The sequence below is a fragment of the Bubalus kerabau genome, chromosome 6, assembly GCF_029407905.1.
Source record: "Bubalus kerabau isolate K-KA32 ecotype Philippines breed swamp buffalo chromosome 6, PCC_UOA_SB_1v2, whole genome shotgun sequence".
Classification (NCBI taxonomy): Eukaryota; Metazoa; Chordata; class Mammalia; order Artiodactyla; family Bovidae; genus Bubalus; species Bubalus kerabau.
This window is the reverse complement of record NC_073629.1, coordinates 119,930,437-120,002,332: the sequence shown is the minus strand read 5'-3', so window position 1 is coordinate 120,002,332 and position 71,896 is coordinate 119,930,437. Positions and strand designations below refer to the sequence as shown.

At 44.5% G+C, this 71,896-nt stretch overlaps 3 protein-coding genes and 2 pseudogenes across 3 annotated transcripts; all 5 read left to right on the top strand.

Moving 5' to 3' along the window:
* Positions 1-3,870: 3,870 nt before the first annotated feature.
* LOC129656370 (olfactory receptor 12-like) lies at positions 3,871-4,887 on the top strand. The gene has a single exon (XM_055587058.1). The coding sequence runs from the start codon at positions 3,871-3,873 to the stop codon at positions 4,816-4,818; it is 948 nt and encodes a 315-aa protein (XP_055443033.1). The 3' UTR covers positions 4,819-4,887.
* Positions 4,888-34,857: 29,970 nt separating this feature from the next.
* Positions 34,858-35,808, top strand: LOC129656369 (olfactory receptor 12-like). Its single transcript, XM_055587057.1, has one exon. The coding sequence runs from the start codon at positions 34,858-34,860 to the stop codon at positions 35,806-35,808; it is 951 nt and encodes a 316-aa protein (XP_055443032.1).
* Positions 35,809-40,791: 4,983 nt separating this feature from the next.
* Positions 40,792-42,453, top strand: LOC129656368 (eukaryotic initiation factor 4A-II-like; annotated as a pseudogene).
* Positions 42,454-56,771: 14,318 nt separating this feature from the next.
* Positions 56,772-57,722, top strand: LOC129656367 (olfactory receptor 12-like; annotated as a pseudogene).
* Positions 57,723-69,628: 11,906 nt separating this feature from the next.
* LOC129656366 (olfactory receptor 12-like) lies at positions 69,629-70,576 on the top strand. Its single transcript, XM_055587056.1, has one exon. It carries the CDS (start codon positions 69,629-69,631, stop codon positions 70,574-70,576), a length of 948 nt encoding a protein of 315 aa, XP_055443031.1.
* The last annotated feature ends 1,320 nt before the right edge of the window (positions 70,577-71,896 follow it).

The following is a 71,896-nucleotide window of genomic DNA, read 5'->3' as shown; positions in this document are numbered from 1 at the left end:
TGTCAGTTTCTACTATGTATATTTAAAATCATATTAGTCATATAAAATTTAAACTTTTCAGATATGCACTTGGATTGAACATTTTCATTAATAAATATCCCTTTATAAGCATTTTTTCTCCTGAAATTCTTTTTGTCTAATGATTATTGAGATATAGCTGCCTTGTTCTTTTTTTTAGAATATTTGTGATACTACTTTTTCTGCTTTTTACTTTCATACTTTCTATATTTTAATGTTACACATATATCACCTTTATACTTTGGTTTGGGATTCCATCCAGGATTTAAATGTTTTCTTTTAACAGACACATTTACTCAACCTGCACTGAGGAAGAGCCACAGTGTGACTTAGAGAGGGCTGTTTCATTTCCACAGGCACAGAGTCCTGCACATCACCCTTCATCACACCAACATACCAGGATGAAGCAGAGGAAGAAGGCAGGCTGTGGGCCAGGAGGACACACCTGCAGTTCTGGGGAAGCCTTTCCAAAGAGGGCCACTGGGTCACTGTAAGTTAACTTGCTCCCATTGGATGAACCCCAGTACTCCTTGAGGGAGATAGGGCTTCCTGACTTCTCTGTTTAGGCTGAGATGTATCAGAGGAAGTTTGGCCACAGGACTGCATCTTCCTGGGACCCCGGGAGTTGGGAGTCCCAGTGCACTCAGAGGCCAAGTAACAGCTAATTGGCCATTTGAGGCCAAGAGGCCCAGCTGCACCACATGGAGAGCATCTTCCCAGTACAGTGACCTAAAGATGCAGATGCCATGAATACTAGCCAGATCAGGGGACAGAACAAAGAGGAACAGGTGAGTTGAGTCCACCCCACTTCCTGCTTGTACCAAGACTAAAGACCCAAGTGTTTCCTGCATCAACTTGGAGTACCTGGCCTGCCTCTCACTGTGACCCCAGGTGCCTTCTTCTGAAACCTTTCCAATCACACTTCTTGCACAGAAAGCTAGACCTGCACAGGCTGGAGAGTCCTCTGTACCAACTCATTATCATCAGCACAGCCCTGGGTCAGGAGCCCTGTCAGCCCTGGGAGCAAACTGTCCTTGGTGAGTCACCCCCCTTCTGACATCACAGGAGCAGTTCAGTCATCACTTAGCAGGGTGTGGGTCAGCATCACTGATAGATGAGTCCTGGGATCCTGAAGCCTGATCAACACTCTCCCACCACCCACCCATCTACTACTATGAGCAGGGGTCAGTTATGGCAGAGGTCCAAAATTTAAGGGGTCTCATATAAATGCAGGCTTTAATTTAATGCCTGAGATTCTATATTTCTGACAATCTCCAGGTGATGCTGGTGCTGTAGGAGTAACAAGTTTACCTGAAGGACTCAAGCGTAGTTAATACAAATGGAGGCTTACAGACATCAGTAGACTTTTTGCTTTATCTGGGAAGGTACATCTCAGGCTCAGCTCACAAGTAGGTTTACTGAAGCAGCAACCATAGGCCCATTGAGTCATTTCAATAAGCCAAGGCAATGTGTGAGTTTGTTTTGTCAGAAACCAAGCTTGTTTTCTGAGGTAAACATGTCAATCTCTACTTATGGGCTTCCTCAGACATCCTAGGGGTCACTGTTGTGATGATCAAAGGCCCCTGAGGTGAACAAACTCTCCTGGAAACAGAACAGAAACCCCAAGGGAAATAGAAGCCAGACAGCTGGCCTGGGGTGGTGGGGAGAAGATGGTCACTGTGGTCACAGTGAATCTATTGTGTGTATGGCCAGGGAGTGAACAGAATGGACAGCAAAAGCTTGGCCATGATTACTGCGACTGTTTGCACAGGACAGAGGTGGGAGGCAAGGGTGGGTGGCCATGGAGTGTAAGGCAGACCACCAACTCTGCTCTTAGCACCAGCTTCAAACACATATTATATTAAACCCTGCCTGAGCATCCAGGCCAGACTGTCCCCTCTGCCATCATGTGAGAGTTGGAGTCAAGTCTGCCAGAAGAGGAAAACTGGACAGCCTACATGGTCATCTACCTTCTGTTTTGTTGGAAAGAATGAACTCTCTCAGACCACCTTCTAAGAAAACTTAAGGTTGAGGGAACTTCAGGGTCATCAGTCCTCTATCGGCACCACTGACCACCCATCCTCTGCCCGCACACCCCAACTCCCACGCTAGCACTGTGATGCTGCAGGTATGACCTCTAGAAAACATGAAGAGCTCTAAAATTGACTTCCACCCTCTTACTAATCCTCTTTGTCTTCCTAGGAGGCACTAGGGCTCTGTATCCACCTTCCTTCACCACTCCTTCTCATTTAGGATGGATCTTCCCCCAAGCATTCCTCTGGCCATTACAGAGCTGGTTCCCATGTCCCACGTGAGTGTAGTGGTCAGCTCTGCTCAGGACAGGCAAGGGAGTGCTAGGCTGTGACAGGGACAGGAAGAAGCACCTTATGGAAGATCCAAAGGGTGCAGATGTGACAGTGTTGAAAGTGAAAGTATCAGCCGCTGAGTCGTGTCTGACTCTTTGTGAGCCCATAGACTGTAGCCTGCCAGGCTCCTCTGTCCATGGAATTCTCCAGGCAAGAATGTTGGAGTGGGTAGCCATTCCCTCCTCCAGGGGATCTTCCTGAACCAGGGATTGTACACAGGTCTCCTACATTGCAGGCAGATTCCTTACCGTCTGAGCCACCAATGTTAATTGTTCCCATTGTTCAAAGTAATCAAGCCCTCATGGTGTGCCAAGGAGCCAGATGCATGGAGTAAGGACAGAGAGATGACATACCCATGTGCTGAATGTGTTAAAGTGTCTGTCTTGCTGTGTCTGTGGCCATAGAGCTGGGCTGTCCCCTGTCCACAGATTGTCCAGTATCTGGACATTGCAAGAAAGAACCTTTAAAATATCAAGGATGCAGAGATCTCTAACAATGGTTGCCATCAAGGTCCCAGCTCAGTGACAAAGATGCCAAGTTAAATCTCAGGGCCTGCAGGAGAGACAGGCAAAGCACCACACTAGCCTGGTGAGGTAAGGGCCCTGATATGCTTGTAGACTAGCCTGGAGATAGAACTATCATTGAGTAACATCCTGATGGCAAGACATGTTTAACACTTTCTGAAATTAAAGAATGAGTAAAAAAAAAAAAAAAGGAAAGTGAAGTCACTCAGTCATGTCTGACTCTGCGACCCCATGGACTATAGCCTACCAGGCTTCTCCATCCATAGCATTTTCCAGGCAAGAATACTGGAGTCAGGCGCCATTTCCTTCAGGGGCAAAAATGCAGGATAAGATACCAGAGAAGGTTCAGAAATGGCACAGCTCAGGATCAAACCGATGGGAAGGGAGAACATGTCCTTTAAAGCAAGGACAAGGAGATGGAAGCCATTCTTACACAGTAGACTCTCAGCTTGACATGACCCCTGGAACCATCTCATAGCAAACACTCAGAGTCTCCCACAGAGTGAGTGTTTCAAGCATACTTTGTTGCTGTTTAGTGGCTTGGTTGTGTGCGACTCTTTGTGACCCCATGACTGTAAATCTCCAAGCTCCTCTGTCCATGAGTTCTCCCAGGTAAGAATACTGGAGTGGGTTGCCATTTCTTCTCCAGGGGATCTTCCCAACCCAGGGATCGAACCTGAATCTCCTGCCTTGCAGGCAGAGTCTTTACCTCTCAGCCGCCAAGGAAGCCCTCCAAGCACACTTAGATATTAGTAAATGAGAGGAAATGTTTGCCATTTCAGGTCAGTCTGAGTTCATCAGGAGATGAACAGGGCAGCTGGTGGTCTGTTGGTCAGTGGGCTGTAAGGCCTTGGAGTGTTTCTGTTTTCCAAGAGAGTGTTCCCTTGTGACTTTGACCTGCTCCCTCTCACTGTGTCTCACCTGCTCTCTGCTGTCTGCCGCTTGTTGCTCAGCTGAGAGCCATGTCACCCAAAGGCGATGGAAACCTCTCGGTGATGTCTTTGCAGGAGTTTGTGCTGGATGGATTTGAGGGTGGTCCACAGACCCAGGCCCTGCTCTTTGCTCTGTTCCTGGCCCTGTATGTGGTGGCCGTCCTGGGGAACCTCACCATGATGGTGGTCATCACCCTGGATGCCAGTCTGCACTCCCCAATGTACTTCTTCCTCAAGAACCTCTCCCTTGTGGACCTGTGTTACTCATCTGTCATCGCGCCCAAGGCCCTGGTCAACTTTCTGTCCTCCAAGATCATCACCTTTGAGGGATGTATCATTCAATTTTTCTTTTTCTCCCTCTTGGGCACCACAGAGGCGTTACTCCTGGCTGTGATGGCCTATGACCGCTTTGTGGCCATCTGCAGCCCCTTGCACTACCCTATCTCCATGTGCTCCTCAGTCTGTACCCACCTGGTGCTGGTCTCCTACTGCGGAGGCTGCCTCAACTCCATCCTGCAGGCCAGCTTCACATTCACTCTCCCGTTCTGCAGCTCCAACCACATTGACCACTTCTTCTGTGATGTGCCGCCTCTGCTCAAGCTCGCCTGTGCTGACACTACGACCAATGAGCTGGTCATGTTTGGCCTCTGTGGCCTCATCATCGTGGGCACCACACTCGTGGTCCTCGTCTCCTATGGCTACATCACAGTGACCATCCTGAGGATGCGCTCAGGAGGAGGGAGACACAAGCTCTTCTCCACCTGCGGCTCCCATATGACAGCCGTGTCCCTCTTTTATGGGACTATCTTTGTCATGTATGCCCAGCCGGGAGCTGTGGAGTCCATGGAGCAGGGCAAGGTGGTCTCTGTCTTCTACACCCTGGTCATCCCGATGCTCAACCCCCTCATCTACAGTCTGAGAAACAAGGACGTGAAGGATGCCCTGCGGAGACTGGGGCAGAGACACACAGCCACGTGAAGGATGATGGCCAGAGAGACAGTGTCCTGAGAACAAGACAAGATGGCTTCATGGAAGCGACTGGATTTGCTTTAAGAAATTCATCCCCTATTTATCTAACCCACTCTTTCATCCAGTGATACATTCTACTGTTTATGAAGCACATGATGCTCCACAAACTGCAAGTGTGAGAAATAAAGATAGACAAGGCATCTTCATTCCCACTAGAGAACTAATGACCCATGTTATCCAAGACCTTAATCTTGAAATCTGAAAAGCACAGTGGGCAGAGTGATTAGCAGAGAGTCTTTGAAACTACATGTGTGTCCCAAGTTCAACTTCCTCTGGTTAAGGTATTAAACGACACAAACTCTGATGCCTCTCTTTTTCCTTCATTTCTAAATCTAATACATATGTGCTCAGCAATCTCCCTGGACCACCTGGAAGAGGAGCCCTAGGACACTTGGCCTTGTCCCTTTCCTGGTGATGACCTGGGTCACCAGAGCCAATTAAGAGTTAGGAAGACCATGCTTCCCCACAATCCTGCATGTGCCTTCTGTTCTTCCACCTCTGCCTTCTGTTCACTGATGCTGCCACCCAACAAGGCAGCAGGGAGAACCTGTGCCCCTGCTTCAGAGGCTCCTAGTGCTCCCTGTCCTGGGTTCTCCCCTCAGACAGAGGCTGGGAGCCCTAGGGAGTCAGCGTGGATACCCAAACTTCAACCGCCACTTTATACCACCCAGCCTGGCAGGTGACACTTTCCCATTTGTGATCCTTCGTCAGCACAGACATCTCTGAATAAGGACGAAGGTTCTGGTAGCTGCAGGAAAGAACAGGTTAGGAAAGGGAAGGTGCACTTTCTTGTAGAGAGCATAGCTCCTTGCTCTCTCTCACACTCCCTGGGAGCCTGGTCCCTTAAGCTTGAGCCGCATGTTCAGAGCTTCATCATCATGCTCCATGGAACTCAACACACAGTGTGGACTCAGAACCCAGTGGCCTCCTTATGGCATCTTCTTTTGGAAGAGTCATCCACTCCCATGGTCACTACCAGGAGGCTGTCCTCTGGACACAAGGGTGGTCTGTCCCTAGTAGGTTCAGTCGGGACAGGCCCTGGGTCTCTGGTCACAGCTCTCCATCTTCTCTCTTTGCTCAGGAGAACCGTGGGGAGGGGCTCACACCCTGTCATCAGGCTGCCACTCACTGTTGCTCAGTTGGGACCTACTCAGAGGCCTCTATCTGATTCTTATTGCCATTGTCTCATATTTGGGCTCCAAACTTAATTCTAAGTCTTCCATAGATTACTGTATTCTCTTGATATAATGATGCAAGTCTTTGAAAAGTTGCCCCAGTTTTCAGGAGCAAAATGACATGTCTTATGATTGTTTCATGCTGTATTATTCTATCTCCTATTTTCCTTTCTTCCTCTCTTGTGTCTCCTCTCTCCTCCTCCTTTTCTCCCTTTCTTTCTTTCTTCCTTCTTTCTTTTCCTTTCCTTTCTTTCTAATCTCTCTCTTTCCCTCACCTAGCTCTCTCTTTCATTTTATTGTTTTCCATTCCATGAAATTTCAGAAGAATTATCTTGGGTCTTCTACCATCTTAATTTAAATTTCTAAAGGAAATAGAAAAGTGCAATCTTTTTATACAAGTGTATATGTCTCATCATACGTGCAAGTTAATGGTGCCAACAGTATAATGTCAGTGGTTCTTAGTAGAGCAACATTAATTTTCACTTTAAAATAAATCAGGAAAGCAAGTTAAATATTAGATGAAAGAGAAATTGCCCTATACTGTGGAAGAAAATTATTTTTAAAACCCTGTAAGTTGGCTTTACTCTATGTAAACCTATGTTTCAGACTGTAGTGAAGGGAATTATACAATGTTAGAAGTAGTTTGTTTTTTGGTTCATCCTGTATAATGCTTTGCAAGTTGCTGACACATACTTGGTTCTTTGTTCACATCTAATTCTGGTGTATAAATTGAGTTCAGTGTTAAGTAGACATTGAACTCCAAAATATACATGATACAGCTCTCGTTTGCTTATTGTGTTTCAGTGGAAAATAAACACATCACATTTCAACACAAAACACTTTGCAGTTTTGATGCTGATCCTATAGTAAAGTTTGGAAGTTTCTACCTATTAATGTAAAAATCAATTGTTGTAACTAATTTTGAGTGTAGTTCAGTAGTGTTAGCATACTCACCTCACTGTGTATCAGATCTCCAGAACGTTATCATCTTGCAAACCTGGAACTCCATCCCCCTAAATAATAACTCCCTGTTTCCCCTTTACTTTCACCACTGACGGTCACCATTCTACTTTCTGTCACCACACATGTGACTTCTTTAGATGGCCCAGATAAGTAAAGCATACAGTATTTGTCTTTTTGTGTCTGGTCTTTTCATTTAACATAGAATCCTCAAGGTTTACCATGTTGCAGCATGTGACAGGATTTCTATCATTTTCAGGGCTGACTAGTAATCCATTATATGTGTATACAACTTTTTGCTTATCCTTTCATCCACCTAGGAACACGTGGGTTGCCTCCACATTTTGGCTATGTTGAAGAACATGCTATGTAAATGGGCATGCAAATATCTCAGAGAGACTGTCTTTTTTCTTTCTTTTAGTATATATTTAGATGTTTGATTGTATCATATGGTTATCTTTTCTCATTTTGAGGGAAATCTTATATGACTTTTCATTTTGCTTCCTTCCAACAGTGCAAAACTGTTCCATTTTATCGGCATAATAGCCAATATATGTTCTTTTCTCTTTCATTTGAGCCATTATAAATGATGGGAAGTATTATCTCTGTTGCTTTTATTTCCCTAACAATTCGTGATTTTGAGCATTTTCTCATGTTTGATGGCAATCTATAGATCATCTTTTAGAGAAATAGCTTCAAGTATTAAGGTTTGTGCAAAAGTAATTGTGGTTTTGCATTGTTGAACTTGCTGTTTTATATTGGAATATATTCTTAAATAAATGCGGTTATATTATACATCATTTCAATGCATGCTTCTCACTTTATATTTTTTGCTAATGTCATTACTTGCTGTGTATTTTATATTTATTTTAGACTAGAGAAATGCTGTTAGACAAAAAGTAAATCTGAGTGATTTTCTTATTCGAGTTCAAAGTGGATAGTAAAGCAGCAGAGACAGCTCACAACATCAACAATGCATTTGGCCCAGGAATTGCTAATGAGCATAGAGTACAGTGGTGGGTCAAGAAGTTTTGCAAAGGAGATGGGAGCCTTGAAGTTGAAGGAGACGGTGGCCAGCCATCCGAAGATGACACCAACCAATTGAGAGGACCATCAAAGCTTATCCTCTTACAACTACACAAGAAGTTGCTGATGAACTCACTGTCGACCATTCTGTGGTCATTTGGCATTTGAAGCAAATTGGAAAGATAAAAAAGCTCAGTCAGTGGGTGCCTCATGAGCTGATTGCAAATCAAAAAAATCATTGTCTTGAAATGTCATCTTCTCTTATACTATGCAACAACAAAAAACCATTTCTTGATCAGATTGTGACTTGTGGGAGCGTATGGAGAAAGATGGAAACATACATTACCATATATAAAATATATAGCCAGTGGGAATTTGCTGTATGACTCAAGGAACTCAAACCAGGACTAGGTAACAACCTAGTGAAAGGTTGTTGTTATGAATGAATGACGCTGGGATTATTGGCCTCTGGAAGAGAGGAATTCATTGCGGGGCCAGTGACAAGGCTTCATTGATCAGAGCTTTTGTGTAACAAAGTTTTATTTAAGTATAAGAGAGATAGAGAAAGCTTCTGACTGACATCAGAAGGAGACAGAAAGAGTCCCCCCTTGCTAGTTTTTAGCAAGGAGCTATATACCTATTGCTGCTAAGTCACTTCAGTCGTGTCTGACTCTGTGCAACCCTATAGATAGCAGCCCACCAGGCTCCCCCATCCCTGGGATTCTCCAGGCAAGAACACTGGAGTGGGTTGCCATTTCCTTCTCCAATGCATGAAAGTGAAGTCACTCAGCCCTGTCCGACTTAATGACCCCATGGACTGCAGCCTACCAGGCTTCTCTGTAGAATCCATGGGATTCTCCAGGCAAGAGTACTGGAGTGGGGTGAGAGAAAGGAAATGTGTCAAAACTTAGAGTTGCACCAGACCCCTCACTCACAACATGCATTTTGAGACAGAATTGGCAGAAGGTGAGTCATCCTGGGCCACAAAACAATTGACATGAATCTTGAAGAAAGGAAGATTTCCAAGCAAATACATACTTCATTAACATAACTTAAGAAAGACATCTCTGTGAGCATTGGTTAGCTCAAGGTTTGAGATAAAGTTCAGTTCAGTCAGAACCAGGTGCTGTCATGACAACACAGAAAAGTAAAAAAAATGTCGTGGTCCAGGCATGGGTTGGAAAAGAATTTCCAGACATGAGACAGAATGAGAGAGAAATAAAGTTTATTAGAGTGGGAGATGTTGTTAGAACAGCAGGCCATCTCAAGGGAGATCCAACATTGAACAGGGGTCCTTAGTCCAGTTTTATACTCGGGATACAAGAAGTAGGATAGGGGGTTGAGGTTCATTTGCTGACTGGATGAGGCACGTATACAGGGTCGGGGGAAGAGTAAGGTAAACACCTTCTCCCTGTGTCGGGTAGAAGGGAAGACAGGTTACACTGTTCAGGAGAACCTGAAATCCATTAATAGTTACAACAGGGGGGAGGGAAGGATGATAAGGGTCTGGTTTTCCATTCCTTATTCCAAGACCCTCCTTGGTCTTATTTGCTCTTTAGTCCCTGGGTCACCACGTTCCTTCCTCTCTTTATTTTTAGGGCCAATTCTTTGGCCCCTGTTGATACCCTGCTCATACCTAACTATCTACCTATTTCACTTCTCAGGCCTTTGGGAACCCAGTCTCAAAGGAAAAGGGGCAATGACTGCTTTGACTTCCTCAGGCTGTCCAGGGACGTACTGGGGCTCTGGGTTCCCTTTGTTTGCTCCTTGTCAGGGTGCATTTATGGAGGGATCTGAGACTCCATGGAGTGATAAGGTGACTTGTTTCAGTGTTGTCTGGGTGTTGGTGAGGGAATATTCTTGTCATACTACCACTTGGAGATTTGTTGTATTCTAGAAGAAATAAATGGCACCCCACTCCAGTACTCTTGCCTGGAAAATCCCATGGACAGAGGGGCCTGTTGGTCTGCAGTCCATGGGGTCACTAGGAGTCGGACACGACAGAGCAATTTCACTTTATTTCTTCACTTTCATGCATTGGAGAAGGAAATGGCAACCCACTTCAGTGTTCTTGCCTGGAGAATCCCAGGGATGGTGGAGCCTGCTGGGCTGCCGTCTATGGGGTTGCACAGAGTCAGACACGACTGAAGCAACTTAGCAGAAGAAATAAACTTAACAAGAAATTTAAAGGTACATGGTCCAAAGATTAATAGAAGCAGAAAAGCTGCTCAGGGGCTAGCCAGGAGAACCAGGTAGAGATATTGGTTCGTGACATTAGTGTTTCTCTAAGTACGAGAAGAGGCAAGAATTTGGGCTTATAAAATCTTTACCTGAAAACATCGGACTTTCTGAAGGCCAGTTCTTCTGGGTTTTTCCTATAGCACAGAGTGCCTTATTTCTGATCTCCTCCCTGAACTCCTTTCGGGGGTGTTGAAGGTCAGCAGCTTGCAGTGGTCATGATGAAATCTTTGTAGAAGTAGCTGGCAAGTGCCAACTTCCAGTCAGCAGGGTCCCTTCAGAGCCACATATTTGACCATGCTTTGGGGGCATTTCATGGCTGTTGTGTCCCACGGTGCTGGGAAGGCTCATTCCCAGGTCTAGGGAAGATTCCATTGACAGGCCACACTGTGCTGTTATTGGACCAGGCCTTGCAAGTAGCAAACGTTTCTGGGCCATACCTTTCTTACTAGCCTCTTGGTCCAGGAAAATATTCCCTCTTGTTGCTTCTTCCCATATCTAGAGTTACACATTAAAATCACTGATCTCATAAGGAACTTCATCTCAGCATTTTATCACAGGCTCAGTCACACATCTAGTAATGTAAGAAACAATCTTCTGAAACAAGCGACATAGAAAATAATATAGCTAGCAGGTATTAGTAAGGTCACAAGCAAGAATTTAAATCAAGAGCTTTCATTAGGTAGAGCCCAGTATACCCCATGTCATCTGACTTAGTTAAATGATTATACCCAGGTATTAATCTCCTGTTGTACATCATGGAGCATCTGACCTTTATTCAAAGATTGGTTACTGAGATAAGCTTTAGAAACAAACCTAGACTGTAATTTTTAATAATGTAATTAAACCTTTTAGAAATATAACATAAACCAAGGAACTATCTCAGAAGTGAGCCGTAGTAAACACAGACCTTAATTAACAAAACTAGGACTTAATATTAAGTGAAATACAATTATTTTGACATTGTGAGGTCATTAATCCTGTAGCCAGGGAAGGCTTTAACCCATCAAATAAAAATGAGGTTTGTCAGGGAGCCGAGAAATCCAAGCAGCTGTCTTGGATTTCCCATAGCCCTGACTCTTTGATTTACAGCTATTGTTCACCCATTTTTATTTATTTTTTTTTTTTTGTTCACCCATTTTTAATTCCCCAATTTAGGAGTAGACTTGCCATATTTTCAGGACATCAGGATAGCAAAAGAGATCTCTAGTCTTTCCCATTATGTTGTTTTCCTCTATTTCTTTGCATGGATCACTGAGGAAGGCTTTCTTATCTCTTCTTGCTATTCTTTGGAACTCTGCATTCAGATGCTTATATCTTTCCTTTTCTCCTGTGCTTTTTGCTTCTCTTCTTTTCACAGCTATTTGTAAGGCCTCCCCAGACAGCCATTTTGCTTTTTTGCATTTCTTTTCCATGGGGATGGTCTTGATCCCTGTCTCCGATACAATGTCACGAACCTCCATTCATAGTTCATCAGGCACTCTATCAGATCTAGTCCCTTAAAATTATTTCTCATTTCCACTGCGTAATCATAAGGGATTTGGTTTAGGTCATACGTGAATGGTCTAGTGGTTTTCCCTACTTTCTTCAATTTAAGTCTGAATTTGGCAATAAAGAGTTCATGATCTGAGCCACAGTCAGCTCCCGGTCTTGTTTTTGTTGACTGTATAGAGCTTCTCCATCTTTGGCTGCAAAGAATATAATCAATCTGATTTTGGTGTTGACCATCTGGTGATGTCCATGTGTAGAGTCTTCTCTTGTGTTGTTGGAAGAGGGTGTTTGCTATGACCAGTGTGTTCTGTTGGCAAAACTCTATTAGTCTTTGCCCTGCTTCATTCCGTATTCCAAGGCCAAATTTGCCTGTTACTCCAGGTGTTTCTTGACTTCCTACTTTTGCATTCCAGTCCCCTATAATGACAAAGACATCTTTTTTGGGTGTTAGTTCTAAAAGGTCTTGTAGGTGTTCATAGAACTGTTCAACTTCAGCTTCTTCAGCATTACTGGTCAGGGTATAGACGTGGATTACTGTGATATTGAATAGTTTGCCTTGGAAACGAACAGAGATCATTCTGTCATTTTTGAGATTACATCCAAGTACTGCATTTCAGATTCTTTTGTTAATCATGATGGCTACTTCATTTCTTCTAAAGGATTCCTGCCCGCAGTAGTAGATATAATGGTAATCTGAATTAAATTCACCCATTCCAGTCCATTTTAGTTTGCTGATTCCTAGAATGTCGACATTCACTCTTGCCATCTCCTGTTTGACCACTTTCAATTTGCCTTGATTCATGGACCTGACATTCCAGGTTCCTATGCAATATTGCTCTTTACAGCATCGGACCTTGCTTCTATCACCAGTCACATCCACAAATGGGTACTGTTTTTGCTTTGGCTCCATCCCTTCATTCTTTCTGGAGTTATTTCTCCACTGATCTCCAGTAGCATTTTGGGCACCTACTGACCTAGAGAGTTCCTCTTTCAATTTCCTATCATTTTGCCTTTTCATACTGTTCATGGGGTTCTCAAGGAAAGAATACTGAAATGCTTTGCCATTCCCTTCTCCAGTGGACCACTTTCTGTCAGATCTCTCCACCATGACCCATCTGTCTTGGGTGGCCCCAAAGCAAGAGAGTTCCAGGAAAACATGTATTTCTGCTTTATTGACTATGCCAAAGCTTTTGACTGCGTTGATCACAATAAACTGTGAAAAATTCTGAAAGAGATGGGAATATCAGACCACCTGAACTGCCTCTTGAGAAACCTGTATGCAGGTCAGGACGCAACATTTAGAACTGGATATGGAACAACAGACTGGTTCAAAATAGGAAAAGAAGTACATCAAGGCTGTATATTGTCACCCTGCTTATTTAACTTCTATGCAGAGTACGTCATGAGAAATGCTGGGCTGGAAGAAGCACAAGCTGAAATCAAGATTGCCAGGAGAAATTATTAATAACCTCAGATATGCAGATGACACCACCCTTATGGCAGAAAGCAAAGAAAAACTAAAGTGCCTCTTGATAAAAGTGAAAGAGAAGAGTGAAAGTTGGCTTAAAACTCAACATTCAGAAAACGAAGATCATGGCATCTGGTCCCATTCATATCAGATCAGATCAAATCAGTCACTCAGTCGTGTCCGACTCTTTGCGGCCCCATGAATCACAGCACGCCAGGCCTCCCTGTCCATCACCAACTCCCGGAGTTCACCCAGACTCACGTCCATCGAGTCAGTGATGCCATCCAGCCATCTCATCCTCTGTCGCCCCCTTCTCCTTTTGCCCCCAAACCCTCCCAGCAACAGAGTCTTTTCCAATGAGTCAACGCTTCCCATGAGGTGGCCAAAGTACTGGAGTTTCAGCTTTAGCATCATTCCTTCCAAAGAAATCCCAGGGCTGATCTCCTTCAGAATGGACTGGTTGGATCTCCTTGCAGTCCAAGGGACTCTCAAGAGTCTTCTCCAACATCACAGTTCAAAAGCATAAAATCTTCAGTGCTCAGCCTTCTTCACAGTCCAACTCTCACATCCATACATGACCACAGGAAAAACCATAGCCTTGACTAGTCGAACCTTTGTTGGCAAAGTAATGTCTCTGCTTTTCAAAATGCTATCTAGGTTGGTCATAACTTTCCTTCCAAGGAGTAAGTGTCTTTTAATTTCATGGCTGCAGTCACCATCTGTAGTTATTGTGGTGCCCAGAAAAATGAAGTCTAAAACTGTTTCCACTGTTTCCCCATCTATTTCCCATGAAGTGATGGGACTGGATGCCATGGTCTTCGTTTTCTGAATGTTGAGCTTTAAGCCAACTTTTTCATTCTCCACTTTCACTTTCATCAAGAGGCTTTTTAGTTCCTCTTCATTTTCTGCCATAAGGGTGGTGTCATCTGCATATCTGAGGTTATTGATATTTCTCCCGGCAATCTTGATTCCAGCTTGTGTTTCTTCCAGTCCAGTATTTCTCATGATGTACTCTGCATACAAGTTAAATAAACAAGGTGACAATATACAGCCTTGACGAACTTCTTTTCTGGTCCTATTGCTTCGTGGCAAATACATGGGGAAACAGTGACAGACTAAAAAACCAAAATGGCTGTCTGGGGAGGCCTTACAAATAGCTGTGAAAAGAAGAGAAGCAAAAAGCAAAGGAGAAAAGGAAAGATATAAGCATCTGAATGCAGAGTTCCAAAGAATAGCAAGAAGAGATAAGAAAGCCTTCTTCAGAAATCAATACAAAGAAATAGAGGAAAACAACAGAATGGTAAAGACTAGAGATCTCTTCAAGAAAATTAGAGATACCAAGGGGACATTTCATGCAAAGATGGGCTCGATAAAGGACAGAAATGGTATGGATCTAACAGAGGCAGAAGATATTAAGAAGAGGTGGCAAGAATACACAGAAGAACTGTACAAAAAAGATCTTCATGACCGAGATAATCACGATGGTGTGATCACTGACTTAGAGCCAGACATCCTGGAATGTGAAGTCAAGTGGGCCTTAGAAAGCATCACTACGAACAAAGCTAATGGAGGTGATGGAATTCCAATTGAGCTCTTTCAAATCCTGAAAGATGATGCTGGGAAAGTGCTGCACTCAATATGCCAGCACATTTGGAAAACTCAGCAGTGGCCACCGGACGGGAAAAGGTCGGTTTTCATTCCAATCCCAAAGAAAGGCCATGCCAAAGAATGCTCAAACTACCACACAATTGCACTCATCTCACACGCTAGTAAAGTAATGCTCAAAATTCTCCAAGCCAGGCTTCAGCAATATGTGAACCGTGAACTTCCTGATGTTCAAGCTGGTTTTAGAAAAGGCAGAGGAACCAGAGATCAAATTGCCAACATCCACTGGGTCATGGAAAAAGCAAGAGAGTTCCAGAAAAACATCTATTTCGGCTTTATTGACTAGCCAAAGCCTTTGACTTTGTGGATCACAATAAACTGTGGGAAATCCTGAAAGAGATGGGAATACCAGAGTACCTGACCTGCTTCTTGAGAAATTTGTATGGAGGTCAGGAAGCAACAGTTAGAACTGGACATGGAACAACAGACTGGTTCCAAATAGGAAAAGGAGTACATCAAGGCTGTATATTGTCACCCTGCTTATTTAACTTATATGCAGAGTATATCATGAGAAATCTGGACTAGAAGAAATACAACCTGGAATCAAGATTGCTGGGAGAAATATCAATAACCTCAGATATGCAGATGACACCACCCTTATGGCAGAAAATGAAGAGGAACTAAAAAGCCTCTTGATGAAAGTGAAAGTGGAGAGTGAAAAAGTTGGCTTAAGGCTCAACATTCAGAAAACGAAGCCCATGGCATCCAGTCCCATCACTTCATGGGAAATTGATGGGGAAACAGTGGAAACAGTGTCAGACTTCATTTTTTGAGGTTGCAAAATAACCAGATGGTGATTGCAGCCATGAAATTAAAAGACGCTTACTCCTTGGAACTAAAGTTATGCCCAACCTAGATAGCATATTGAAAAGCAGAGACATTACTTTGCCAACAAAGGTTCGACTAGTCAAGGCTATGGTTTTTCCTGTGGTCATGTATGGATGTGAGAGTTGGACTGTGAAGAAGGCTGAGCACCAAAGAATTGATGCTTTTGAACTGTGGTGTTGGAGAAGACTCTTGAGAGTCCCTTGGACTGCAAGGAGATCCAACCAGTCCATTCTGAAGGAGATCAGCCCTGGGATTTCTTTGGAAGGAATGATGCTAAAGCTGAAACTCCAGTACTTTGGCCTCCTCATGGGAAGAGTTGACTCATTGGAAAAGACTCTGATGCTGGGAAGGTTTGGGGGCAAAAGGAGAAGGGGGCGACAGAGGATGAGATGGCTGGATGGCATCACTGACTCGATGGACGTGAGTCTGGGTGAACTCTGGGAGTTGGTGATGGACAGGGAGGCCTGGCGTGCTGCAATTCATGGGGTCGCAAAGAGTCAGACACGACTGAGCAACTGAAAATCACTGTAGATGGTGATTGCAGCCATGAACTTAAAAGACGCTTACTCCTTGGAATAAAAGTTATGACCAAACTAGACACCATATTAAAAAGCAGAGACATTACTTTGCCAACAAAGGTCTTTCTAGTCAAAGCTATGGCTTTTCCAGTAGTCGTGTATGGATGTGAGAGTTGGATTATAAAGAAAGCTGAGCGCCAAAGAATCTATGCTTTTGAACTGTGATTTTGGAGAAGACTCTTGAGAGTCCCTTGAACAACAAGGAGATCCAACCAGTCCATCCTAAAGGAAATCAATTCTGAATATTCATTTGAAGTACTGTTGTTGAAACTCCAATACTTTGGCCACCTGATGCCAAGAACTGACTCATTGGTAAAGACGGTGATGCTGGGAAAATTATAGGTGGGAGGAGAAGGGGACGACAGAGGATGAAATGGTTGGAAGGCATCACCGACTCAATGGACATGAGTTTGAGTAAGCTCCGGGAGTTGGTGATGGACAGAGAGGCCTGGCATGCTGCAGTCCATGGGGTCACATAGAGTCAGACACAACTGAGCAACTGAACTGAATGAGTGAGACATACATAAATCCAAACAGACAGAGATCTCGTAGTTTTCCAGTTGAGATTTAAAATGTCTCTAAGATCCATCCCACCCCCCCAACTTTTTTCTTTCTTTCTTTCTTTTTTTTTTTTTTCTTGAAGTTCTAATTTGCCCAAGGTTGAGGTCTCAGGCAAAGTGGGCTGTGTATTTAAGGGGCATGGAAAGGGTTAACTTCAAGCTTTTCTCTAGGCAGGCTTTTTAACAAGCTTACTTCAGTTCAGTTCAGTACTCAGTTGTGCCCGACTTTTTGCGACCCCATGAATAGCAGCACACCAGGCCTCCCTGTCCATCACCAACGCCCAGAGTTCACCCAGACTCACGTCCATAGAGTCAGTGATGCCATGCAGCCATCTCATCCTCTGTCATCCCCTTCTTCTCCTGCCCCCAATCCCTCCCAGCATCAGAGTCTTTTCCAATGAGTCAACGCTTCCCATGAGGTGGCCAAAGTACTGGAGTTTCAGCTTTAGCATCATTCCTTCCAAAGAAATCCCAGGGCTGATCTCCTTCAGAATGGGCTGGTTGGATCTCCTTGCAGTCCAAGGGACTCTCAAGAGTCTTCTCCAACACCACAGTTTAAAAACATCAATTCTTCGGCACTCAGCTTTCTTCACAGTCCAACTCTCACATCCATACATGACCACAGGAAAAACCATAGCCTTGACTAGTCGAACCTTTGTTGGCAAAGTAATGTCTCTGCTTTTCAATATGCTATCTAGGTTGGTCATAACTTTAGTTCCATGGAGTAAGCGTCTTTTAATTTCATGGCTGCAATCACCATCTGCAGTGATTTTGGAGCCCCCCAAAATAAAGTCTGACACTGTTTCCACTGTTTCCCCATCAATTTCCCATGAAGTGATGGGACTGAATGCATTGATCTTCGTTTTCTGAATGTTGAATTTTAAGCCAACTTTTTCACTCTTCTCTTTCACTTTCATCAAGAGGCTTTTTAGTTCCTCTTCATTTTCTGCCATAAGGGTGGTGTCATCTGCATATCTGAGGTTATTGATATTTCTCCCGGCAATCTTGATTCCAGCTTGTCCTTCTTCCAGTGTTTTCCACGAAGTACTCAGCGTATAAGTTAAATAAGCAGGGTGACAATATACAGCCTTGATGTACTCCTTTTCCTATTTGGAACCAGTCTGTTGTTCCATGTCCAGTTCTAACTGTTGCTTCCTGACTTGCATACAAATTTCTCAGGAGGCAGGTCAGGTGATCTCATATTCCCATCTCTTTCCGAATTTTCTACAGTTTATTGTGATCCACACAGTCAAAGGCTTTGGCATAGTCAATAAAGCAGAAATAGATGTTTTTCTGGAACTCTCTTGCTTTTTCCATGACCCAGTGGATGTTGGCAATTTGATCTCTGGTTCCTCTGCCTTTTTTGAAACCAGCTTGAATATCTGGAAGTTCATGGTTCACATATTGCTGAAGCCTGGCTTGGAGAATTTTGAGCATTACTTTACTAGCGTGTTAGATGAGTGCAATTGTGTGGTAGTTTGAGCATTCTTTGGTGTGGCCTTTCTTTGGGATTGGTATGAAAACTGACCTTTTCCAGTCCTATGGCCACTGCTGAGTTTTCCAAATGTGCTGGCATATTGAGTGCAGCACTTTCCCAGCATCATCTTTCAGGATTTGAAAGAGCTCAACTGGAATTCCATGACCTCCACTAGCTTTGTTCATAGTGATGCTTTCTAAGGCCCTCTTGACTTCACATTCCAGGATGTCTGGCTCTAAGTCAGTGATCACACCATCATGATTATCTGGGTCGGTAAGATCTTTTTTGTACAGTTCTTCTGTGTATTCTTGCCACCTCTTCTTTATATCTTTTGCTTCTGTTAGGTCCATTACCATTTCTGTCCTTCATCAAGCCCATCTTTGCATGAAATGTCCCCTTGGTATCAATAATTTTCTTGAAGAGATCTCTAGTCTTTACCATTCTGTTGTTTTCCTCTATTCCTTTGCATTGATCTCTGAAGAAGGCTTTCTTATCTCTTCTTGCTATTCTTTAGAACTCTGCATTCAGATGCTTATATCTTTTCTTTTCTCCATTGCTTTTCACTTCTCTTCTTTTCACAGCTATTTGTAAGGCCTCCCCAGACAGCCATTTTGCTTTTTTGCATTTCTTTTCCATGGGGATGGTCTTGATCCCTGTCTCCTGTACAATGTCACGAACCTCAGTCCAAAGGTTCAACTAGTGCATTTAACAAGCTAGTTGTTTTTAATTGCATATGCAAAAAAGAACCGGTTTTGCAGTTTTCAAGAAAAAATTTTATTTTAACCAGTTTTCTCTGGAGTCTAAAGAATATCATGGCCATCCTGTGTCCAAAAGTCATCTTTCCTTTCTGTAGTCATAGTTTTATACACAAATTATAGATCAAATAGTGTTCAAATTGACTCTGATATCAGGGGCAGTTCAGCTGATAAAAATCTTGGATTGTCCCTCTGGTGGGAAGGGAGGTCTTTGTCCCAGCAGAAGAATGTGAAGGGTTCAGGGAATTTGCAGGAGTGGGGGAAGCATGGTCCTTCCCCACCCTGAGAAACAGGACTAGTTAGAAGGGAATTCTTTAGGATGTTCAGGAGTGGGGGAAGCTTGGTTCCCTCCCCACCTATGAGATAAGCACAGTTAGAAGGGGATTCTTTAGAAAGTCAGGAGAGTTTTTGATCCTTTAGGCTTTTGAATATAGCAGAAAGACCTGGACCAAGGGGGAGCTCAGAATGCTTTCCTAGAGATCATGTGGATATGAATAGTCAAGTAGGGGTGGCTAGGAAATCTGATGGAGAGAGACAGAGGGGAACAGGAGATAGGGGGGCAACAGAGAGACACATGCAGCATGAGTCCCTCAAATCCGGGTTCTGACTGAGGGTCATGAAGGACTGAACATAAGGAAACTCTGAGTCCTTTCCCTCCTCTTGGCAAAAGCTAGTGTGCCATTCAGAGGCCAGTTTTTGGGGTCCCCCAGTTTGTACTGGGGCTAGGCCTTTTGCCATGTGAAAATGTTCCAGTTTCTGAGAATGTATCCAGGGATTGAGTCTGAGAGAGGCTCCCAGGATGTACCAGAATCCATTCAGCCTGCCTGCCGTAAAATGGGGTACTGAGAGTCACCAGCTGACAGAAAGGCGTCCCTTTTGTCCCAGTGAACTCTCCGTGTGACTAATGGCACCAAAATGGCCGACCGTCCCAACAGCCACGTCTGACCATGAGAGGTGACCCCTGAGAACCATGCAGCTAGGGCACCGTGTGACCCGGGCTGAGACAGACAGATTTCCAGACCAACTGGGTGACACCATTTGGTGATTCCCTGAAACGTGGAAGGCACTCTTGGGATGGCTCACAGGCAACACCTAGGCTCCTGTAAATCAATCTGGACTGAAAGGGAAAAAAGTGAAAGTGACAGGGAAGAAGGCTGAGGAATACACCTCACAATCCTATCGGGGAGGTGGTGGCCAGGGGACAGTGGCCTCTGCTTTGCCTCAACCGCTATGTGCCTGACAAGGTGGTCGGAAGTTGTCTTGCTGGGGGTGGATGCTCTTGCGGCCTGATCTGTTACATGTCGCCTGTTTCATGTCCCCCTTATCCTCGTATGGGAGTCTTCATGTGGCAGGCACCCTAATGGCTTTTAGGTGCCTGACCCATGCCCACACAACATCGGTTGGCCTAGTCCTCAATTGCCTTTTGGAGAAGGCAGTGGCACCCCACTCCAGTACTGTTGCCTGGAAAATCCCATGGATGGAGGAGCCTGGTAGGCTGCAGTCCATGGGGTCGCTAAGAGTCGCACACGACTGAGCAACTTCACTTTCACTTTTCACTTTCATGCATTGGAGAAGGAAATGGCAACCCACTCCAGTGTTCTTGCCTGGAAAATCCCAGAGACTGGGGAGCCTGGTGGGCTGCTGTCTCTGGGGTCGCACAGAGTCGGACACGACTGAAGCGATGCAGCAGCAGCAGCAGCAGTCCTCAATTAGAAAGAAGAAAAACGAGAGCCCCTCACCCATTCAGGTGGCAGCTACTTGCATGCACTGAGCAGTGGGGCCTTTGGACACACCAGAGGGCGACCCTGATCAGAGCCCCGCAGCTGCTTCTGTTAGGGGAAGCACACTGATTGAGGCCGCCCACCCTGGCCAGGCACCATAGTAACCATTTGCATGAGTTGTTTTTTGAAAGGAGATCCTGATGAGGAATCCAGAACTGATAAGCCGCCACCAACCAGGAGAGTTCGGGAAAGGTCGAAAGGAGACACTGCATGTCCGTCCACTTCCCAGAATCCCTCTCGCTGGCATCCATCTCAGCTGAGTGATGCGTGCACCATCACTCATCAGGAAGGACTCTGAATTAGAGTGGTGGTCCAAAGGCCACCTGGAAACTAATCCCATCACCATAAAACCCGAGACTGCGAGCCACGCGGCAGAGCTGTTCTCCTGGGTTCCGTTACCCTACTGCTCTCCACCCGGGTGCCCTTTCCCAATAAAATCTCTTGCTTTGTCAACACATGTGTCTCCTCAGACAATTCATTTCCGAGTGTTAGACAAGAGCCCAGTTTCGGGCCCTGGAAGGGGTCCTCCTTCCTGCAACAAATGGCGACTCTGGGTCCCCCCTTCCTGCAACACTTCCACAGCACTCACCTGTTCACAGGGGGGCCCTATGAGAAAGGAGAAGGGAGGAAGTGGGGAAGAGACCCTGAGTCCCCATAAGGGCCACTAAAATTGTCGTGGTCTGGGAGAGGGTTGGAAAAGAATTTCCAGACATGAGACAGAATGAGAGGGAAATAAAGTTTATTAGAATGGAAAATGCTGTTAGAACAGCTGTCCAGCTCAAGGGAGAACCAAAGTTGAACAGGGGTCCTTAATACACTTTTATACCCAGGGTACAGGGAGTGGGTTTGGGGGTCTTGTGAGTCATTTGCTGATTGGATAAGGCACGTATACTGGTGGGGGGGGGGGCAGGGGGAAGAGTAAGGCAAATACCTTCTCCCTGTGTGGGATAGGAGGGGACACAGGTTATACTGCTCAGGAGGACCTGAAATCCTTTAATAGTTACAGAATGGGGGAGGGAAGGATGATAAGGGTCTGGTTTTTCCATTCCTGCATTTCAAGACCCTCCTTGGTCTTATCTGCCCTTTAGTCCTTGGGTCACCACAGAAACCTCCTTTTAATTTTACATAGAGAAGGGGAAAAAAGTCTGACACTTTTAATTTGTTTCCTCCTCTTGGGGACCCCTAGACTTCCTGCCCGTTACCCTCTCACTAGAAGGGTGGGATGAGGAGGGAGGTGGGAGGGATGTTCAAGGGGGAGGGGACATGGGTAAACCTATGGCTGATTCATTTTGATGTTTGGTAGAAACCAACACGATACTGTAAAGCAATTATCCTTCAATTAAAAATAAATAAACTCTGAAAAAAGATTGTGATATGTGATGAAAGATGGATTTTATACAACAACCAGCAACAACCGGCTTAGTGGTTGAACCAAGAACTCCAAAGCACTTCCAAAGCCAAACTTGCACCAAAAAAAGATCACGACCACTGTTTGGTGATTTGCTGCCCGTCTGATTTACTAAAGCTTTCTGAATCCTGGCAAAATCAGTACATCTGAGAAGTATGCTCAGCAAACTGATGAGATACACTGAAAACTGCAATGCCTACAACCAGCATTGGTCAACAGAATGGGACCAATTCTTCTCCAGGACAACGCCTGACCACATGTCACACAACCAAGGTGCCAAAAGTTGAACCAATTGGGCTACAAAGTTTTGCTTCATCCACCATGTTCACCTGACCTGTCACCAATTTACTGATTCTTCAATCGTTTCAACCACCTTTTGCAAGGAAAATGCTTCCACAACCAGCAGGAGGCAGAAAATGCTTTTTCCCAAGATCTTGTTGGATCCTAAAGCATGGACTTTTATGCTACAGAAAAAAGTTAACTTATTTCACAAGGGCAAAAATGTGTTGACTGTAAAGGTGGCTATTTTGATTAATAAAGATGTGTTTGTGCCCAGTTATGTGATTTAAAATTCACAATCCAAAACCACAATTAGTTTTTCACCAAACTAAATAATATGAAAATTTTAAAGTAGGTTATTGGTTTGTTTAATTGTAATAATTCCTTATATATTCTGAATAGTATACTCTTATCAAACATAACATTTGCAAATATTTTTCCCATCCCACAGGTTGCCTTTCCACACTTTTATTTAAGTCTTTAATGCACACATTTTTAATTTTGATGGAGTCCCGTGTATCTATTTTTACTTTTGTTTCAAATACTTTTGGAGTCATATCCAAGAAACCATTGCAAAATTTAAGGTCATTAAGCTTTGCTTAGGAGTTTAAGAGACTTAGGTCATACATTTAGAATTTTAATCCATTTTAAGTTAGTTTGTGTTCATGATGCAAGGTTAAGTGACTGAACAGCCAGTTTCCCAAAGCCATTTGTTGAAAGGGCTGTCTTTTCCCCAGTGAGATGTCTTGGCACATTTGTTTTCAATCACTTGATTACATCCACGAAGGCTCATTTCTGGGCTCTCTGTTCTGCACCACTGTTCTATAAGTCTGTCTTTATGCCAGTACCACCCTGCTTTGATTACTGTAGATTTGTAATATGTTTTCAGATTTAGAAGTCTGAGACGTCCAACTTTGTATTCAAGATTGTTTTAGTTGTTCGGTCTTTCTTGAGAATCCATATGAATTTTTAAATGTGCTTTTCATTTTCTGCAAAAAATAAAGTTGTGATTTCGATAAGAATTACATTGAACCTTAGATCACAGTAGGTGATATTGACAGCTTCCAACTCATCCACATAGGATATCTTTCACTTTTTTAATTACTTGTAATTTCTTTCAATTATGGCTTCTAGTTTTACATTTATCTCTTTGGTTGAGTCCTTAGTAGTTTTGTTGTTTTTTTTTTTTTTTAAATAAGTTCACTTTATTAATTCCTTTTCACATAGTTCATTGACCATGCATAGTAATGCTGCTGATTTTAATGTATTAATTTTGTATATTGACAATTTGCTAAATTTGCTATTTCTAATAGATTTTTAATGAATTTTTAAGGTTTTGTATATATAAGCTGGAATCAAGATTGCTGGGAGAAATATCAATAACCTCAGATATGCAGATGACACCACCCTTCTGGCAAAAAGTGAAGAGGAACTAAAAAGCCTCTTGATGAAAGTGAAAGAGGAGAGTGAAAAAGTTGGCTTAAAGCTCAACATTCAGAAAACGAAGATCATGGCATCTGGTCCCATCACTTCATGGGAAATAGATGGGGAAACAGTAGAAACAGTGTCAGACTTTAATTTCAGGCACTCTAAAATCACTGCAGATGGTGACTGCAGCCATGAAATTAAAAGACACTTACTCCTTGGAAGGAAACTTATGACCAACCTAGATAGCATATTGAAAAGCAGAGATATTACTTAGCCAACAAAGGTCTGTCTAGTCAGGGCTATGGTTTTTCCAATGGTCATGTATGGATGTGGGAGTTAGACTGTGAAGAAAGCTGAGCACCAAAGAATTGATGCTTTTGAACTGTGGTGTTGGAGAAGACTCTTGAGAGTCTCTTGGACTGCAAGGAGGTCCAAGAAGTCCATTCTAAAGGAGATCAGTCCTGGGTGTTCTTTGGAAGGACTGATGCTAATACTGAAACTCCAGTACTTTGGCCACCTCATGCAAAGATTGACTTATTGGAAAAGAGCCTGATGCTGTGAGGGATTAGGGGAAGGAGGAGAAGGGGACGACAGACGATGAGATGGCTGGATGGCATCACCGACTCGATGGGCGTGAGTCTGGGTGATCTCCGGGAGTTGGTGATGGACAGGGAGACCTGGAATGCTGCAATTCATGGGGTCGCAAAGAGTCGGACACAACTGAGGGACTAATCTGCCTGACTATCTGACTGATATATATTATAACATCATATGTAAACAGAGATTTTTAAATTCTTTATCAATTTGGATCTCTTTTATATCTTTTTTCATAATTAATTGTTGTAGCCTAGATCTCCAGTGAATAGAAGTGCGAAGAGCAGGCATCCTTACTTTGTTCCTAATCTTATAGGAAAATCTTATATGTATTATATATATATCTATATATAGATATATATATAATGGGCTTTCCTGGTGAGTCAGATGGTAAAGAATCCACCTGCAATACAGAAAACCTGGGTTCAATCTTTGGGTTAGGAAGATCCCCTGGAGGAGGGCTTGGCAACCCACTCCAGTATTCTTGCCTGGGGAATGCCATGGACAGAGGAGTCTGGCGGGCTACAAGCCATGGGTTCGCAAAGAGTCAGACATGATTGAGTGAATAAGCACAGCACATATATATATCAATGTTTATATTCATATATAAACCACATTGTTCATATATTATATATATATATATATATATATCATTGCTTACCTTCATATACATGATGAAAAGGTGTTGATTTTTATCAAATTTTAACTGTATTAATTGAGACGATCCTGGACTTTTCCTGCCATCATTCTCTTAATGTACTGTATTATATTCTTTGAATTCCAAAACATCACATGCCTTTATAATATTTATTTATATTTACTCAGTAATACTATTCTCTCTCTCCCCTCATATGTTTATTTATTGCACACACAAAAATGTGTTGTCATTAAGAGTTTTTTTGTAGAAATGAAAGTAAATTGTCTTGTTGTATCACCTTGACCCAAATTACACACAGAAAAAAGTCCCTGATGACTTTCACATATATTTAACCATTTCTCTTGACCCTACCCAGATGCAGGGCCTCACCATCTCCCGTTAAGAAATAATAAGCATTGACTGAAAGGCCTTAACTTTCAAGAAGCATTGACTCCTGCCTCCACTTGGCCTCTCTCCAGCCCACTTTCACCGCCATCACAAAAGAGAATTATTTGAGAAATAACTAAAATAGGTGGGCAAGTTTCCACATGGTGTGATTGAGGTCACTGGCACAGGTTTTGCTTCAGTGGCTCAGGTTTGATAAACAGTGTGTTTCATCGAGGAGCCAGGTCAGTGGTCTGATGTGAATCTGGTGGCTCCATTTGGGTCAGATGTTTCCATGGTTCCTGCTCCATCACACCAAGGGTATGGGTGACATGGTCATTAGAGATGGTCACCTGGACCTCCAGGCATGGTATTCACCTTCCTAGTCTCAGAATGGAATACATAGATCTTTCTATTTGTGCTAATATTTTATATTTATAATTATGTTAAAAAAAATTATACAGTGAAATTCACTCCTGAAACGCACCACTACACAGATCAAGACAAAGAAATTTTCCTAATTCCATTTCTTGTACTCCAGAGTTAACTACTCTCATGACTCTAAAATCAATGCTATAAATTCAAGGGGAAAAACTGAATGTAAAAGAAGGTGCACCATGTCAAAGAATACGTAGAAGACTTTGAGGAGCAAGAGAGAGAGATGTCCTAAATCATTCCATTTAGTGCAAAAATTGAAACTGAAGTTTTAGCAAATGTCTAACAGAAAATAAGAAAGAAAACCCAAATGGCCAGAAAAAGTTACTAGAACACTAGAACACATTGGCAACTAGGAAATACAAATTAAAACAAAACAGCACAGATTTAACACACACAGAAAAATGAGGATATATGAAAACTAAGACTCATGCATTGCTGATAGCACTCCATTGGTATAATCTTTTTGAGAGGAAAATTGCCCAGATACATATAAACATTAATTTATGTGACGTGATTGCTCACCAAGAAAAGTGAAAGGCCAGAATGATTTATAGCAAAAAAAAAAAACAAAAAAAAAACCAACCTCCTGGTCCCATAGATGTTATGTATGTAGTCCATTTAGATTTTTGAAGAACTAGAACAGAAAAGAGAGATTGGCATGGACAATCCTCTGTGCCCACCATGTTAGACAAGACCTTGGTAATGGTGCAGCTTATAGACCAAACAGTCCCTTGAAACCAGGACATCTTGAAAGGGAAGGCTTTTATCTCTACAACTGAGTAGAGTAACTGGATGACAAAACGGAATAATTATGGAAGAAAAGGAGGCTCCATTATGTAAGATTAATGTTGAAATTAATGAGGTTTAGAAAAAATATGTCTTTATATACTTTAGAGGTGGAAAAATGTCCATTGCATAATATTCATTATTGAAAAACCAAATAAAAAGCAAGTAATATAAATGTCTCTCTAAAGAAGGTTCTACAACTAATTCAGTTATGCTTTCATGTTTAAAGCAACTGAAGTAAGTGATGTAGAAGATGGAAGGGTTGGGAAAGATAATAAAGATCCAAGCAGATACACTTTGACATAGAGCGGAGAGGTGATACACCCCTGGGAGAGTGGGGGAGCTGGGAGAGAGAAGGCTTTTGCCGACCTTGCCAGGTGAAAGCAGACCCTCTCTGACCTCCTGTGAGAGTCACCAGAGTCATCGTAACTGGTTAACACAAAGCGGGTGACTTACAGCCATAGGAATTTATTTTCTCATAAGCTTAAAGGATAGATGTCCAAAGTCAAGTTGTCAGCAGGGGCTGCTGCCCTTGAAAGCTTTAGACAAATATTCTTCCTTGCCTCTTCCTGGGGGCTCCTGGCAACGTGATGTCCTTTCCTCTGTTCCTGCGTCACTCCAACTTCTGTCCCATATTTACATGCCCTTTGACCTTGTGTCTTTGTGCCTTTTCCTCTTCTTCCATGGACACCGGTTATTGAATTTAGGACCCACCTAATCCAGCATGACATCTTTCTAACTAATTCAGTTGGAAAGACCTCATTTCCAAGTAAGGTCACATCCTGAGTTTCTGGGTACTCATTTCTGGAGGCAGACATTGTTCACATACTACACTGATGCGGTGTCTGGTTCGGGGGAATGTGTATTCCGCAGCTGCTGAGTGTAGTGCTGCGTGTATGCCGCGCAGGTCCATAGTGCTAACACTTTGAAACAATGTAACACCTGACAGCAATGCTTTGGTCCATTTCATCAACTACTGAGAAAAACGTGATAATATAATCATGATTTGGATGTTTACATCTCTTCTCATGGTTTTTACTTCATATATTTTAAATTTTCATAATCTGTATGCAAACTTAAATTTTTCACATCATCCAGCTTGGACATTTTCATTTTGAACATCCCTTTATAATATGCAAACTTTTCCCTGAAATCTATTTTGTCTAATAATTACTGAGCCATAAGAGCCTCATTTCCCTAAGGATATTCATAACCCAACTTTCTCCAACTTTTTACTATAAAACTTTCTATGTTTTTCTAGTAACCATATACAACATTTATAATTTGATTTTGGATGTCTGCCCAGGGTGGAAATGTTTTGTTTTAACATATGTTTACTCAATCTCCATTGATAGAAGAGCCACCTTATGACCGAGAAAGGGCTGTGCTTATTCACCAGGCACAGAGTCCTGCACATCACTCTTGGTCATGCCAACACACCAGGATGAAACGGGAAGGAAGGGCTGTGGGCCAGAAGGTCACAGCAGCAGCCCTGGGGAGGCCTTTCCAAGGAAGACCACTGGGTTCCTCTAAATTGCCTTACTTCTTGCTCAGTGGACCCCAGTAGTTCAGAATGATTTCAGGGAGTCACTCCTAACCATCCTGTTCTGGGCTGAGATGTATCAGAGGAAGTTTGGCCACAGGACTACATCTCTCTGGGACCCTGGGAGTAGGGAGCCCCAGTGCACTCAGAGGCAAGTCTCACCTAATTGGCCATTTGAGGCCACAAATCCCAGCTGTGCCAAGTGGAGAGCATCTTCCCAGCAGAGGGACCCAAAGATGCAGGTGCCATGAGTACCAGCTGGCTGAGGGGACAGACATAGAGGAGCAGGTGAGCTGAGTCTACCCCCACCCTCTGCTTTTACCAAGACCTAAGAGTTTCCTGCAGAAGGCCCTTGGAGCACCTGACCTCCCTCTCATTTTGACCTAGGTGCTCTCTGCTGCGCCCTCCCCACCCTCACTTCCCTGCACAGGAGGCCAGAGCTGAACAGGGTGGAGGGCCCTCAGTACCACATCATTATCGTCAGCACAGACCTGGGTCAGGAGTCCCATCCTCCCTGGGAGCACAGGGTCCTGGGTGAGCCATGCCCCTCCTGACATCACAGGAGCACCGAGGCCATCACTCAGCAGGGCGTGGTCAGCATCACTGACAGGTGAGTCCTGGGGGCCTGGACCTGGACATATCATTTCCCACTTCCCAACTGCACTGGGCAGGGTCAGTCAGGGCAGCAGGTCTGAACATTAATGATGTAGAAATAATCAGGAGGTCTCAAAGAAACATGGGCTTAAATCCAGTGGCCTGAGACCTTGCATTTCTGACCAGCTCTAGGTAATGATATTGTCATAAGGCTTCAGACTGCATTTGCCTAACTAAATGTACAAGGAAAAGGACACAGGACCCAGTCAATAAATACAGAGGCTTGCAGACAACACTGGATTCTTCTGCTACACAGGAAAAGGTACATATCAAGTTTAATCACAGGTTTTCTGAAGCAACCACAGCCCCACTGCAGTATCTCAATAGCCAATGGAATGTGTGAGTTTATTTTCAAAAACCATCTTGGCTTCCCAGAAGAAAAAGCAAATTGCTTCTCATGTGCTTCACTAGGCATCCTAGAGGTCACTGTTCTCAGGACCCAAGGCTCCTGAAGTGGACAAATTCTTCTTTCCCAGTGTCCTGGGAAACAGAATAGAGCATGAAGTTGGGAACCACAGGAGACATAAAAGAAAGAAAGCAGGCCTGGGATGGTGGAGGAAACATGGTCACTCTGGTCACAGTGGCTCTATAGTGTGTATTAAATAGGAGGTACACAGAGATGGACAGAAAAAGCTTCAGTTCAGTTCAGTCACTCAGTCATGTCTGACTCCTTTTGACCCATGGACTGCAGCATGCCTGGCCTCCCTGTTCCATTACCAACTCCCGGAGTTCACTCAAACTCATGTCCATCGAATCAGTGATGCCATCACCCTTCTCCTCCTGCCTTCAATCTTTCCCAGCATCAGGGTCTTTTCGAATGAGTCAGTTTTTCGCATCAAGTGCCCAAAGTGTTGTAGTTTCAGCTTCAACATCAGTCCTTCCAAAGAATATTAAGAACTGATTTCCTTTAGGATTGAGTGGTTGGATCTCCTTGCAGTCCAAGGGACTCTCAAGAGACTTCTCGAACACTACAGTTCAAAAGCATCAATTCTTCAGTGCTCAGCTTTCTTTATAGTCCAACATTCACATCCATACATGACTATAGGAAAAACCATAGCCTTGACTAGATGGACCTCTGTTGGCAAAGTAATGTCTCTGCTTTCAAATATGCTGTCTAGGTTAGTCATAGCTTTTCTTCCCAGGATCAAGCATATTTTCATTTCACGGCTACAGTCACCATCTGCAGTGCTTTTGGAGCCCCAAAAAATAAAGTTTGCCAGTGTTTCCACTGTTTCTCCATCTATTTGCCATAAAGTGATGGGACCAGATGCCATGATCTTCGTTTTCTGAATGTTGAGTTTTAAGTCAACTTTTTCACTCTCCTCTTTCACTTTCATCAAGAGGCTTTTTAGTTCTTCACTTTCTGCCATAAGGGTGGTGTCATCTGCATATCTGAGGTTATTGATATATCTCCCGGCAATCTTGATTCCAGCTTGTGCTTCTTCCAGCCCACCGTTTCTCATGATGTACTCTGAATATAAGATAAATAAGCAGGGTGACGGTATACAGCCTTGACGTGCTCCTTTCCCAATTTGGAACCAGTCTGTTGTTCCATGTCTGGTTCTAACTGTTGTTTTTTGACTTGCATACAGATTTCTCAGGAGCCAGGTCAGGTTGTTTGGTATTCCATCTTTTGAAGAATTTTCCACAGTTTGTTGTGACCCACACAGTCAAAGGCTTTGGCATAGTCAATAAAGCAGAAGTAGATGTTTTTCTGGAACTCTCTTGCTTTTTCGATGATCCAACAGAAATTGGCAATTTGATCTCTGGTTCCTCTGCCTTTTCTAAGTCCAGCTTAAGCATCTGCAATTTCATGGTTCACATACTGTTGAAGCCTGGCTTGGAGAATTTTGAGCATTGCTTTTCTAGCATGTGAGATGAGTGCAATTGTGTGGTAGTTTGAACATTGTTTGGCATTACCTTTCTTTGGGATTGGAGTGAAAACTGACCTTTTCCAGTCCTGTGGCCACTGCTGAGTTTTCCAAATTTGCTGGCATATTGAGTGCAGCACTTTCACAGCATCATCTTTTAGGATTTGAAATACCTCAACTGGAATTCCATCACCTCCACTAGCTTTGTTCATAGTGATGCTTCTAAGGCCCACTTGACTTTGCATTCCAGGATGTCTGTCTCTAGGTCAGTAATCACACCATCGTGGTTATCTGGGTCATAAAGATCTTTTTTGTATAGTTCTTCTGTGTATTCTTGCCACCTCTTATTAATAGCTTCTGCCTCTGTTAGATCCATATCATTTCTGTTCTTTATTGTGGCCATCTTTGCATAAAATATTCCCTTGATATCTCTACTTTTGTTGAAGAGATCTCTAGTCTTTCCCATTCTGTTGTTTTCCTCTATTTCTCTGCATTGATCATTGGGGAAGCTTTCTTATTTCTCCTTGCTATTCTTTAACTCTGAACTCAAATGGGCATACCTTTCCTTTTCTCCTTTGCCTTTAGCTTCTCTTTTCTCAGCTATTTGTAAGGCCTCCTCAGACAAACATTTTGCCTTTTTACATTTCTTTTTCTTGGAGATGGTCTTCATCACTGCCTCCTGTACAGTGTCATGAATCTCCTTCCATAGTTCTCAGGCACTTTATCAGATCTAATCCCTTGGATCTATTTGTCACTACTACTGTATAATCATAAGGGATTTGATTTAAACTTACCTGAATGTTCTAGTGGTCTTCCCTACTTTCTTCAAATTTAGTCTGAATTTGGCAATAAGGAGTGCATGATCTGAGCCACACTCAGCTACCAGACTTGTTTTTGCTGACTGGAGCTTCATCATCTTCATCTGCAAAGAATATAATCAATCTGATTTCAGTACTGACCATCTGGTGATGTCCATGTATTGAGTCTTCTCTTATGTTGTTGGAAGATGGTGTTTGCTATGACCAGTATGTTCTCTTGGCAAAACTCTGTTAGGTTTTACCCTGCTTCATTTTGTACTCCAAGGCCAAATTTGCCTGTTACTCCAGGTATTTCTTGACTTCCTACTTTTGCATTCCAGGTCCCTATAATGAAAAGGACATCGTTGAGAGTGTTAGTTCTAGAAGGTCTTACAGGTCTTCATAGACCCGTTCAACTTCAGCTTCTTTAGCATTACTGTTGGGGCATCAGATCAGATCAGATCAGTCATTCAGTAGTGTCCAACTCTTTGTGACCCCATGAATCACAGCATGCCAGGCCTCCCTGTCCAACACCAACTACCAGAGTTCACTGAGACTCACGTCCATTGAGTCAGTGATGCCATCCAGCCATCTCATCCTCTGTCGTCCCCTTCTCCTCCTGCCCCCAATCCCTCCCAGCATCAGAGTCTTTTCCAATGAGTCAACTCTTCGCATGAGGTGGCCAAAGTACTGGAGTTTCAGCTTTAGCATCATTCCTTCCAAAGAAATCCCAGGGCTGATCTCCTTCAGAATGGACTGGTTGGATCTCCTTGCAGTCCAAGGGACTCTCAAGAGTCTTCTCCAACACCACAGTTCAAAAGCATCAATTCTTCAGTGCTCAGCCTTCTTCACAATCCAACTCTCACATCCATACATGACCACAGGAAAAACCATAGCCTTGACTAGACGGACCTTTGTTGGCAAAGTAATGTCTCTGGATTTGAATATGCTATCCAGGTTGGCCATAACTTTCCTTCCAAGGAGTAAGCATCTTTTAATTTCATGGCTGCAGGCACCATCTGCAGTGATTTTGGAGCACAGAAAAATAAAGTCTGACACTGTTTCCCCATCTATTTCCCATGAAGTGATGGGACCAGATGCCATGATCTTCGTTTTCTGAATGTGGAGCTTTACGCCAACTTTTTCACTCTCCACTTTCACTTTCATCAAGAGGCTTTTTAGTTCCTCTTCACTTTCTGCCCTAAGGGTGGTGTCATCTGCATATCTGAGGTTTTTTATATTTCTCCCGGCAATCTTGATTCCAGCTTGTGTTTCTTCCAGTCCAGCGTTTCTCATGATATACTCTGCATATAAGTTAAATAAACAGGGTGACAATATACAGCCTTGGCGTACTCCTTTTCCTATTTGGAACCAGTCTGTTGTTCCATGTCCAGTTCTATCTGTTGCTTCCTGACCTACATACAAATAGACTTGGATATTTGTTACATTCAGTGGTTTGCTTTGGAAATGAAGAGAGATCATTGTCGCTTTTGCGATTGTTCCCAAGTACTATATTTCAGACTCTTTTGTTGACTAGGAGGGCTACTGCATTTCTTCTAAGGGATTCCTGTCCACAGCAGTAGATATCATCGTCACCTGAGTTTAATTCACTCATTCCAGTCCAGCAAAAACTCAGCTGAGACTAATGTGAATGTGTGCACAGGACAGGAATGGGAGGACAGCCAAGGAGGGGGCAGCCGAGGTGTGTAGGGCATCCCACCAACTGCACTCCGACCACCAGCTCCTAACCCATGTCACAATGCCAGGGCATCCCTAGCAAACTCTGATGCTCTGCTGTCCTGTGGGGGTTGGAGTCAGGCCAGCCAGGAGAGGAAAGATGGGCAACCCATTCTTTCTCCTGCATGCTCTATTATTGGAGAGCATGAACTCTCTCAGACCACCTTCTAAGAGAACTGCAGGTTGAGCGAGAGTGTGGTGGTCGTCGCTCCTCCTCAGGCCCCACTGACCACATAGCTGCTGCCTGTACACCCCGACTCCCGGGGAGGGTGCTCCCTCCGAAGGCGGCCAGCCCTGTGATCCTGCAGCTCACACCTCTAAAGAATGAAACTGCTCTAAAATCACCTCTGCTCTCCCACTGATGCTACTCTTAGGCCTGGGAGGCACTGGGGTGTCCACCTTCCTTCTTCACTCCTCTCTCTTAGTCTGCATCTCCCCTGACCTCCCCTCTGGGCATTGCACAGCTGGTGCCCATGTCCCATGTGAGTGTGGAGTTCAGCCCTGGCCTGGGCTGTGACTGGCACAGAAAGCAGCACCCAGATGGGGGACCCAGTCACTGAGACAGACGTGACTGTGTTGGTGGCTCCCACGGCTCCAAGCAATCACCCCACAGGGTGTGCAGAGGAGCCAGGGGCATGGAAGTCAGGATGAGCCAGGACACGCCACACGCTGACTGTGTCACAACCCCTGACATGCTGATTTTCAGACCATGGAGGTGGACTTTCTCCTCTCTGGGAAATGGCTGACATCTGGACATTATAAGAAAGAACCCTTAGATTCTCAAGGATGCAGAGAGCTCAGCTGAGGTTGCCATCAAGATCCTATCTCAGAGACAAAGATGCTAAATTAGGTCTCTGCTCCTGCAGGAGAGAAATGCCTAGTTCCACACAAGCCTGGTGAGGGTTGGTCCCTTACCTGCTCCCAGCCTGTACCAGGATAGAGCTATCACTGGGTCATGTCCTGATGGCATGAAGTACTTAACAATTTCTGAAATTAAATAATGAGTAAATAAGGGGTGGGAGGTGCAGGATTAGATACCTGAACAAGTGCAGAAATAGCACAGCTCAGGAGCATCCCTGTGGGGAGGGAGAGCATGTCCTTGAAAGCAAGAACAGGGAAATGAAAGCCACCCTTACACAGTAAACTCTCAGCTTGGCAGGACCCCTTGAGTCTTTTCTCATAGCAAATGCCCCGTCTCCCACAGGGTGAGTGCTCCAAGCACACTTGGTAATTAGTAAATTAGAGGAAATGGTTATGCTTCAGATCAGCTAGTATTTATCAGGAAGAAGAGTGGTATCTAGTTGTCCTGCAGTTGGGCACTGAAGGGTGCCTGTTCTCCAAGAGAGGATGACTTTGTGACCCTGACCTGCTCCCTCTCACTGCCTCCCACTGGCTCCTAACTCTCTGTCCTGTGTCACCAGCTCAGGGCCATGTCACCCCAAGGAAACGGAAACCTCTCAGTGATGCCTCTGCAGGAGTTTGTGCTGGATGGATTTGCGGGTGGTCCGCAGACCCAGGCCCTGCTTTTTGCTCTGTTCCTGGCCCTGTACGTGGTGGCCATCCTGGGGAACCTCACCATGATCATGGTCATCACCCTGGATGCCAGTCTGCACTCCCCAATGTACTTCTTCCTCAAGAACCTCTCCTTTGTGGACCTGTGTTACTTGTCTGTCATCTACCCCAAGGCCCTAGCAAACACCGTATCTTCCTCCAAGGTCATCACATTTGAGGGATGTATCATTCAGTTTTTCTTTTTCTCTCTAATGGGAGCCACTGAGGCATTCCTCCTGGCCGTGATGGCCTATGACCGCTTTGTGGCCATCTGCAGCCCCTTGCACTACCCCATCTCCATGTGCCCCTCGATTTGTGCCCGCCTGGTGCTGGGATGCTACTGTGGGGGCTGCCTCAACTCCATCCTGCAGGCCAGCTTCACATTCACTCTCCCGTTCTGCAGCTCCAACCACATCGACCACTTCTTCTGTGATGTTCCACCTCTGCTCAAGCTCGCCTGTGCTGACACCATGATCAATGAGCTGGTCATGTTTGGCCTCTGTGGCCTCATCATCGTGGGCACCACACTCGTGGTCCTCATCTCCTATGGCTACATCACAGTGACCATCCTGAGCATGCGCTCAGGAGGAGGGAGACACAAGCTCTTCTCCACCTGCGGCTCCCACGTGACAGCCGTGTCCCTCTTTTATGGGACCCTTTTTGTCATGTATGCCCAGCCGGGAGCTGTGGAGTCCATGGAGCAGGGCAAGGTGGTCTCTGTCTTCTACACCCTGGTCATCCCGATGCTAAACCCCCTCGTCTACAGTCTGAGAAACAAGGACGTGAAGGATGCCCTGTGGAGACTGGGGCAGAAGCACACAGCCACGTGAAGGAGGGTGGCCAGAGAGACAGTGTCCTGAGGGCTGGACAAGGGACTTGAGGGGAGGCACTAGGTTTAATTTTAGGAATTTATTCCTCATTCTTCTATTTCATTCTTTCCTCCAACATTTTATTTTGGACTTCTTGGAATAACATCATGGACCTCAAACTGCAAGAGATGGAAAATGAATAAGGCATTTTCTTTGCCAACATAAAATTAAGATCCTTAAAGGGTATGACTCTAATCTGGAATTTTGGGTAATACAGTGGGCAGAGTGATTAGCAGAGAGTCTTTGCTTGAGAATATATTTCCAAATTCAGCATCCTCCAGTAAAGATATTGTTGTTGTTCAGCAGCTAAGTTGTGTCCAATTTCTTGTGACCCCATGAACGTAGCATGCCAGTCTTCCCTTTCCTTTGCTATATCCTTGAGCTTGCTCAAACTCATCTCCATTAAGTTGGCGATACCATCCAGCCATCTTATCCTCTGTCACACCCTTCTGCCCCTGCACTCAATCTTTACCAGTCATGGTCTTTTCCAATAAGTCAGCTCTTTGCATCAGGTGGCCAAAATATTGGAGCTTCAGCTTCAGCATCATTCTTTCCAATGACTATTCAGAGTTGATTTCCTTTAGGATGGACTGGTTGGATCTCCTTGCTCTCCAGTGAAGGTATGAAACTAGACAAACTCTGATGTTTTCCTCTGCATTTCATTGTTGAGTCCATGTATTTATGTGCTCAGTGATCCCCTTTGGACCACCTAGTAGGGAGTTCTAGGACACTAAGCCCGGCCCCTTCCTTGGTGATAGCCTGGGTCACCACAGCCAATTAGGGGGGTTTGGAAGACCATGCTTCCCCTCAATCCTGAGCAGGGCTGTTCTTCCCCTCCCCCTTCTGTTCACTGATGCTGCCACCCAACAAGGCAGCAGGAAGCACCTATGCTCCTGCTTCAGAGGCTCCTAGTGCTCCCTGTCCTGGGTTTCTCCCCTCAGACAGCAGCTGGGACCCCAGGGAGTAAACATGGATGTCTGATACCCAAAGTTCACCATCCAACCTGACAGGTGACACTGTCCTGATGACTTGTGACCCTAAGAAATGGGGTCTTGTCAGCACAGACATCTCTGAGTAAGGATGCAGGTCTTGGTGCTGCTGCAGAGAGCAGGGGGTGGAGAGAGAAGGGGCAGTTTCTTGGCAGAAGCACAGCTCCCTGGCCCTCTGTCCCACACTCCCTGGGGCAGCTGGATCGTCTGTCTTGACCTCCTCATTCAGAGCTCCAGGCCCTTGCTCCATGGACCCAACACACAGTCTGCACTCAGATCCCTATGGTGTCTCCCTGTGGTAGGGTCATCCAGTCCCGTGGTCACTCCCAGGAGGTGGTCCTGTGGACACAGGGCTAGTCTCTTCCCTGTAGGGCCAGTAGGGACATGCCCTCCTCTCTGATCGCAGCTCTCCATCTCCCTGCTGTCTCTGCTCAGGAGACTCTGGCAAGCAGCCAAAACCCAAGTCATTAGATTTCTGCTCACCATTCCTCAATAGGAACCTACTCCAATGTCTCTGCTGGACTCTGATAGTATTGTCTCATCTTTGGGCTTCAAAATCAGTTTTAAGTCTGCTGTAGATTACTGTATTCATCTGATGACCTTTATTCTTTGAGGAGTTTTCCCAAAATAACATACCTTCTTATAGTGCCATGCTGGAATACTGTTCTCTTTGCCTGCATTCCTTTCTTCCTCTTTTTTCTCCGCCTCCTCCTCATTTCCTCCCCTTCCTTCCTTCTTTCTACTCTCCTTCTCTCCCTCATTTTATTTTTGTCATTCCAAGGAATATCTTACTCTAAATTTCTAAAGGAAAAGAAAAATCCCAATCTTTTATATGCAAGTGAAGAGTTCTCATCATTATGTAAATTCTAATGGTACAAGCAGTAAGGAATCTATGATTCTCAGTGGAACATTAATTTTCACTTTCAAATAAATCAGGAAAATTGAGTCCAGTATTAGATGGAATGAAATTGTTCTATAGTCTGGAAGATAATTATTTTTAAAACCCTACAGGTTGACTTTACCTCTTCGTAAAACTATATTTCAGATTGCAGTGAATATCTCTATACAATGTTAGAAGTGGTTTACTTGGTTGTTCACCCCATACTATGCTTTGCCAGCTACTGGCACACACTAGATTCTCAGTTCACACCTAACACCAGAGTATAAGTTGAGTTCAGTGTTAGTTAGTCACTGAATTCCAAAATATACATGATAAAGCCCATTTCTTTATTGTGCTTAAGTGGACAACAAACACATTACATTTCAAGACCATATTGTAGTTTTGATGCTGATATTTCGGTGAACTTTAGGAGTTTCTACCTTTTAAAAGCAATAATAATAATAAATATAGTAACTTTTGTTGTATTTTGAGTGAGCTCACCAGGCTCCTATGTCCATGGAATTTCCCATGCAGGAATTCTGGAATGGGCTGCCATTTCCTCCTCCAGGGCATCTTCCCAACTGTAGAGTTCAGTAGTGTCTGGCATATTCAGTTTGTGTGTATCAGATCTCCAGAACTTTTCATTTTGCAAACCTGGAACTCCATCCCCCTAAATAACAACTCCCTGTTTCCTCCTTACCTGGCAGCCACCATTCTTCTGTCTCTAAGAATGTGACTTCTTCAGATGCACCAGATAAATAAAACGTAAAGCATTGGTCTTTTGGCATCTGGTTTTAACACTTAGCATAGTCTCCTTAAGATTTACCCATGTTGCTGCATGTGACAGGATTTCTATCCTCTTTAAGGCTGAATAGTATTCCATCACATGTGTATGCAACTTGTTGTTTATCTCTTCATCCACCAAGGGACACTTGGGTTGCCTCCACCTTTTGGCATGCAAATATCTCTTAGAAAGACTGCTGTTTTGTTCTTTATCTTATTTTTTACTATATACCCAGATATTTGATTGCATAATATTGGAATTCTTTTTTAATTTTAGGAAGAACCCTATACTACTTTTCATAGTGACTGTACCATTTTTATGCCTACCAAAAGTGCAAAAGTGTTGCAATTTCTCCACATAATAGTCAGTATATGTTCTTTTCCTTTCTCTTTCATGCCAGCCATTATAATGATTGTGAGGTATAATCTCTTTGTTGTTTTTTAGTATTTCCCTAATGATTATTGATTTTGAGCATTTTCTTATATGTTTGTTGGCAATTTGTAGGTTATCTCTAGAGAAATATCTTTAAGTAACATGAAAATTTTAAATTAGGTTATTGGTTCGTTTAATTGTAGTAATTCCTTATGTATTCTGAATATTATCCTCTTATCAGACATAACATTTTAAACATTTTCTTCCAGATCAAGGTTGCCTTTCCATACTGCTGGGAGCAGGAGCTCCGCCCATGGCAAAGGTCATGAGGAAGAAGGCTCAGTATACGCAGAGGCGGGATCGAGCCTCAGGAGTCCCCCTGGAAATTCTCGAGCATCTACCCCCAAAACCAGAGTCTGCCTACTTTCTGCTTTGTGCTCTCACCTACACCTCTGACTTTATGGGGGGCTGTCCCCCACTACCTCTCTCTGAAAAAGAGTTAACTTACAGCTCCAGTTAATAATTCCTGGGTGTGACAGTGTTTCAAACTACAAACTCCTTTGGAAATCCTCTAGCCTGCCTCAATAGGCTTTTCCGGCCACATGTGATTGTTCAGAGCCTCCCAACTGTGAGAGGCATGAGATGTTCTAAACTGTCTAAATACAGATTCCTTTGAGCTGTTAAAAGATTGATTAGAAATTGTATTGGTGTAGGGTTTTTCACTTGTTGGGCCAATGTTTGCTGCTAAGTTTCCATATCCCTTGCCTGCTGTGTCCCTGGCAGTGTATTGATTAATATAATTGGTGTAAGTAGTAGCTTTAATGTTTGTAACCTTGGACCCTTGAGTTAATTCTTTTTCTTGTTGTAGCCCACCACACCTTTGCCCTATAGGAATGCAACTTTATCTAGTGCTTTTGGAGGGTGGCACTTGACTAATCACCTTTAGAGGAAAATAAGTTTTCTGAAGAAAGGGTCTTAAAATGTTAACAGGCCTCCGGGCCAGAAGATGATGCAAATCACCTAAACTTTTGCATATGATAAGTTTGCAGGAAGAAAGCCTGGCTTACTGCATGACTCTACCCCTTCCCCCATTATCCTCTATGCATAACTTAAGGTATAAAATCTACCTTGGAAAATAAAGTGCAGGCCTTGTTCACTGAAACTTGGTCTCCCCATGTCATTCTTTCTCTCACCTTCTGGCTGAATTATTCAGCCTCTTTTCTCCACTGAATTTCCTCACTGAGCTATCCTTATTTCAGCCTCTTTTCTCCACTGAATTTCCTCACTGAGCTATCCTTATTTAAACACTCTTTATATCCTTAATTAACGTTTAATTAAGCAATTGTTTCCTGATCCTCGCCGACGCTGTCCCCGCTTCGAATTCCCTGGATCCACCAGGGCTGGACCGCGGCACCGTACTGCTATCTAAGTCTTTAATGCACACATTTTTAGTTTGATGTGGTCACATGTGCCTATTTTCCTTTTTTTTTTCATATGCTGTTGGTGTCATATCCAACAAATCATTGTTAAATTTAAGGTTATTGAGTTTTTCTCAGATGTTCTCTTCCAGGAGTTTAAGAGACTAAGGTCATATGTTTAGGTTTTTAATCCATATTAAGTTAGTTTTTGTTCATGAAGCAAGGTAAGGGCCCACATTATGCTTTTTCACATAAGCAGCCAGTTTTCCAATGATGTTTGTTGAAGGGTCTGTCTTTCCCTGTGAGTCATCTTGGCACATTTGTTGACCATTTGACTAAATTGATGAAGCTTCATTTCTGAGCTCTGTATTCTGCTCCATTGCTCTATAGTCTGCATTTGTGCCAATACTATTCTGTTCTGATTACTGTAGATTTGTAATATGTTTCCAAAGTAAGAAGGCTGAGGGCCTTTCAGTTGGGTGCTGAGTGGCTCTTCAGATCATGCCTGGCAGTTCCATAGATCATAACAAGAGAGAACATGGTGACCATGACCCAGAGGGAGTGGACCCACTGGTGTCATCGAGAGCAACTGGAATGAGGCTGTTGATCACATCAATAATATGAACTTAAAGGAATCTCTTCTTTGGGGCATGTATGCTTATGGTTTTGAGAAATCATCAGTTATTCAGCAGAGAGCTATTGTTCCATGTATTAAGGAGTATGATGTGATTATCAAGCTCAGTCAGGTACTGGCAAGACAGCTACATTTGCTCAATGGTTGGAGACTGAGTTCCAGGAGACCCAAGCACAATATTGGCCCCTGCCAGAGAACTGGCTTGACAGACAGATACAAAAAGTAATTCTGGCACTTAGAGAGTACGTGGGAGCAACTTGTCATGTCTGCATTGGTGTAGCCAATGTTCTAAATAAAATGCAAAACTGCGGGCCGAAGCACTACATATTGTTTTTGGTACCCGTGGGAGAGTTTATGATGTGTTAAACAATTATCTTTTTCCAAAACGGGTCAAAATGCTTGTTCTGGGTGAAGCAGATAAAATACTGGGCTGAGGGTTTAAGGATTAAATCTATGAGATTTTCCAAAAAATAAATACAAATATTCATGTGATGTTGTTTTCTGCCACAAGGCCAACAGCTGTGTTGGAAGTGACCAAAATTCATGAGAAACCCAATTCAAATTCTGGTGAAAAAGGAATAATTGACCCCTGAAGGTTTTTCCATTGGTCATGTATGGATGTGAGAGTTGGAGTGTGAAGAAAGCTGAGCGCCAAAGAATTGATGCTTTTGAACTGTGGTGTTGGAGAAGACTCTTGAGAGTCCCTTGGACTGCAAGGAGATCCAACCAATCTATCCTAAAGGAGATCAGTCCTGGGTGTTCATTGGAAGGACTGATGCTGAAGCTGAAACTCCAATACTTTGGCCACCTCATGCGAAGAGCTGACTCATTGGAAAAGACCCTGATGCTGGGAAGGATTGAGGGCAGGAAGGGAAGGGGACAACAGAGGATTAGATGGCTGGATGGCATCACTGACTCGATGGACATGAGTTTGAGTGAACTCCGGGAGTTGGTGATGGATAGGGAGGCCTGGTGTGCTGGGATTCATGGGGTCGAAAAGAGTTGGACACGACCGAGTGACTGAACTGAACTGAACTGAAGGAATCAAACAATTTAATATTAATGTTGAGAGAGAGAAATGAAAGTTGGACATTCTTTTGTGACCTGTATGAGACACTAACGATTACACAGGCTGTTATTTTTCTCAACACAAGGCACAAGGTAGACTGACTCATAGAGAAAATGCATGGCAGGAACTTCAGAGTTTCTTCTGTGCATGGTGACATAAATCAGAAGGAAAGAGTTGTAATCATGAGGGAACTCCGGTCAGGATCAAGTTGTGTTCTGATCTTACTGACTTGTTGGGTTGTGCGACTGATATACAACAAGGGTCACTGATTATAATCTATGATCTACTTACTAATCATGAAAATGATGATCACAGAAGTGGTAGATGGGGTCTATTTGGGAGGAAAAGTGTGGCTATAAACTTTGCTACTGAAGAAGAAAAGAAGATTCTTTATGACTTTGAGACTTTCTACAATTCTACAGTGGAGCAAATACTGATGAATGTGGCTGAGCTCATTTAATTGCTGGGATGAGATAGTTTGGGATACCGTGATCACTATCACAACACGCATTATGCTTCTTTCTCTGGGAATATTTGAATCTTGTCTCAGTGCTCATAATGAATCAGAAATAACAGATTTTCATAGCAAAGTGACATTAGTCATGAGTTCTTGTAAGGAAAGTCATTAGCTTTATCTTCTTTAGAGTGAGACTGTTGGGGTTGGGTGTAAAAGACAGGATCTTTAAAAATCTTTCTTTCTAATGAGCTATCACTTCACACCAGTCAGAATGGCCATTATCCAAAGAATCCACAAGCAATAAATGCTGGAAAGGCTGTGGAGAAATAGGAAGACTATTGCACCGTTGGTGGGAATGTAAATAGATGCAGTAACTAAGGAAGTCAGTATGGAGATTGCTTTAAAATCTAGGAATACGTGTACACATGTCCCCTCCCTCTTCATCTTCCCACTTATGGCTAATCATGGTATTGTATGGTCAAAATCAAGCCAATATTGTAAAGCAATCATCAATCAATTAAAAATAAATGTATTTTTTAAAAAAGAAAATTAAAAAGAACTAGAAACAAAACTGCCATATGTCCAGTAATCCAACTACTAGGCATATACCCCAAGGAAACCAAAATTGAAAAAGATGCACTTACCCCAATGTTTATTGAACCACTATTTACAATAGCTAGGCCATGGAAACAACCTGAATGTCCATAGACAGATGAATGGATAAAGAAGCCGTGGCACATATACACGATGGAATATTACTCAGCCATGAAAAGGAACACATTGGAGTCCATTCTAATGAGGTGGATGAAACTAGAGTGTATGATACAGAGTGAAGTAAGTCAGAAAGAGAAAAACAAATGTTGTATATTACTGCATATATGGGGAATCTGAAAAATATGGTACTGATGAACCTAGTTGCAGGGCAGCAATGGAGGTGCAGACATAGAGAACAGACTTATGGACATGGGCAGGCGGAGGAGAGAGGGGGTGTGATGAATAGAGAGAGTGTCATGGGAACACATACATCACCACATATAAAAGTGTTAGCCAGTGGGAATTGGCTATATGACTCAGAACTCAAACTGGGCTCTGTAACAACCTAGAGGGGTGGGATGGGGTGGGGTAGGGGGTGAGAGGGAGGTTCAAGAGGGAGGCGACATGTGTAGACTTATGGCATTCATGTTAATGTATGGCAGAAACCAACACAATATTGTAAAGCAATTATCCTTCAATTAAAAATACATAAATTTCTTTAAAAAGTCTGGGACTTTCAACTTTGCTTTCAAAATTGTTTTGATTATTTGTCTTTCTTGAGACTCCATACGAATTTTAAAATGTACTTTTCATTTTCTGCAAAACGTAACTGTGATTTTGAAAGTGTGACATTGAAGCTTAGATCACATTGGATAATTTTATTCTCTTCCAACTCAAGCACATGGGATATCTTTCATTTTTTAGGTTGCCTTTAATTTCTTTCAGCTATTTCAGCAGTCCAAGGGACTCTCAAGGGCCTTTTCCAACACCACTGCTCAAAAGCATCAATTCTTTGGTGCTTAGCTATCTTTATGGTCCAACTCTCACACCTGTACATGACTACTGGAAAAGCCATAGCTTTGACTATACGGTCCTTTGTCAGCAAAGTGATGTCTCTGCTTTTTAATATGCTGTCTAGGTTAGTCATAGCTTTTCTTCCAAGGAGCAAACATCTTCCAACTTCAAGGCTGCAGTCACCACCTGCAGTGATTTTGGAGCCCAAGAAAATAAAATCTGTCACTGTTTTCATTGTTTCCCCATCTATTTGCCATGAAGTGATGGGACCAGACGCCATAGTCTTTGTTTTTTGACTGTTGAGCTTTAAGCCAGCTTTTTCACTCTCCTTTTTGCCTTCCTCAAGAGGCTCTTTAATTCCTCTACAACTTCTGCCATAGTGGTGGTGTCAGCTGCATATCTGAGGTTATCCCGGTTTTCCCAGCAATCTTGATTCCAGCTTGTGATTCATCCAGTCTGGCATTTCCCATGATATATTCTGCATAGAAGTTAAATAAGCAGGGTGACAATACACAGCTTTGACGTACTCTTTTCCCAATTTGGAACCAGTCTGTTGTTCCATGTCCTGTTGTACCTGTTGCTTCTTGACCTGGATACAGGTTTCTTTGGAGGCATCTCTTTAAGAATTCCCATCTGTCTAAGAATTTTCCACAGTTTGTTGTGATATCATGTTTCATATTTTGAATCAATCTAATACATGACAACAATATTTTTATTTGTTTCATCAATTACTGAGAGAAGTATGATAAATTTAAATCATGATTTTATGTTTACATTTCTAATTCTGTTAGTTTTTAATTTATATATTTGAAATCTTCATTAGTGGTGAAGTGAAGTGAAGTCGCTCAGTCATGTTGACTCTTTGCAACCCCATGACTGTAGCCTACCGGGCTCCTCTGTCCATGGAATTTTCCAGGCAAGAATACTGGAGGGGGGTGCCATTTCCTTCTCCAGGGGATCTTCCCAACCCAGGAATCGAACCCAGGTCTCCTTCATTGTCAGTCAGTTCAGTTCAGTCGCTCAGTCGTGTCTGACTCTTTGTGACCCCATGAATCACAGCACGCCAGGCCTCCCTGTCCATCACCAACACCGGAGTTCACTCAGACTCAGGTCCATCGAGTCGGTGATGCCATCCAGCCATCTAATCCTCTGTCGTCCCCTTCTCCTCCTGCCCCCAATCCTTCCCAGCAATAGAGACTTTTTTAATGAGTTGACTCTTCGCATGAGGTGGCCAAAGTACTGGAGTTTCAGCTTTAGCATCATTCCTTCCAAAGAACACCCAGGACTGATCTCCTTTAGAATGGACTGGTTCGGATCAGATCAGATCAGTCACTCAGTCGTGTCCGACTCTTTGTGACCCCATGAATCGCAGCACGCCAGGCCTCCCTGTCCATCACCAACTCCCGGAGTTCACTCAGATTCATGTCCATCGAGTCAGTGATGCCATCCAGCCATCTCATCCTCTGTCGTCCCCTTCTCCTCTTGCCCCCAATCCCTCCCAGCATCAGAGTCTTTTCCAATGAGTCAACTCTTTGCATGAGGTTGCCAAAGTACTGGAGTTTCAGCTTTAGCATCATTCCTTCCAAAGAAATCCCAGGGCTGATCTCCTTTAGAATGGATTGGTTGGATCTCCTTGCAGTCCAAGGCACTCTCAAGAGTCTTCTCCAACACCACAATTTGAAAGCATCAATTCTTCGGTGCTCAGCATTCTTCACAGTCTAACTCTCACATCCATACATGACCACAGGAAAAACCATAGCTTTGACTACACGAATCTTTGTTGGCAAAGCAATGTCTCTGCTTTTCAATATGCTATCTAGGTTGGTCATAACTTTCCTTCCAAGGAGTAAGCGTCTTTTAATTTCATGGCTGCAATCACCATCTGTAGTGATTTTGGAGCACAGAAAAATAAAGTCTGACACTGTTTCCACTGTTTCCCCATCTATTTCCCATGAAGTGATGGGACCAGATGCCATGATCTTCATTTTCTGAATGTTGAGCTTTAAGCCAACTTTTTCACTCTCCACTTTCACTTTCATCAAGAGGCTTTTTAGTTTCCCTTCACTTTTTGCCATAAGGGTGCTGTCATCTGCATATCTGAGGTTGTTGATATTTCTCCTGGCAATCTTGATTCCAGCTTGTGTTTCTTCCAGTCCAGCGTTTCAGATGATGTACTCTGCATAGAAATTAAATAAACAGGGTGACACTATACAGCCTTGACGAACTCCTTTTCCTATTTGGAACCAGTCTGTTGTTCCATGTCTGGTTCTAACTGTCACTTCCTGACCTGCATACAAGTTTCTCAAGAGGCAGATGGTCTGGTATTCCCATCTCTTTCAGAAATTTCCACAGTTTATTGTGATCCACACAGTCAAAGGCTTTGGCATAGTCAGTAAACCAGAAATAGATGTTTTTCTGGAATTCTCTTGCTTTTTCCATGACCTAGTGGATGTTGGCAATTTGATCTCTGGTTCCTCTGCCTTTTTTATAGCCAGCTTGAACATCAGGAAGTTAATGGTTCACATATTGCTGAAGCCTGGCTTGCAGAATTTTGAGTATTACTTTACTAGCGTGAGAGATGAGTGCAATTGTGCAGTAGTTTGAGCATTCTTTGGCATTGCCTTTCTTTGGGATTGGAATGAAAACTGACCTTTTCCAGTCCTGTGGCCACTGCTGAGTTTTCCAAATGTGCTGGCATATTGAGTGCAGCACTTTCCCAGCATCATCTTTCAGGATTTGGAATAGCTTAACTGGAATGCCATCACCTCCACTAGCTTTGTTCATCGTGATGCTTTCTAAGGCCCTCTTTACTTCACATTCCAGGATGTCTGGCTCTAGGTCAGTGATCACACCATCCTGATTATCTGGGTCGTGAAGATCTTTTTTGTACAGTTCTTCTGTGTACTTTTGCCATCTCTTCTGCTTCTGTTAGGTCCATACCATTTCTGTCCTTTATAGAGCCCATCTTTGCATGAAATGTTCCTTTGGTATCTCTGATTTGTCTTTCCCATTCTGTTGTTTTCCTCTATTTCTTTGCATTGATCGCTGAAGAAGGCTTTCTTGTCTCTTCTTGCTATTTTTGGAAATCTGCATTCAGATGCTTATATCTTTCCTTTTCTAATTTGCTTTTCGCTTCTCTTCTTTTCACAGCTATTTGTAAGGCCTCCCCAGACAGCCATTTTGCTTTTTTGCATTTCTTTCCCATGGGGATGGTCTTGATCCTTGTCTCCTGTACAGTGTCACAAACCTCATTCCATAGCTCATCAGGCACTCTATCTATGAGATCTAGGCCCTTAAATCTATTTCTCACTTCCACTGTATAATCGTAAGGGATTTGATTTAGATCATACCTGAATGGTCTAGTGGTTTTCCCTACTTTATTCAATTTAAGTCTGAATTTGGCAATAAGGAGTTCATGGTCTGAGCCACAGTCAGCTCCTGGTCTTCTTTTTGCTGATTGTATAGAGCTTCTCCATCTTTGGTTGCAAAGAAGAATGGACTGGTTAGCGGTATACAAATTTAAATTTTCTGATAATCCCTTGGATTCAACATTTTTATTTTGAAATGTCCCTTTATAGGCAAACTTTTCCCCTGAAACCTACTTTGTCTAATAATTTTTGAACCTTAAGAGCCTCGTTTTCCTTAGCATATTCATAACACAACTTTCTCCAGGATTTTACTCTCATACTTCGTATACTTTTCTAATAATCATATATCACATTTATAAATTGGCTTTGATTTTCAGTGCAGGATTAAAATATTTTAAGAGATACACGTACTCGACCTGCAATGAGGGAAGGACCATATTATGACTTAGAGAGGGTTGTGCTGCTTCTGCAGACACAGAGTCCTGCACATCACTCTTTGTCACACCAAGACGCCAGGATGAAGCAAAGGAGAATGGTGTGGTGTGGGCCAGGAGGTCACACCTGCAGCCTGAGGAGACCTTTCCAAGAAGGGCCACTGGGTCCCTCTGAGTTGCTTCTCACCCGGTGGACCCTAGTGTTCCCAGAGGAATTTCAGGCTTCCTGCTCCTCCTGTTTTGGGCTGAGATGTATCAAAGGAAGGTTAGCCACAGGATTGCATCTTTCAGGGACTCAAGGAGTTGGGAGTCCCAGCGTACTCAGAGCTCAAGTAAATGCTAATTGGCCACTTGAGGCCTCAAATCCCAGCTGTGCCAGGTGGAGAGCATCTTCGAATAGAGTCATCCAAAGATGCAGGTGCCATGAATACTACCCAGCTGAGGGTAACAGGTAGAATTGAGCCAGTCTCATCTTCTGCTTACACCAAGACCGAAGACTTTCCTGCAGCAGGCACTTGGAGCACATGGCCTGCCTCTGACCGGTACCCCAGGTGCTCTCTGCTGCCCCCTCCTCACTCCCATGTCCCTGCACAGGACGCCAGAGGTGAAGGAGGGAGCAGGATCCTCAACACCACGTCATTATCGTCAGCACGGACCTGGGTCAGGAGTCCTCCCCGGGAGCACAGGGTCCTGGGTGAGCCATGCCCCTCCTGACGTCACAGGAGCGCTGCAGTCATCACTCAGCAGGCGTGGGCAGCATCACTGACAGGTGAGTCCTGGGAGCCTGGACTCCGAACAACACGACCCCCTACCTCTCACTGCACTGGGCAAGATCAGTCAGGGCCACAGGTCTGAACCTTAATGAGAGTGGAAATAATCAGGAGGTGTTATATAAGTGTGGATTTTATCTTTAATGAGAGTAGAAATAATCAGGGGGTCTTGAATAAATTTGATCTTAAATTCAGTGCCTGAGACCTTGCATTTCTGACCGGGTCTTAGATGCTGCTGCTGCTGTAGGGCCTCAGACACACATGATAACTAGGTATACTAGGAAAGCACTCAGGACCCAGTCATTACAAGCAGAGGCTTCTGACAGCACTGGATTATTCCGATTCAGCCCCTTAAGGCATTTCTCAGGCTCAGCTCACAGATTCAGTGAAGCCAGCACTGCAGCCACTCTGGCTCATCTCAACAGCCAAGGAATGTGTGAGTATGTTTCCATAAAGCAAACTGAGAGACTGGCTTCCCAGATGAAAATGCAAATTGTTCCTCATGTGCTGCCCCAGGCACCCTAACGGTCACTGTTTTGATGACCCGAGGCTCCTGAGGTGGACAAATAGCCCTGGGAAACAAAGACCAGAAACAGGAAGCTGGGAACCCCAGGAGCAGACAGCCAGCCTGGGGTGGTGGGGAAAAGATAGTCCCTCTGGTCACAGTGAATCTATTGTGCGTATGACCAGGGGGTAAGCAGAGTTGGACAGAAAAGCTTGGTCATGATGAATGTGACTGCTTGCACAGGCCAGGGGTGGGAGGCCAGGGTGGTTGGCCATGGAGCACAGGGCAGACCACCAACTCCGGTCTTAGCAGCAGCTCCAAACACATATCACAGTGAACCCTGCCTGCCCCAAGCCAGACTGTCCCCTCTGCTCTCACGTGAGGGTTGGACTCAAGTCTGCCAGAAGAGGAAGCCTGGACAAACTTCATGGTCATCCACTCTTCTATTGTTGGAAAGAGTGAACTTTCTCAGACCTCCTTCTAAGAGAACTTCAGGCTGGGAGGGTCACGGCTCCCTCAAGGAGCCCCCAACCAACAGGGCTCCAACTGCACACCCTGACTCCCAGGGAGCTCACTCCCGCCAAAATCAGCCAGTTCCAGGATGGCAAAGATCTCACCTCTGGAAAATATGAAACTGCTCTAAAGCTGATTGACCTCACCCTCTCACTAATCGCCTCAACTTCTTTGGGGCCCCGTAGCTCTGTGTCCCCTGCCTTCCACACTCCTTCCTATTTAGGATAGATTTCCTCTAAGCATTTTCTCTGGCCATCATACAGCTTGTCCCCATGCTCCATGTGAGTGTGGTGGTCAGCCCTGTCCAGCGCAGACAAGGGAGGTCTGGGCTGTGACAGGAACAGGAAGCAGCACTCAGCAGGAGGACTCAAACATTGAGGCAGATGTGACTGTGTTGGTGGCTCCCATGGCTCCAAGCAATCACTTCAGGGGATGTGCCGAGGCACCAGGGGCATGGGAGTAAGGACAGGGAGGATTTGCTCACATCCTGAACGTGTCCCAGCCTCTGTCCTGCTGTTCTCAGACCATGGAGCTGGGCTGTCCCCTCTCCACAAATTGTCCAACTTCTAGGCATTTTAAGAAAGAACCCTTAGATTCCCAAGAATGTGGAAAGCTCTGTTGATGTTTGCCACGACAGTCTTATCTCAGAGACAAAAGTGCTGAGAGACATAGGGTCTGTCTCTCAGGGTCTGCAGGAGAGGCAGACGGGGCTCCACTTTAGCCTGGTGAGGGCTGGTCCCTGATCTGCTCCCGGACTGGCCTGGAGTTAGAACCATCACTGGGTCAGTTCCTGATAGCATCAGGTGCTTAATGATTTCTAAAATTAAGAATGAGTAAAATAGGGGTGGAAGTGCAGGATTAGATATCTGAGCCAGTGCGGGAATGGCACAGCTCAGGACCATCCCCGTGAGAAGGGACAGCATGTCCTGCAAAACAATGGCAAGGAGATGGAAGCTATCTTTATGCTGGAGACTCTCAGCTCAGCAGGACCTCTTAAGCCATTGACAGCCTATGGTGAACGATGTCAGATTCATGATCTCTGAAGAAGAAGATTTAAGTTCGGGACCAGGGACCAGCCTGGATCACTCAGGAGTTTTGTGTAGCAGAGTTTTATTAGAGTAAGAAAAGGGCCAGAGAAAGTTTCTGACATAGACATCAGAAGGGGGATGGAGAGTGCCCCCCCTACTAGTCTCAGAAAGGGAGTTATATACTTTTTTAATTAGTTATTACAATAAGTCAAAAGAATGTGTTAAAGTTGTAAAGATCTTACTAGACCCACTCCCATAATTTATATTTTATGATAACAGGATTAGCCAGGTTTTCAGGAAGGAGAAACTGTCCTCAAGAAGGATACATTGCTGTTATATAATCCTTACTAAGGAATATAGAAGAAAAAAAATAAGTTTGGCCTTCCGTCCTCCTTGAGAATTCCAGACCCCTGTCTCCTCTTTGAGAACCCCAGACCCTTCTCTCCTCCTCAGGGACCCTGGACTTCTTATCAACCTGCCTAAGAACTGACTCTCTCATTCCCCCCTTATATTTTAGGAGAATTATGTTTCCAAGGGAAAGGGGCATCGTTTTCATTCCATAACTACTTCCTGCTGTTGAGGAGCATAGTCCCTAAACTGTTGAGGCAACATATTCTGCTAACCCTCATAGCAGGGTCTTTGACCAGGGGCCCCAGTAATAGCTGGGGGAGGCTGCAGCACTTGTAGTTACCTGGACAGCCATCTGCAACTTAGAAGCTTTCAGACGCTTAGAAACAGACCCCACTTTACAGTTACAGATGTAAGGCAAAATAGTCATTAAACCAAGTTAAAACATAACATTTTAACTCTAAAATTAAAAGTCACATTATGTCCTTAGTTAAGTTATACCAGTCCATCTTAGGATTGTTAGATGCCATCAGATCAAGAAGAGGCATCACATATGATTGTTGTTGGTGGTGAAGGTTTTCACAGAGTTGAAGAAAGTCCTTCCCTTGAAGTGGAGAAACCCATCATGGGAAGCCATCAATTGGTGAGGAGGTTGAAAAGCTGAAAGCTGAGTCACATAGTTAATTCTGAGGCTTCAGGGTCTATAACAATGTCTGTGCATAAGAAGGGTCTTCCATAAATACATTCAAAGGGGAACAGTCCCTCCTTTTGGAGGACAGCTCGAGCCCTCATTAAAGCTATGGGTAGAATTTTAAGCCCATTTTCCTGTGTCTCTTGAGTTAATTTGTGCAGATGTCTCTTCATAATGTCATTAGATTTTTCAACCTTTCCTGAGGACTGGGTCTCCAGTAATAGTATAAGTAGTATTCTATTCCTAAAGCTTTCGACGCCCGCTGACTCACAGCAGCTCTAAGGTGGAGCCATAGTCACTCTGGAGGCTCTGCAGCAGTCGGAACCTGGGAATAATTTCAGGGATTAAAATCTGTATAACTCCTTAGCCTGTTCACTACAGCAGGGAAAGGCCTCAGTCCACCCAGTAAAAGTGTCTACCCAGACCTGTGAGCAGGAAAATCCATTTGATTTTGGCACATGAGTAAAAGGAACCACAGCCTCATTTATTATTCATAAATCTTATTATGAGATAATGAGATTATTCATAAATCTTATTTTTCATAAAACTAATCTCCATTTATCATTTGATTTTTCTATACCCAAAATAGGAGTGTTGCATGGACTGTTACAGGGAATTAATAGCCCCCGCTCCTTTAAATTCTCAGTGATGGGTTTTAACCCTTCTTTAAACTTTCAGTGGGTACTGCTTTTGATGTGGAAATAGGTGAGTGTCTTTGAGCTTGATAAAGACAGGAACAGCATTTTGTGCTCGACACACAGTTTTTCCATCAGCCCACACTTTAGGATTTACATTTTGTTCAATTAATGGGAGAAAAGGAGCAGGCTCCACATTTATGAAAACAGAAGCCTGGACCTTGCTCAGTGTATCCCTCCCCAGAAAGGGTGAGGGAGACTCCAGCATGAATGGGAACTCGAGAAAATAGTACAGAGTCCAAGTTGCAGCTTAAAGGATGACTGAAATAATAACATTTGGCTTGTCCAGATAGTCCCATGACAGTAGTGGATTGGAAGGAAAGCAGGCCAGGGGCTTCAGTGAGGACAGAGAAATTTGCCCCAGTGTCCAAAAGAAAATTGACTGATTGGCCCTCCACAGTTATTAATACCCAGGGTTCCTCAAGGGCTGTTAGGATGGGGGGGTTGTGTGGGGACCCTGGGCAGCTTCAGTCCTGATTGTCCTGAAAGTCTGACTCCTAGGGCCTATGCCTCAGAGGGCAGTTTCTCCTCCAGCGTGGTCCTTTGCAGACCAGACATGGAGCCAGGGGCGGCGTAGATGCCTGAGGGCAATCCCGCTTGAGATGCCCCTCCTCTCCACAGTGATAACAAGTCCGCCCCTTTTCACCTGGGTCCCTCTGGGCACTTTTCTCTTCAGGTTGATTCATAGCAGTTCTCACAGCCATCACTAGAGCCTGGGTCTTTTCTTTGGTTCTTGTCTGTTGTCGTTTATCCTCATTTCTCTACTGTAATATACTGTCTGAGCCGGCTGCAACAGTTTTTCTAAAGGCTGATTTGGTCTGAATGCCTGTTTGTGTAACTTACAGCAGATATCTGGAACCAAATCAGTGAGAAATCTGTCTTTTAAGATCATTCCTCCTCTGCAGTTTCAGGATCAACATCAGTAAACTTGCAGAGAGCCTCCCATAATTATCTAGGAATTTGCCAGGAGTTTCCTTCTCATCCTGCTCTATGTCAGCCAGTTTAGCATAAAGTCTTAGTATGTATTTGCTTGAATCCCTCAAGAATATGTCTGGCAAAGTGATTCTGATCCCAGTTAGCCATGTTATAGTCCCAGTCTGGCTCTGTCGTGGGAACTGCTTGGCTCCCAGTAGGGGGGAGGCCTATTTCATGTTCCCTCTTTCCCCTTATCTCAGGTTCAAGCCATTCATCTCCAAAAGTAGTAGCTTCCCTCAGAACTCGAGCTCTCAAGTCAGGAGTCAGCATCTGTCCCAAGACATGTATTATATCTCTCTAAGTAAGCTCATAAAGTAAAGTTAGTCCCATAAAGACTTCTATGTACTTTTTGGATCCTCTAAATAGTCATGACCACAATTGGAACTGTGTGAATTTCTACCTAGACTGAAGCAACCCCTCCTGGAAGGGTGTCCTGATTCTCAGCCTGTTCAGTTGGGAACCCCAGATGCAGGGGCAAAGTAAGAGGACTGGGGGGAACTGAAGGTTTCACACCCAAATCTGCACCCTTGGGACCCAAGTCTTGAATATCTCAGAGAGAGATAAAGAGCCACACATATGGTACTTCTACCCCTTTTCTCTTGTTTTCTACAGAACTGGTCTAGTTGTAAAACAGTGTCATAATTGAGAGACCCTTTAACCGGCCAGTGTTCCCTGTCTTCCAAAGGATACTGAGCCCATTCAATATCACAGGAGAAGATGAGGTATGTCTTTTTAAATTGTAGGGATCAAACTCGTCCCAGTTTTTTTTTTTTTTTTTTTTTTTTTAATACGTTTTAAAGGAGTGGTTTTGGAACTGCTAGCTCCCATCTGTAAGAGAGGAAAAAGAAGCATCCACAGCCATGGCTTCTTTCCATCAGAGGCATCCCTGCCGCTCTAAATGTGGGTGTAGACAGACTTTCCACTGAGGATTTTTTTCCCTGGTTAGACGTAGTCTGTCCCTTACCCACACAGGTGCCTTACTCATCCCTCCTGGTTCTTCCACTGAGGAGGGGTGGAGATGCACCAGGGGTAGACCTGATGGCATCCCAGATTGATTTCTAGCTCCTTACCACCAAGATCTTTGTTTCACTTGTCCTTTTCTCTGCTGCCACCCAGAATGCAACAGAGTAGCTGTCCCGGAATGTTGCCCAAGCTAGGACTCCTATGGGAAGCATCAGTGTTCCATGTGCCCATTCACATTCCTGAATACAATCCTGACTGCAGTAGAAGCGGTGAGTCACGAAGGGATGAACAACGATCAAGACGTCCCTTCTGAGTATCACCACGCTAGTATTCGTGATAGTAAAAGAGGTGATGGAGGGTCGGCCAGTGAGGAAAACGTGAATTTTGTCCTCAAGCTACTAGGACCAATCCTTCCAGTTCATTTCCACAGATTCCACAAAAAGAAAATCTAAGGAGTTGAGACAAAGCCACCACAGAGCCTCCCCTAGTCCACTAACAGCACTAGCAAAGGAAGAAGCCCATTGCACTTCCAATCTGACCAGATCCTGCAATTCCTGGTCTGTGTCCTCAAAAACCTCATGGTCACCAGCAGCGCTTCTATCCACATAGGGTGGAGGCACAGCCATGACAAAGACTCACTTTTAGGACTCTGGCCCCTGAGGCAGACAGCCAAGGGAGTAACCTCTAGCCTGAGAGATATTCCTGGAGCTAGATTTCTGCATAGTTCCCGAACATGCTGCTGGAGCTAGAGTTCCCTCTCGCTCCATATATGCTCCTAGTAACTTTCTAGCAAGGCTAAGCACATCCATACAGGGGGGGTCTAAGTAAAAGTACACAATAGCAGCATGGATCACAAGTCACTTGAACGTTTATGATCTGACAGATTATCTTAGTAAGTTTAATTCCCCATGCAATTACAAAATGGTCAAAGAGACCAGGAAAAGGTGACTGAGAATGGAAAGTTTGGTCCACATGCTTTGCACATTTCTGGCCACTCCCCTCGCAGGGATGTTTGGTGTCTCTTGGCATTGGCAGGTCGATATAAACCCCTGACAAGGTTCCCCTTTCTGGGGCTTCCATCAGTCATTACACAGCACTGTGAAACCACAGAGCAGAGTTCATCACTTGCTTCACGTGGGGCATGTCATTCATTCACAAAAGCACACAGAAGAGTTAGTTAAGTAAAACAGAAAACGTGCATACTGAGAAAGCAGAGAGTCTAGAGCTCTGAGAGTTCTTATGTTGTCCTGAAGATCCTGGATGAGCCCCCAAAATGATAGCTTACAGTGAACAATGTCGGATTCATGATCTCTGAAGAAGAAGATTTAGCTTTGGGACCAGGGGCCAGCCTTGACCACTAAAGAGCTTTTGTGTAGTTTTATTAAAGTAAGAAAAGGGCCAGAGGAAGGTTCTGACATAGACATCAGAAGGGGGATGGAGAGTGCCCCCTCGCTAGTCTAAGCAAGGGAGTTATGTACTTTTATATTGGTTTTACAATAAATCAAAAGAATGTCTCAAGGTTGTAAGGATCTTACTAGACCCACTCTCATAATTTACATTTTTAAGATAACAGGCTCAGCCAGAAGGTTTTCAGGAAGGGGAAACTGTCCTCAAGTTTCTCAAGCAGGATACACTGTTGTTATATAACCTTTACTAAGGCATGTAGGAAAAAAGTGTTTGTCCTTTCCTCCTCCTTGAGAATTCCAGAACCCTAACTCCTCTTTGAGAGCCCCAGACCCCTCTCTCCTCCTCAGGGACCCCAGACTTCTTATCAACCTGCCTAGGAATTGACTTTCTCACCATCTCTTACCAAACACTGGGCGTCCTCCACAGAGTGAGCGCTCCTATCATACTTTGTCGTTGCTATTCAGTCACTAAGTCATGTCCAACTCCTTGCGACTCTATGGACTGCAGCACGCCAGGCTTCCTTATCCTCCACTATCTCATGGGGTTTGCTCAAACTCATGTCCATTGAGTTGGTGATACCATCCAACCATCTCATCCTCTGTTGCCCCCTTCTCCTCCTGCCTTCAACCTTTCCCAGCCTCAGCGTCTTTTCCAATGACTTGGCTCTTTGCATCAGGTGGCCAAAGTATTGGAGTTTCAGCGTCAGTTCTTCCAATGCATATTGAGGGTTGATTTCTTTTAGGATTGACTGGTTTGATCTCCTTGCAGCCCAAGGGACTCTCAAGAGTCTTCTGCAGCGCCACAATTCAAAAGTATCAATTCTTTGGCTCCTGGCCTTATTTATGGTCCAGGCATACTTAGGAATTGGTGAATTAGAGGAAATGTTTATGTTTCAGGTCAGCTGGAGCTCACCTAGAAGAAGGGTGGGTATCTAGTTGTCCCTTGGCCATGGGGCAGTGGGTCACTGAGGGGATCCTGTTCTCCAAAAGAATACAACCTTGTGACCTTGACCTGCTCCTTCTCATTGCCTCCCACTTGCTTTCTGCTGTCTGCCGCTTGTTGCCTAGCTGAGAGCCATGTCACCCTATGGGAACGGAAACCTCTCAGTGATGCCTCTGCAGGAGTTTGTGCTGGAGGGGTTTGGGGGTGGCCCACAGACCCAGTCCCTGCTGTTTGCTCTGTTCCTTGTTCTGTACTTGGTGGACGTCCTAGGGAACCTCACCATGATCGTGGTCATTATGCTGGATGCCCGTCTGCACTCCCCAATGTACTTCTTCCTCAAGAACCTCTCCTTCCTGGACTTGTGCTACTCATCTGTCATCTACCCCAAGGCCCTGTTTGACTTAATGTCGTCGACCAAGGTCATCACCTTTGCAGGATGTGCCACCTAGTTCTTCTTCTTCTCCACCATGATCACCACTGAGGGATTCCTCTTGGCCGTGATGGCCTATGACCGCTTCATGGCCATCTGCAGCCCCCTGCGCTACCCCATCTCCATACGCCCCTTGGTTTGTACCCTCCTGATGCTGGGCTGCTACTGTGGGGGCTCCTTCAACTCCATCCTGCAGGCCAGCTTCACATTCACTCTCCCGTTCTGCAGCTCCAACCACATCGACCACTTCCACTGTGATGTGCCGCCTCTGCTCAAGCTTGCCTGTGCTGACACTACCATCAGTGAGCTGGTTATGTTTGGCCTCTGTGGCCTCATAATTGTGGGTACCATACTTGTGGTCCTCACCTCCTATGGCTACATCACAGTGACCATCCTGAGGATGCGCTCAGGTGGAGGGAGACGCAAGCTCTTCTCCACCTGTGGCTCCCACATGACAGCCATGTCCCTCTTTTATGGGACCCTTTTTGTCATATATGCCCAGCCGGGAGCTGTGCAGTCCATGGAGCAGGGCAAGGTGGTCTCTGTCTTCTACACCCTGGTCATCCCGATGCTGAATCCCCTCATCTACAGTCTCAGAAACAAGGATGTGAGGGATGCCCTGTGGAGACTGGGCCAGAAGCACACAGCCATGTGATGGAAGGTGGACAGAGAGATCCAGTGTCCTGAGGGCTGGACAAGAGGGCTTGAGGGGAGGCACTGGGTTTGGCCTGAGGAATTCATTCTTTATTCATCTAATTCATTCTTTCACCCAGCATTTCATTCAACCCTTTCTGGAAACAAATCATGGGTCGCCCATTTCAAGGGTGAGTGGCAAAATCTTTGCCATCAGATAATTAATGGTTCATGATGATGAAGACCCTAATCTTGAAGCTAGGGTAATATAGTCAGTAGAGTCATGACTTTCCTGGTGGCCCAGATGGTAAAGAGTCTGCCTGTAATGCAGGAGACCTGGGTAGGACCCCTGGCTCAGGAAGATCCCCTGGAGAAGGGAATGGCAACCCACTCCAGTATTCTTGCCTGGAGAATTCCATGGACAGAGGAGACAATTGATGGGATCACATAGAGTTGGGCAAGACTGGCGACTAGCACAACACACCAGAGTCATATAAGTAGGATAGGTAGGAGTCATAGAAACAGGCTACATTCTCTACCTCAACTCTACATGACAAGACCTTTCCATTCATGGCTGATACATGAATCTCTTGAGGCTGAGTGGTTTACTGATGGGAGCAATTTTGTAGAAATGGGAACTTGAAAGGCAGGCTGTGCCACAGGTAGTCTAGATGAAGTCATAGAAGAAGAAAGAGGATGAGGAGGGTGAAGAAGAGGGCAAAGGGGGAGGGAGAGGAGGAGAACGGGAGGAGGGGGATGAGAAGGAGAGCGAGGAGGAGGAAAAGGGGGAGGACCTGGAGAAGTTTGGGAGAAGGAGGACGGGGGAGGAACTGAGACAGAGACACAGAGAGAAGAGAGACACAGAGAGGAGAGACACAGAGAGGAGAGACACAGAGAGGAAGCCCGCCCTCTTAGCTGGGACTTAGAGACATTGAGCCAATCACAGAGAGCATCTGTTTTGATACCAATTAAAATAAATGCCATTTAAAAGCATTTATTACATTTATGAGATAGGCATTCAAGCAACAGCTTATATTTGATGATATTAAAAAATTTATTTATTTTGGATATTCTTTTCTTTTAGAGATGCATGCTGAAATTCTTATAACTGAAACCCTATTTGTTTAATACTTACTTCAAAATAATACAGGGGATATGGGAGTAGGGTAGAGGATGGACAAGACTGGCCAAGAGTTTATGGCTATTAAAGCTGGGCAATGAGTAATTGGGGCTTATTACACCGTGTGCTCATCTTCTTGTGTATTTAAAACTTCCTCCTCCCTCTCTTCGTCCACATGATGATGCTTAGTCAGGATGGGTTTTGGAGTTCATTGTTATGCAACACCCTCCCTCCCAAAAAACACATTGCCAATGGGATTCCTTCTTCAATGCTCTAAGACTCTCTTCTATTCTGTTTTTGAAGATATTTTCTCTTCCACTGTTGGTTTTTCTCTATCAAAGTTAGTTAATTTTATATTGAATTTTACATATCTGTCCTTTATACTTATTAACTTCCCTTTAATTCCTTTTTTTCGTTTTTTCTCTATACTTATCAGGAAGGCCTTAAGACTTTCTTCTGTGCCAGAAATTTCTTTTTTGGTTGTGTAAAGTCCGCTTGCTTTATAAACAGTTTCAACTCCCATGTTATGAAAGCTGATATTCTAATTTTGTGTTTTTGTAGCTCTAAACATGCTTAGCAAGATGACTTGTATAAACACGGTATTTTTCTCTTTGTTATAGGTGAGCTGCAGAAGTTTTTAAAAATTCCATTTCGTGTTGGTTCCCAACAACAAAAATAATGGGGAAGCACATGTGAAATCTGAACTTCCATTTCATTTGAAAATCAGAAGATCTAGCAGCACAAACCAGCACTACTTGGCTGGAGATGGAAGCAGTTACAGCCTTGATATGATGTTCACCCACCTCCATCTCCTTTTAGGTGTTTACTCTGCAAAGAAGGACTGCCGAGGTCCAGCCCCAGCTGATCCAGGGAGTTCGAAGGGGAGACGGCATCAGCGATTACACTGGCTTTATTTAAATAGTCATCAAAGATATAAAGAGTAATAGAATGAGTATAGCTCAGTAGAAAAATTCAGTGGAGAAAAGAGGCTGAGTAGCTTGGTTTATGCAGAAAATCAATATAGCCTGTGACATCAGGTTAGCTCTGACCATGAAGGCCACAGTTGCCCTCTTGAATAGTGGAAGGTGCCCCACCTTAGGCACCTTCTCGAGTGGGTCTTAGAAGCCCAGGCAAATAAATGGTCGCAGAGGACCTCCACGCTCCAGATGGAGACTCAGCCAGAATGTGAAAGAAAGAATGACATGGGGAGACCAAGCTTCGGTGAGCAAGGCCCGTAGCTTTATTTTAACAGGGGCTTTTATACCCTAAGTTGCACATAGAGGATAATGGAGGTGTGAAATCATGCAAAGTCAGCAGTCTTTGATCCTTATCGAAACCAGGGTTTCTTTCCTGCAAATTTATTGTATATAAATGGTCTAGGTGATTTACATCATCTTCTGGCCAGAAGGCCTATTAACATTTTATGACTCTTGACAAAGGTTTGTCAACCGTAAGACTTGTTTTCTCTAAGAGTAATTATTTTAAGGTTTGGCGCCATCCTCCAAAGGTGTTAGATAAAGTTGCATTCCTATAGGGCAGAGGTGCAGTGGGTTTACAACAAAGGAAAGAATTTATTACCTTAAGGGTCTAAAGTTACTAACACCAAGGCCACTACTTATTTTTTCTACATACCAACTATATTAATTAATACACATTCAAGGATACAATACAGGGGATGTGGAAACTTGGCATCAAGCATTGGCTCATCAATGAAATCTTTTACTAGTTTTATTCTGACAGTTTCTAACTCTCTGAGAGGCTCTAAGCTGTTTGAATATCTTAAGCTTCCTGTGCCTCTCAAGGCTGAGAGACTGTAAACAATCGTATGCATAGCTGTAGGAGTCCAGGTAAACTTGTCAGGCGAGTTAGAGAGCTATCTGAGGGGTTTGGATTCAAACACTCCTAATGCCCAGGAACTTATTAACTGGAGCTGTAAGTTAACTCTTTTTAGAGAGAGTGAGATGGTGGTGGGGGACAGCCCCCGTAAAGTCAGAGGTGAGAGCACAAAGCAATAAAGTAGGCAGACTCTGGTTTTGGGGGTAGATGCTCGAGAATATCCAGGGGGACTCCTGAGGCTCGATCCCACCTTTGCGTATGCCGAACCTCCTTCCTCATGACCTTTGCCTCGGGCGGAGCTCCTCACTCTGGCTCCCGGCAAAGGACAATCCATGGATAGAGAAAAGAGAGCTTATGAAATAAATCATTGTGGGACACTAAGAAAAGCTATCACAACGAAAAACTTAATGATCAACAATAATTATAGTCAAATTGTCTTCATTATAACTTATGACCCTGCAATCCCACTTCTGGGAATATATCTAGAGAAAAATATAATTTGAAAAGATGTATGCACCCAAATGTTCATAGCAGCACTGTTCACAATAGCCAGGAAGCAGCCACTGACAGATGAATGGATAAAGAAGAGGCGGTACATATATACAATGTAATGTTACTCAGCTGGTGAAGAATTTGCCTGTAATGCAGGAGACCCAGTTTCGATCCCTGGGTCTGAAGACCCCCCTGGAGAAGAGAATGGCAACCCACTCCAGTATTCTTGTCTGGAGAGTTCCATGGACAGAGGAGACTGGTGGGCTACAGTCCATAGGGTCACAAAGAGTTGGACACAACTGAGTGACTAACACACTATAAAAAAGAATGAAATAACACCATTGCAGCAACATGGATGGACCTAGAGATGGTCATACTGAGTGGAGTAAGACAGATAGAGAAAGAAAAATATTATATGATGTCACCTATATGTGGAATCTAAAAGAAGGATACTAATGAACTTATTTACAAAACGGAAATAGACTCAAAGACATAGAAAACAAATTTGTGGTTACCAAAAGAGAGTGAGGGAGAAAGATAAATTAGTTTGGGATTAAAATATACACACTACTATATATAAAATAAATAATCAACAAGGACCTACTGTATGGCACAAGGAAATACACTTTATACCTTGTTCAGTTCAGTTCAGTTGCTCAGTCGTGTCCGACTTTCTGCAACCCATGGACTGCAGCATGCCAGGTTTCCTTGTCCATCACCAGTTACTAGAGCTTGCTCAAATGCATGTCCATCAAGTTAGTGATGCCATCCAACCATCGTATCCTCTGTCATCCCCTTCTCCTCCTGTCTTCAATCTTTCCCAGCATCAGGGCCTTTTCAAATGAGTCAGTTCTTCGCATCAGGTGGCCAAAATATTGGAGCTTCAGCTTCAGCATCAGTCCTTCCAATGCATATTCAGGACTGATTTCCTTTAGGGTTGACTGGTTGGATCTCCTTGCAGTCCAAGGAACTCTCAAGAGTCTTCTCCAACACCACAGTTTGAAAGCGTCAATTCCTTGGTGCTCAACTTTCTTTATAGTCCAACTCTCACATCCATACATGACTACTGGAAAAGCAATTACTTTGACTAGACAGACCTTTGTTGGCAAAGTAATGTCTCTGCTTTTTAATATGCTGTCTAGGTTGGTCGTAACTTTTCTTACAAGGTGTAAGCATCTTTTAATTTCAAGGCTTCAGTCACTATCTGCAGTGACTTTGGAGCCCAAAAAATAAAGTTTCTCCCTGTTTCCATTGTTTCCCGTCTATTTGCCATGAAGTGATGGGACCGGATGCCATGATCTTAGTTTTTTGAATGTTGAGTTTTAAGCCAACTTTTTCACTCTCGTCTTTCATTTTCATCAAGAGGCTCTTCAGTTCCTCTTTGCTTTCTACCATAAAGATGGTGTCATCTGCATATCTGAGGTTATTGCTATTTCTCTCAGCAATACCTTATAATAACCTATAATGGAAGAAAATGTAAAAAACTATATATATATATATATATATATATATATATATATATGTATACCTGAACCATTTTATTGTGCACTTGAAAAGAATACATTATCAGATCAGATCAGTCACTCAGTCATGTCCGACTCTCTGTGACCCCATGAATCGCAGCACGCCAGGCCTCCCTGTCCATCACCTACTCCTGGAGTTCACTCAAACTCATGTCCAACGAGTCAGTGATGCCATCCAGCCATCTCATCCTCTGTCGTCCCTTTCTCCTCTTGCCTCCAATCCCTCCCAGCATCAGAGTCTTTTCCAATAAATCAACTATATTTTAATAATTTTTTAAAATGTAGTAAAATTTTAACAGGATTTTGTTATTAATATGAATAAAGTAATAACACTACTATAAGATATAATACTGTATTTTTAAATTTTTCCTTTTCAGTTGCATTAATAGGAAACAGTGATGACTAACACATATCAGTTCAGTTCAGTTCAGTTGCTCACTCGTGTCCGACTCTTTGTGACCTCATGAATCGCATCACGCCAGGCCTCCCTGTCCATCACCAACTCCCGGAGTTCACTCAGACTCAGGTCCATCGAGTCAGTGATGCCATCCAGCCATTTCATCCTCTGTCGTCCCCTTCTCTTGTCCCCAATCCCTCCCAGCATCAGGGTCTTTTCCAATGAGTCAACTCTTCAAATGAGGTGGCCAAAGTACTGGAGTTTCAGCTTTAGCATCATTCCTTCCAAAGAGATCCCAGGGCTGATCTCCTTCAGAATGGACTGGTTGGATCCCCTTGCAGTCCAAGGGACTCTCAAGAGTCTTCTCCAACACCACAGTTCAAAAGCATCAGTTCTTCAGCACTCAGCTTTCTTCACAGTCCAACTCTCACATCCATACCTGACCACAGGAAAAACCATAGCCTTGACTAGACGAACCTTTGTTGGCAAAGTAATGTCTCTGCTTTTTAATATGCTATCTAGGTTGGTCATAACTTTTCTTCCAAGGAGTAGGCGTCTTTTAATTTCATGGCTGCAGTCACCATCTGCAGTGATTTTGGAACCTCAAAAAATAAAGTCTGACACTGTTTCCACTGTTTCCCCATCTATTTGCCATCAAGTGATGGGACCAGATGCCATGATCTTCGTTTTCTGAATGTTGAGCTTTAAGCCAACTTTTTCACTCTCCTCTTTCACTTTCATCAAGAGGCTTTTTAGTTCCTCTTCACTTTCTGCCATAAGGGTGGTGTCATCTGCATATCTGAGATTATTGATATTTCTCTCGGCAATCTTGATTCCAGCTTGTGCTTCTTCCAGCCCAGCGTTTCTCATGATATACTCTGCATAGAAGTTAAATTCGCAGGGTGACAATATACAGACTTGATGTACTCCTTTTTCTATTTGGAACCAGTCTGTTGTTCTATGTCCAGTTCTAACTGTTGCTTCCTGACCTGCATATAAGTTTCTCAAGAGGCAGGTCAGGTGGTCTGGTATTCCCATCTCTTTCAGAATTTTTCACAGTTTATTGTGATCCACACAGTCAAAGGCTTTGGCATAGTCAATAAAGCAGAAATAGATGTTTTTCTGGAACTCTCTTGCCTTTTCTTTAACTTCACTCAAAACTTTAAAATCCCAATCAAAATAATAATATATGATTTTTCACCTATCAAATTTAAAAAATCATATGTTTTGGAACATCATTTGTCAGTGAGAATGTGGAGAACAGAGATAGTTTTATATATTTTGAAGGAATAACATTAAAATCAAAATGATTTCAGTAACTAAGGAAAGGTCAAGATATTCAGTAAACTTTTTCTGCTTGGGAAAAAATTAGCATCAGCTTCACAGAACACACCAGTGTAGATTCTGGATGTGTTAACAATGTGATTATTGAAAAAGTAAAAACTCCAAGGTTATGAGAAGAACATGAAGAAGGAGTCTTCATTGAGGGTGTACTTGTTAGCTTGATGTGTAGTCAAGAGGGTAGTCAATCCTTAGGAAACCCCAATTTCCTCAGGAGGAGGGTGAGGAGAGGATGGGAGTATCCCTGGAGAAAGTCATATGAGAGCCAAGGAGACCACTCAAAAGCCAGCAGCACATTGAACAAATGTAAGATATACAAGGTATGTAAGATGGTTGGATGGCATCACCGACTCAAGGGACATGAGTTTGAGTAAACTCTGGGAGTTAGTGATGGACAGGGAAGCCTGGCATGCTGCAGTCTATGGGGTTGCAAAGAGTAGGACACGACTGAGCAACTGAACTGAACTGAATATGGAAAGAGCTCAGAATCCATGAGGAAAGTGAACATTTTGTTGTAAAATAGAAAGTAGAGACTGAGAGAGCAAAGATTGGCTGTTGTGTGGGAAGTTTTCCTCCCAGGAGGAAAGTGGACCAGAGTTTAGTCTAGGATGAGGTTGGGTAGGGTTTTTAAGGCCAAAGACTGAAATAAATGGGAAGAGCTCTGCCTCACACTGGAACAGCAAGTATGTGAGTCACTGAGCCCAGTGATATGGGCTATCAGGCCAGTGTTCCTGGGGCTGTGGTCTGCAAAGTAGTGGGCAAGTCCAGGCTCAGCCTCCCCTGCTTGTCTAATTTGGATCACAGCCCCCAGGCAGGACTGCGTTACAGTAATGTGCTTGTAAAGGAACAAATAACAGAATTAGAAGCACAAACAGCCAACAACTGTGTGGAAAGATGTTTGTCCACTCACAGTGGTGCTCGTTGAAAGCAGACACTAGTGACAGTGGACCAGTCGGGGTTTCCCAGAGACCCAGAGCCTGTAGGACATGCACAGACATGTACAGGGCTTCCCTGGTGGCTCAGTGGTAAAGAACCCGCCTGCCAATGCAGGAGACATGGGCTCAATCCCTGGGTCGGGATGATGCCCTGGAGAAGGAAATGGCAACCCACTGCAGGAGTCTTGCCTGGGAAGTCCCATGGACAGAAGAGCCTGGCAGGCTACAGTCCATGGGGTCACAAAGAGTCAGATATGACCTAGCAACTAAACAACAACACAGGCATATATAGAAAGAGAGTGAGTATAAGGAATCACCCCCACACTATTATGGATGCCAGCAGGCCCCCAGATCTGTGGTTGGCAGGCTCAAGATTCAGGAAAAGCTGCTGATTTGAGTACCAGAATAGGAAAACCCTGATGTCCCAGCTTAAAAGTCAGTCAGGCAGACAGAACTCCTTCTTATTTAGAGGCGGGTCAAGGTCTTCTTCTATTCAACCTTTCAACTGATTGGATGAGGCGCACCTACATTAGGGAGTGCAATCTGCTTTGCCCTGTGTACCAATTTAAAATCCATCCAAAAACACCCTCACACAAATAGCCAGAATCATGTTTGACCAAATATCTGGACATCCCTGGCCCAGTCAAATTGATGCAACTAGTCATCACACCATGTGAAATGCACAAATATTCAGAAGATGAAAGATGTTAAGTACTGAGGGGAGACCCATGTGCATTTTTCGTGTGCTGATGCCAGAGGCGAAAATTGTACCAGGTCTGAGAGGGCAGTAGGGAATAGGCATAAAGATCAGCTGCCAGTCCCCAGCAATGTGACCAGGAGGACAGAGTGAGCATTCTTCCCCATATTGTTTATAGCAGAAAAAGTAGTCTCATGGTCCAGTAATACAATGGATAAATAAATTTAGTTAATATACCCATTAAAGGCAAAAAACTGACTTAGATATTTGTAGAATTAGTGAAAAGATCATCTTGTAGAATTAATGAATGTCGTGGTCCATATTTTAGAAAAGTTAAAAGCAATAAAATAAAACCCACCAGCATGCACACACGTCTGTAGGGAATCCACCTGGTTCTCGATAGGACTGAGGTTTTTATGTGGGTTAAATTTTCTTTTTTTCCTTTTTCACATCTTCATTGCTTGGATTTCTGCAAACTGATGTTCATTTTGAATTTTTTAAAAATATATAATTTTAAATATGTATGTTAGAAATAAAAAATATAAAAAAGGATGCACTTAAATTAACTGATACATAAGATAAGGACAGAGCTATTTGGCCAAGGTCAGGGGGCTTGAGGGAGGAGAACCATAATAGAAGGGAGAGACCCAGTTCCTCAAGGCAGGACTCTTTCACACCAGGTCACTTTTTCTCAACCAACATAGTGGGAATATAGCAGGAGGGCTTGGTTATGAGGAGGGGCTCTAGGCCCAGGGATTCACACCTCTTGCCCCTGAGGGAAGACCATGGGGCCTTCTGTCAGATTCAGTGCTCACCTCCTGTTCATTGCTCTGGGGTTCAGAGGAATTTCTGGGTTAGGTTCCCAGCCCTGCAGGTGAGAGGGGTCAGAAAAAGGGTGGCCACAGGGGACACAGTAGAAGTGGAAGTCCCAGGGCACTTTAGAGGCCAGAACACAAACAACAGCAGCTAATTGGCTGTTCGAGGCCCAAAGACCTACTGTGCCCATGGAGAGATCTTCCCAGCAGAGTGTCCCCAAGGTGCAGGCAGCTTAATGTGCTTCCCAGCTGATGGACAGTGCGGAAGGGCAGGTGAGCTGAGTTCATGCTCTGCTCTGCTTGTATCAAGACCCAGGAGTTCCTGCAGCCAGAGCCTGCTGCCCTCCTCTCTCCCCTTCCTCACTCTCACTTCCCTGCACAGGAGGCCAGAGGTGGACGAGGGAGGGAGCCTTCAACACCACATCATTATCATCAGCACAGACCTGGGTCAGGAGTCCTGTCCTCCCAGGGAGCACAGGGTCCTGGGTGAGCCATGCCCCTCCTGACATCACAGAGGCAGTGCGGTCATCACTCAGCAGGGCATGGTCAGCCTCACTGACAGGTGAGTCCCAGGAGCGTGGATCCTGGACAATAAGGTCCTCCACTCCTCACTGCCCTGGGCAGGGTCAGTTAGGGCAGTGGGTCTGAGCTTAATGAGAGTAGAAATAATCAGAGGTTCTACAGTAAATGTGGGTTTTACTTTGGTGCCCAAGATTCTGCAGTTCTGACAAGCTCTTGGCTTCTCAAGCTGATGCTGCAGGAGCTTAGACCACACGAGTAACAAGAGTTCACAAGGAAAGGGCTCAGGACACAGTCACTACAAATAGACACTCATAGACAGCATGGATTCTTCTGCTTTGCCTGGGAAAGTACTTCTCAGGCTCAACTCAAAGGCAGATTTACTAAACCTATCACCACAGCCCCACTTGGGTCAACTCAAAAGCCAAAGGAATGCAAGTTTGTTTTTTCAAAAACCAAACCAGGAGCTTGGCTTCCCAGATGAAAATGCCAACTGCTTCTGATGTACTCCCCCAGGCATCCTAGGGTCACTGTTGTGATGACCCAAGGGCTCGTGAGGTGGACAAATTGTTCTGGGAAATAGTCTCAAATATGAAGCCGGAAACCCCAGGGGACACAGAAGCAGGGTCACCCAATCTTGGGTGGTTTGTGGGAGTTGGCCCTTCTGGTCACATTTGACATGGTTATGTGGGTGAACACGTGGGTGGGCAGAGCAGAGGGCAAGGGCATGGTCCCTCAGGTGTGAGTGCGTGGGCACAGGGTCTGGCCAGGTGCACAGCTAAGGTTTACAGGGCAGACCCTCAACTCCACCCTGAGCACCAGGTCCAACCCTGAATTTGAGGGGGTCTACCAGCATCCCCTCTGCTGTGAGGGTGGGTCAAGTAGCCCAGGAGAGGAATGCTGGACCACCCACTCTTTCACCACACCCTGTATTGTTAGAATGCCATGGCTCTCACAGACCACCTTCCAAGAGAACTTCAGGATGAGAGGAAATGTGAGGATCATCCCTTCTCCCTTCACTGACCATCCAGCCTCTGCCTGCACACCCCCACCTGCATGGAGCTCACTCCATGCAAAGAAAGCCAGACCCATAATGCTACAGTTCTGATCCCCAGAAAACATGGAATCTCTCTGAAATCAGCCTCCACCTTCTCACTGATCGTCTTCCCCTCCCTGGGAGGCACAGTTGCTCTGTGCCCACCTTCCTTCCCCACTCCTACCTCCTTAGACTCAATCCCCTTGGACCATTCCTCTGGCCATCACACAGTGGGTCCCCATGTCCCATATGAGTGTGGTGGTCAGCCCTGCTCAATACAGACAATGGAGGTCTGGGCTGTGACAGGGACAGGAAGCAGCACCCAGCAGGGGGACCCAGACACTGAGCAGATGAGACAGTGTTGGAGGGCTCCCATGACTCTGGGCAATCAGCCACAAGGATGTGCCAAAGAGCCAGGGGCATGGAAGTAAGGAGGGGAGGACATGCTCAGGTCCTGAATGTGTCACAGCCCCTGTCCCACTGCCTCTCAGACCATAGAGTTGGACTGTCCCCTTTCTATGAATTGTCCAACATCTGGACATTAGCAAGAAGCACCCTGAGGTCCTCAATGATGCAGAGAACTGGTTTAGGCTAAAAAAAAAAATGCTGAGTTGGGGCTGAGCATCCACAGGGAAGAGAGACAGAAAGCACTTGAATTAGCCTGGTGAGGACTGGTCCCTGCTCTGCTGCCAGCTTAGTGTAGCGGTGGAACAATTACTAGGTCAGTCCTGAAACAGAAAGTGCTTAATAATGCTTCTGAAATTAGTGAATCAGTAAAATAAGGTGCAGAAAACACAAGATTACATACTTGAGCAAGATGTGTAAATGCAACAGCTTAGGAGCAACCTTGAGGTGAAGCAGTATTTCCTTGAAAGGAGTGAAACATGGCTACATTGCTGTTTTACACCAAAGGCTCTCACCTCAGATAGACACCTGTGACGCCCCCCAGATCCTCAGCAACACTCAGTTTCTCACGGAGGGAGCGCTCCAAGCAAGTATATGAAGATGTGAATCAGAGGAATGTCTGCCATTTCAGGCCAGTCTGAGCTCATTTGAAAGCAGAGCTGGGCAGCTGGTGGTCCCTTGGTCAGTGGGTAGTGAGGTACTGAAGGGCTCCTAGTCTTCAAGAGAGTATGACCCTGTGGCCTTGACCTGCTCCCTCTCCCTGTCTCCCACCAGCTCTCTGCTCTCTGCCCCATGTCTCCCAGCTCAGGGTCATGTCAACCCTCCAAAATGGAAACCTCTCAGTGATGCCGCTGCAGGAGTTTGTGCTGGAGGGCTTTGAGGGTGTTCCGCAGACCCAAGCCCTGCTGTTTGCTCTGTTCCTGGCCCTGTACATGGTGGCCGTCCTGGGGAACCTCACCATGATCATGGTCATCACCCTGGATACCCGTCTGCACTCCCCAATGTACTTCTTCCTCAAGAACCTCTCCTTTGTGGACCTGTTTTACTCATCTGTCATCACCCCCAAGGCCCTGGTCAACTTCCTGTCCTCCTCCAAGGTCATCACCTTTGGGGGCTGTGCCATACAGCTGTTCTTCTCCTTACTGGCTACCACTGAGGCATTCCTCCTGGCTGTGATGGCCTATGACCGCTTCATGGCCATCTGCAGTCCCCTGCTCTACCCCATCACCATGCGCCCCTCGGTCTGTGCCTGCCTGGTGCTGGGCTCCTACTGTGGAGGCTGCCTCAACTCTATCCTGCAGGCCAGCTTCACATTCAGCCTCCCGTTCTGCAGCTCCAACCACATCGACCACTTCTTCTGTGATGTGCCGCCTCTGCTCAAGCTGGCCTGTGCTGACACCACGATCAATGAGCTGGTCATGTTTGGCCTCTGTGGCTTCTTCATCGCGGGCACCACACTCGTGGTCCTCATCTCCTATGGCTACATCACAGTGACCATCCTGAGGATGCGCTCAGGAGGAGGGAGACACAAGCTCTTCTCCACCTGTGGCTCCCACATGACAGCCGTGTCCCTCTTTTATGGGACTGTCTTTGTCATGTATGCCCAGCCGGGAGCTGTGGCATCCATGGAGCAGGGCAAGGTGGTCTCTGTCTTCTACACCCTGGTCATCCCGATGCTCAACCCCCTCATCTACAGTCTGAGAAACAAAGATGTGCAGGAAGCCCTGTGGAGACTGGGGCAGAGACACACAGCCACGTGAAGGAGGGTGGACAGAGAGACAGTGTCCTGAGAACATAACAAGAGGGTATTAGGGGAAGCAGTGGGTTTTGTTTGAGGAATATATTCTTCTTTCATGCAATTCATTTTTTCACCCATTTCACTCAGTCCTTTGTGGAAGCACATGTTGGACCACACATGCAGGTCTGAGATGCAGAGATAGATAATGCCACTGGAAAAATAATGGCGCATGATGGGGCAAGATTCTAATCTCAAAGTCTGGATAATATAGCAGGCAGAGTAATGAGCAGAATATTGAAACAAAATGTGTATTCCAGGTTCAACGTCCTCCAGGGGAGGTATGAAACTAACAGCCTTAGGCCTCTCTCTCCACTTCATCTATGAATCTAATGTAAATGTGTGCTTAGCAATCTCCCCTGGAGCTCAGAGAAGGGGCGGGCATCATGACACTCATCCTGGCCCCTTCCTCGGTGATACCTGGGTCACCATAGCCAATTAGGGGGGTTAGGAAGACCGTGCTTCCCCTCAGTCCTGCAGTGGGGCTGTTCCTCCTCCTCCCCCTTCTGTTCACTGATGCCACCACCAAACAAGGCAGCAGGGAGCACCTGTACTCCTGCTTCAGACACTCCTAGTGCTCCCTGTCCTGAGTTTCTCCCCTTAGACAGCAGCTGGGAGCCCCAGGGAGCCAACATGGGTGCCTGACACCCAGAGTTCACCATCCAACCTGACAGGTGACACTGTCCTGACTACTTGTGACCATAAGAAATGGGACCTTGTCAGCACAGACACCTCTGAATAAGGATGAAGCTCACGGTGGTTGAAACAGAGAGCAAGCAGTGGAGAGGGAAGGTACACTTTCTTGATGGTGAGCACAGCTCCCTGCTCTCTGTCCCAGACTCCCTGGGACCCTTAATTTTGACCTGCCCATTCAGCGCTCCATTCTTGTGCTCCATGGACCCAACACACAGCCTGGATTCAGAGCCCAGTGGCCTCCTTAACATGTCTCCTTTTAGTAAAATCGTCCCCTCTCACAGTCACTCCCAAGGCCCCTGCACATGGAGATGGTCTGTACTCTGTAGGGTCAGTAGGAACGTGGCCTGTCTGTCGGATCACGGCTCTGCATCTCCCTGCTCTCCCTTCCCAGGAGAACTGCCTGAAGGGGCTGACAGCTAAGTTCTTGTTCTGCAGCTCATGATTACTCAATTTGACATATATGACACGGTCTCTGTCGAACTCTTTTGCCCACTGATCTCCAAAATTAATTCTATATCTGTCCTACTTGAATATATTTATCTGAGAATGAAATTTTTAAAACGAAATCCCCAAATTTTCTGCTCCACAA

Bases quoted from the DNA above. Each gene is read 5' to 3' on its own strand.
- LOC129656370 (XM_055587058.1), top strand. From the start codon at position 3,871: ATGTCACCCAAAGGCGATGGAAACCTCTCGGTGATGTCTTTGCAGGAG.
- LOC129656369 (XM_055587057.1), top strand. From the start codon at position 34,858: ATGTCACCCCAAGGAAACGGAAACCTCTCAGTGATGCCTCTGCAGGAG.
- LOC129656366 (XM_055587056.1), top strand. From the start codon at position 69,629: ATGTCAACCCTCCAAAATGGAAACCTCTCAGTGATGCCGCTGCAGGAG.